At 43.6% G+C, this 72089-nt stretch overlaps 1 protein-coding gene and 2 pseudogenes across 1 annotated transcript; 1 reads left to right on the top strand and 2 right to left on the bottom strand.

Annotated features, from left to right (window-relative positions):
- Nucleotides 1–23688: 23688 nt before the first annotated feature.
- Nucleotides 23689–40475, top strand: LOC123075751 (mechanosensitive ion channel protein 5). The gene is made up of 7 exons (XM_044498284.1): nt 23689–23796; nt 28140–28472; nt 38510–38565; nt 39050–39173; nt 39280–39573; nt 39662–39864; nt 40031–40475. The coding sequence occupies exons 1-7, from the start codon at nt 23689–23691 to the stop codon at nt 40311–40313; spliced, it is 1401 nt and encodes a 466-aa protein (XP_044354219.1). The 3' UTR covers nt 40314–40475.
- Nucleotides 40476–52835: 12360 nt separating this feature from the next.
- LOC123103684 (malonyl-coenzyme A:anthocyanin 3-O-glucoside-6''-O-malonyltransferase-like) lies at nt 52836–54605 on the bottom strand (annotated as a pseudogene).
- A 1269-nt stretch (nt 54606–55874) lies between these two features.
- On the bottom strand, nt 55875–66509 carry LOC123075740 (mechanosensitive ion channel protein 5-like; annotated as a pseudogene).
- Nucleotides 66510–72089: the final 5580 nt, after the last annotated feature.

Here is a 72089-nt window from a genome sequence, read left to right as displayed (position 1 = left end):
TTTCAACCCTTTCTGACATAATTTGCTATTTTCGATGCATTTACTTATTTGTTTTCAGAGCTAAATCACCGTGAAAATGAAAAACACTACAAAATGAACTGAAAAATCACTACAAATATGAATATAATGATAAAACACACTAATATTAAATATAAGAAACTCTAAATACAGCAAAAAAATACTCACAAATAAATAGAAGAAAATATATAAACCACCAAAGAAAAAAATCTATATGAAAGAAATTATTTCTGCGCTGCCCAGTGGGCCTGCTCGGCCTTGGGCGTGCATATGCAGGCCCATAAGGCCCCGCAGGCTCATAGGGCAGCGCGGCAAAGTTAGGCCCAGAGGCCTGCATTATATAGGAGCTCGAAGGAGCAGCCACGGCTGGGTTTATAAATCAATGCGGCCGCCCTTCGCTCGGCGTGGTGGGACTAAACAATGAGCACCACGGAACGGGAGCGCACCCCCTTTTAGTACCGGTTCGTGGCCCAAATCGGTACTAAAGGGTGGGTCTTTAGTACCGGGTGGAGCCACGAACCGTGACTAAGGAAGGTCGCTTCCTGCCGCTTTGCCTGGCCAAATTTAACCTTTAGTACCGCTTCCTGTCTCCAACAGGTACTAAAGGCCTCCCCTATATAATCAGCACTTACGAAAATTTTCAGTTATCATCTTCATCTTCGTCGTCCCCGCGCCGCCCCCGTCGCCATCGTCGCCGCCCCTATCACCACCCCTATCGCCGTCGTCACCACCCCCATCCGTGCGTCGTCGCCGCCCCCCTCGCGCTGCCCCCCGGCCCCGTCGCCGCCCCCGTCGCCGTCGTCGCCCTCCCCCCTCCCCCCTGCTGTAAAATCGATCGTGTGGCCCTGGCCGGCCCCCTGCCGCTCGCCGGTGGCCTCCCATGCACACATATGCACACATGCACACACACACACACACACACACACACACACACACACACAAATGTTTAATGTCAAAATGTTAGATTATATAAATGTTAGATTATATAAGAATTAGATAATGTTAGATGAGTTAGTTTTTTATACTTTTAGTTGTAGGTGAATTTATATTAATGTTAGATGAATTAATATATACTAAATTTAGGTATATATGAGATTTGATTATCTAATTAAAATTTTAGTATATAGAATTAGCTACTTTATTTTTAGTAAGAAAATTAATAGAAGTAGTTTAATTGAATTAGTTGAATTAGTTGAACTAGTTAGTTGAATTCGTTGAATTAGGAGCTATACTTTATTTAGGTATATTTTTAGTAAGTGCTTAGTTGGATTGATGAGTTGAACTAGCTAGTTGAATTAATAGAACTAGTTTAATTAGTTGGATTAATATAACTAATAAGTGTTTAATGTTTCACCTATGAACATAGGAAATGTCGTCTGATGACGAAAACGATTTCATTATGTGCGAAGACTGCGAAGACCAAGGCGGCCTATGAGACAAAAATTTCCTAGTTGATGATAGGCGCTTCAGCATCAAGCTGGATTAGACCTTCGAAGTGGATACAGTTAGTCACAATGACAAGTCTTTTTTCGCAATTAAGCATGACTTATATATGCTTCATTTGCTTCAACTTATTATTTTAAATTTTCACTATTCTACTAGCGTATCCCCTTGCATGCAATAATTTTTGTCTTGGATAAGATTGGTTTCAGTCCTAACAAAACTATGGAGGTAAAGAGAGTTTACTTAAAGACCTAGCATGGTTATACCTTCAATGTCAAATTATACAATCAACACACCTACACCCATTTTGAATGCAAAACTTGGCAAACACTATGCAAGGCTTATGCATTTGAGTCTGATATGTTTATCACCTTTGATATTTGTTTCGAAGATGATATTGAAGGTAATAGAGACATTTGGGTCGATGTGCAGACGCCTCCAGTTCTATCATTATGTGAGTTTCCCAACCATGCATATTTATGTCTTCGATATAGTTTTTTTTAAAATAGTTGACAACTAATTTCTATTGACAGCTTATTTCCATTCAAGCAAACATGTCCAGCGCTTGGTAGACATGACCGTCCATTGTCCCGGGGCTAAACTAAACTGCGAGGACATAAGTCATTATGTTTCATGGCTTGAGGATCTTGATGCTGTCAAGAGAAATTATTTTCCTGAATTTGAAAATCTTAGTACTCAAAACGTGCAACCAATAGTGATTGTATTGAACTACGGTCACATCTATCTAGAAAAGATGGTAAGATTTTTACTATTTTTCCTCACTGCATCTTTTGCATACCTTATTTTTTAAGATAAACTTCATTGCTAAGTATGTTACTATACGATGTTCTTCAACAGGGACTCCTGATGAATGTTGTGCCTCAGTCGATCGAGACTAAAGGTCGCATGAGAATAGTTAGCTTACGACCAAGACATCCTACAACGAACTTTAGTGCATTCAGGATTTTTAATAGCAAGGAATGCTTAATAGTGAAAGACTGGAGCAAAATTGTCCATGATCGCAGAGAAGTACTAGGGGGCAGCAATCAGAAGCGCAGCCCACGATTAGGAGATAGGTTCATCTGCATGCTCCAATATGATCAATCAGGAGAGCTATACATGTTCTATGTTATTTTACCTGAGAGAGAGCGGCAGGAGTGATTAGAATGCTCTTAGTACTTGTCCTCTCATGTCCGTGTTCTTCGTCCTGAACTTAATCTCAAAGAGTGATCATGTTGAAGTCGATGATATCTTTCCTTCTGGTACAAGTGAATGTTTCTTCTTTAAGCTAGTATTGGTGGTGATTAGATAGCGGTAATAACTATGATGATTAAATAGTGGTGATGACGACTATAATGATTTTTAGCTAGCTAGTATACCGTTAACTTGTTGGTGATGATATATATGATATGCAATAGTTTTTATATTAATATGATGATGATGAGTTATTATATCATTTATGAAAGAAACGCAGGTTAGTTTCAACTGGATGGATCCTAGCTAGCTAAGTGATCAAGTATATGCCTTATCCATATTACTTGCTCACCTAATATATAAGTGATCAAATAATATGGATATGGCATATATACTTTGGTCACTTAGCTAGGATCCATGCATGCATCCAGTTGAAACTAATCTGCAGTACTTTTAGCTAATGATTTAATAACTCATTATAATGTAAAAACAATCTTTAAATTAAATTGAAAACACAAAATTAAAGAAAAAATAAAAAATAAAATCAAAATCCCCCAAACATTTAGTACCGGTTGGTGTTACCAACCGGTACTAAAGGTCACCCCACACCTGGCCCTGACTCGTGCCACGTGGTGGCACTTTAGTGGCGGTTCGTGCCGAACCGATACTAAATGGGGGGACCTTTAGTCCCCACCCTTTAGTGCCGGTTTTGCAACCGGCACTAAAGGTCCTTACAAACCGGTGCTATAGCACGGTTCTGCACTAGTGGTATTAGAGAAGAACCAACAACGCAGGATCCGTCTGACGAAAGTTTTCTTTCAGACTTCTGATATCAAGTGTTTCCCTTGTTGGGCCCGGGTTGTGGCGAGTGAGTCAAGTGAGTTAATTGCATTCAGCATTATCTTTTTTTTCAAGAACATGCAGCAGCGTCTAATCGTGTGGAGGATGGAGAGATTAGTGGGGTAATGGGTCAGGGATAGTGGCGTGAGTTTTACTTGGCAGGAGCGCCAACCTTGTGTATAAATGTGTTGCACTGGAGTAATGAAAGAGAGGCCGCGAGGGCTGATGAAACAATATAGCCGTATGTGTTTCTCACCGGGGTTACAAAGCAAAGCTAGTTTCTCCACCGTGAGGTTGTGTTTAGGTGTGTGTTCCTTCCATGGTGTGTGTTCATGAGATATGAGAGAAACCAGAAGAGAGAGTTGAGAGGGGGAAGAAGAGAGGCTGGAAGAGGCAGCGCCTACACCTGCTGCATGCAACTATCGCTTGTTGGATTCCATTGCTTACTTGCCTATTGAATTTTTGTTCATGTACTGCTTCTCATGAAATCATACTGTTCACTGCCCTCACTTCATGATGATTTTGAGTATGAAATGCATTTACTGCCATGTTGATTTGCTTTGATCTAAGTTACTGCTTGTCATGAAATCATAGAGTTCACTGCCTCACATCAAAGATTCTGGCTGGGTATATACTGCCCCATGCACATTTGGTTGCTCTCCTCTTCAGCGTGACTGGTTGAACCAATGCTTTGATCTAAGTGTGGATGTGTTTTCCTGGCACGATGGTCCATCTAACATGCAATACAAATTATTACAATATATGTCTCTACAAGGTAAAATCCACACATAAAAAAGAAAAGGACACATGAGATAGTACGAGGAATTATTATTAACTTTTGTCTCGATTACTGTCGGTGGCTTTTTATAGATGCAAATTATATTTTCCATAGGCCTTGTATAAGAAAATGAAGGGAGTATAATAAAGATAGATTTGAAGGTAACACTAGTACAAAAGGGGGCAATGGTCTAGGCCGGTCCAGCCCATTAGCCCCGGTTCAATCCAGAACCGGGACCAATGGGGGCATTGGACCCGGTTCTTGAGCCCCGGGGGCCGGCCGGGCCACGTGGGCCATTGGTCCCGGTTCGTCTGGACCTTTTGGTCCCGGTTGGCGGGACGAACCGGGATCAATGTGCCTTGCTCCTGGTCCACCACCATTGGTCCCGGTTGGGGGAATGAACCGGGACCAAAGGCTTCCCTTTAGTCCCGGTTCATGCCACGAACTGGGACCAATTAATTGCCTATATATACCCCGCGAGCAGAGCACTCTCACTGCTCTGTTTTTCGTGGCCGGCGAGGAGAGAGCTTTGTGTTGCTCTAGCTCACCTCCTATGCACATAGGTGTTCGATGGAATGCCCGAGCCACACTAATTAAGCTTTCTCCTCTCCAAGCTCCACCTCCAAGCTCCATTTTTCTCAATATTTGTCTAGCTTTAGCGGTCCGTCCTGTCCCGTCTCCGTCTTCACCGCCGTCGATCGCCCGCGTCGCCGGCACCACCGTGGTGAGCCTCTTGTTCTTATCTTCTTTCTGAAAGGAAAAAAAACTCTTACTTGTATGTTTATATAGATACTTGTATAATTTTCTTACTTTTATTATTGCATCTTATATAGTGCGATGGTTTTGGTATCCGCCCCCGTCGGCCCTCGTCCTGTCTATGATTCAGATGTCGTATATATTATCTTTTCATAACTATTGGTTCATTTATTGTTTATGACAATTATGCCGACCTACGTGACATAGATTTTATTTATCTAGGAGGTTGTTGAACCGGAAATTCCAACCGACCCTATTGTCGAGAGGTTAAATTTAGTTGAAGAAGAAAACAATTTGTTGAAGGAAAAAATTAGAAAAATTGAGGAGGAGAAGATGATATTGGAGTTGCATGTTGCGGATGTCGTCGATGATCATAAGATCAAGATGGATGCAATGCTCTTGAAGATTAGAAAGATTAGAAAATATGCCATTCATACCGAGGCTTGGTATCATTATGCCGTTGGATCAGTTGTTACATTGGTTGCGATTATGATCGCATTTGTTTTCGCATTGAAATATTTTACATAGTTTCAGTGTATGGTTTAATTAATTTAGATGCTCTGCAGAGCTTTATGTTGTTAGAAGAGAACTATGTATGTACTTTGGTTTTAATGTGATGATGAACTTCTATTAATTTGGTCACTTAATTTTATAATGCACGCAGATGAACCGGCAATGGATGTACGGTTCAAGACACTCCTCCGAGTACATTAAGGGCGTGCATGATTTTCTCGAAGTGGCTGAGGCAAACAAGCAGAATGGTTTTATGTGTTGTCCATGCCCTGTATGTGGGAATACGAAGTCTTACTCTGACCGGAAAATCCTCCACACCCACCTGCTTTACAAGGGTTTTATGCCACACTATAATGTTTGGACGAGGCACGGAGAAATAGGGGTTATGATGGAAGATGGCGAAGAAGAAGAGTACGATGACAACTATGTGCCCCCTGAATACGGTGATGCTCCTGAAGATCAAGAGGAACCAGACGATGTGCACGATGATGCTGCAACGGGCGAAGCTGCTGAAGATCAAGAGGAACCAGACGATGTGCCCGATGATGATGATCTCAACCGGGTCATTGTCGATGCAAGGACGCAATGCGAAAGTAAAAAGGAGAAGCTGAAGTTCGATCGCATGCTAGAGGACCACAAAAAAGGGTTGTACCCCAATTGCGAAGATGGCAACACAAAGCTGAGTACCGTACTGGAATTGCTGCAGTGGAAGGCAGAGAATGCTGTGCCTGACAAAGGATTTGAGAAGCTACTTAAAATATTGAAGAAGAAGCTTCCAAAGGATAACGAATTGCCCGACAGTACATACGCAGCAAAGAAGGTCGTATGCCCTCTAGGATTGGAGGTGCAGAAGATACATGCATGCCCTAATGACTGCATCCTCTACCGCGGTGCGTACAAGGATCTGAACGCATGCCTGGTATGCGGTGCATTACGGTATAAGATCAGACGAGATGACCCTGGTGATGTTGACGGCGAGCCCCCCGGGAAGAGGGTTCCTGCGAAGGTGATGTGGTATGCTCCTATAATACCACGGTTGAAACGTCTATTCAGAAACGGAGAGCATGCCAAGTTGATGCGATGGCACAGTGAGGACCGTAAGAAAGACGGGAAGTTGAGAGCACCCGCTGACGGGTCGCAGTGGAGAAAAATCGAGAGAAAGTACTGGGATGAGCTCGCAAGTGAGCCAAGGAACGTATGGTTTGCTTTAAGCGCGGATGGCATTAATCCTTTCAGGGAGCAGAGTAGCAATCACAGCACCTGGCCCGTCACTCTATGTATGTATAACCTTCCTCCTTGGATGTGCATGAAGCAGAAGTTCATTATGATGCCAGTTCTCATCCATGGCCCTAAGGAACCCGGCAATGACATTGATGTGTACCTAAGGCCATTAGTTGAAGAACTTTTAGAGCTGTGGAATGGAAATGGTGTACGTACGTGGGATGAGCACAAACAGGAGGAATTTAACCTAAAGGCATTGCTGTTCGTGACCATCAACGATTGGCCCGCTCTCAGTAACCTTTCAGGACAGACAAACAAGGGATACCACGCATGCACGCACTGTTTACTTGACACCGATAATATATACCTGGCAAGCTGCCAAAGAATGTGTACCTGGGCCATCGTCGATTTCTTACGACCAACCATCAATGTCGAAAGAAAGGCAAGTATTTCAAAGGCGAGGCAGATCACAGGAAGAAGCCCGCCATGCGTACCGGTGATCACGTATTTGCTATGGTCAATGATTTACACATAATCTTTGGAAAGGGTCCCGGCGGACTAGCTGTTCCGAGTGACGCTGGGGGACACGCACCCATGTGGAAGAAGAAATCTATATTTTGGGACCTACCCTACTGGAAAGACCTAGAGGTCCGCTCTTCGATCGACGTGATGCACGTGACGAAGAACCTTTGCGTGAACCTGCTAGGCTTCTTGGGCGTGTATGGGAAGACAAAAGATACAGCTGAGGCACGGGAGGACCTGCAAGGTTTGCACGAAAAAGACGGCATGCCTCCAAAGCAGTATGAAGGTCCTGCCAGCTATGCTCTTACCAAAGAAGAGAAGGAAATCTTCTTTGAATGCCTGCTTAGTATGAAGTTCCCGGCTGGCTTCTCGTCGAATATAAAAGGAATAATAAATATGGCAGAGAAAAAGTTTCAGAACCTAAAGTCTCATGACTGCTACGTGATTATGACGCAACTGCTTCCGGTTGCATTGAGGGGGCTTCTACCGGAAAACGTCTGATTAGCCATTGTGAAGCTATGTGCATTCCTCAATGCAATATCTCAGAAGGTGATCGATCCAGAAATCATACCAAGGCTAAGGAGTGATGTGGTGCAATGTCTTGTCAGTTTCGAGCTGGTGTTCCCACCATCCTTCTTCAATATCATGACGCACGTCCTAGTTCATCTAGTTGACGAGATTGTCATTCTAGGCCCCATATTTCTACACAATATGTACCCCTTTGAGAGGTTCATGGGAGTCCTAAAGAAATATGTCTGTAACGCGCTAGGCCAGAAGGAAGCATCTCCCTGGGCCATCAAACAGAGGATGTCATCGGGTTTTGTGTTGACTTCATTCCTGGCCTTAAGAAGATAGGTCTCCCTAAATCGCGGTATGAGGGGAAACTGACTGGAAAAGGCACGCTTGGAAGGGACTCAATAATATGCAGGGACGGATATTCTTGGTCTCAAGCACACTACACAGTTCTACAGAACTCTACCTTGGTGACCCCGTATGTCGATGAACACAAGAACAGTCTGCGCTCCAAACACCCGGAGCAGTGCGACGACTGGATTACATGTGAACACATCAGGACTTTCAGCAGTTGGTTGGAAGCATGTATCAGAGGTGACAACACTGTTTGTGATGAGCTGTACTTGTTATCCAGGGGACCATCTTTGACTGTATTGATTTGGAAAGGATACGAGATAAATGGGAATACATTTTACACGATTGACCAAGATCAAAAGAGCACCAACCAAAACAGCGGTGTCCGCTTTGATGCAACAACCAAGAGGGGAAATGACACACATTATGATTACATAGTGGACATATGGGAACTTGACTACGGACATGATTTTAAGGTCCCTTTGTTTAAGTGCAAATGGGTCAATGTGTCAGGAGGCAGGGTACAGGTAGACCCACAGTACGGAATGACAACAGTGGATCTGAAAAATCTTGGGTACACTGACGAACCGTTCGTCCTAGCCAATGATGTGGCACAGGTTATCTATGTGAAGGACATGTCTACCAGACCGAGAAAGAGAAAAGATAAGGAAGCGAATACATCATACGATGAGCCAAAGCGCCACATAGTTCTTTCAGGAAAAAGGGACATTGTGGGAGTGGAGGACAAGACAGACATGTCTGAAGATTATGAAAAGTTTCATGAAATCCTCCCTTTAAAGTCAAGGCTGACCCCAGCATCCTGATAAACGATGAAGATTATCCATGGTTACGGCGCAATAAGCAAATGACACAAGCGAAGAAAAAGTGAAGACTTTCTCCCGCAACTATTATGATGATACCATGCCAACTTTGTAACTGACGAGTATGATACCATTGTCCGTTTTGTACATGCATATGCTATGTGTGGGTCAATTTATGATACCATGCCAACTTTCAACTTTTTCAGAGTTCATTTGAAATGCTTTAATGTCTTATGGTTCGGCCCTCGTAATAATTAAAAATAGCAACAATAAGTATTTTGTTGTAAGTAGAAACAAAATAAAATAAATAAAGCAAGAAAGAAAACAAAAAAACAAAAAAAATGTGGAAAGTTTATAATTTTCCTAAAACTAAAAGCAAAAAGAATTAAAAAATAAAGCAAAAAACAAAAGAAAATAAATAATGCAGAAAACAAAACAAAAAAACAACAATAAGTATTTTGTTGTAAGTAGAAACAAAATAAAATAAATAAAGCAAGAAAGAAAACAAAAAAACAAAAAAAGTGGAAAGTTTATAATTTTCCTAAAACTAAAAGCAAAAAGAATTAAAAAATAAAGCAAAAAACAAAAGAAAATAAATAATGCAGAAAACAAAACAAAAAAACAACAATAAGTATTTTGTTGTAAGTAGAAACAAAATAAAATAAATAAAGCAAGAAAGAAAACAAAAAAATAAAAAAGTGGAAAGTTTATAATTTTCCTAAAACTAAAAGCAAAAAGAATTAAAAATAAAGCAAAAAACAAAAGAAAATAAATAATGCACAAAACAAAACAAAAAAACTGGAAAAAAATAAAAATAGCAACAATAAGTAAAGAAAACAAAAAAACAAAAAAAAATGCCCCCCACTGGGCCCCCACAGCCTGAATACGACTTGAATCCCTACTATGGGCCAGGATTCAGGCCCGCAGTAGGCCCAGAAGGTCCATCGGGCAAAGCAGTCGCAAGTAGGCCCATAAGCCTGCAGTAGAGAGGAGTTCGAGAGGGGTGCGGCAGTGGGGCTTATAAACCACTGTGCGCCCCTCTCAACTAGCGAGGTGGGACTAAACTTTGGCCCCGATGCGGGCAGCACAGGGGCCTTTGGTCCCGGTTGGTGGCTCCAACCGGGACTAAAGGGGGGTGCATTGGTCCCGGTTGGTGCCACCAACCGGGACTAAAGGCCGCAGCTTCCCGCCCTTTGGGCTGCCGAAAAAGAGGCCTTTGGTCCTGGTTGGTGGCATCAACCGGGACTAAAGGGTGCATTAGTCCCGGTTTGCGCCACCAACCGGGACCAATGCTCCTTGTATATAAGTAGCACTTCGCAGTTTTGCAGAGTTCATCGCCACCAGTTGCCCCCCGACGACGCCGAGCACATCGACGCCGCCAGGCTGCCCCGACGCCGCCCGCCGCCGTCGCCGTCGCCCGCGCTCGTCGTCGTCGCCGGCCTCCCAGAGCCCGCGCCGTCCTCCCCGAGCCCGCGCCCGACGTCGTCGCCGCCAGGCTGCCCCGTCGCCGTCGCCCGCCCCCACGCGCCGCGCCCCGAGCCCCTGCCCCGTCGCCGTCGCCCGCCCCCGCGCGCCGCCACCGCTGTGAGCCGCCGCGCCGCACCGGCTCTGTTTTTTTTTATTTTTATTAGTTTAATTTTTTGTTCAATGTATATATATGTGTATGTATGTGGCTATATATATATGCGGCTCTGTTTTTTTTTCATTTTTATTAGTTTAATTTTTTGTTCATATATATATATATATATATATATATATATATATATATATGTATGTATGTATATATATATATATATATATATATATATATATAATGTATATGTGTATGTATGTGGCTATGTGTATGTAATGTTCAAAAATTGTACAGAGCATGTTTTTGTTCATATATGTATTTATTGTTCATATGTGTATTTATTGTTCATGTTTTTTTATGTTCATAGATTTTTTGAATCTATTGGCTCTTCATCGCTCTGTATTTATTGTATCTATTGGTGATATTAATTATTGTATAATATGCAAATGTTTGTATATTCATATGAACAATGCATTAGGCAAAACCTTTGTTTTTTTGAAATTTTCTATTTGAACATTTTTTTTAAAACAAGCAATACTAAAAGAATGAGAGGAAAAAGGAAAATAAGAAGAGGAAGAAAGGAGAAAAAGAGGAGAGGAAGAAGAGGAGAAATAAATAAGAACAGGAAAAAAGAAGAAAAAGAAGAGGAGAAGAAGAAAGGAATAGAGGAGAAAGAAGAAATTCTATTTTTTCTTCTTTCTCCTCTATTCCTTTCTTGTTCTCCTCTTTTTTTTTTCTTCTTCCTTCTTCCTTTTTCTCTTTTCTTCCTTTTCCTTAATTATTTTCCTTTCTCGAGGGAGAAGAAGAAAAAGAAGAGGAGAAGAAGAAAGAAAGGAATAGAGGAGAAAGAAGAAACTTCAACACGAGCTAGGGGGTGGTACCCATACCCCCTCCCCGATAACATTATTTTCCCATGTATATGTATGTCGCGTCGTTGTCGATATAACCCCCTCTAGATAACTTCGACATGAGGGGCGGTCGATATATATATATATACCCCCTCTCGACCGTGATAACTTATACAACTGCAGCATCCCCCTTGGCCCTCTCGCTCGACCAAAACTCTCGAGGACACCCAAACCCTAGAGAGAAAACAATGTTGGTCTCCTACCCCCTCCCGCCGCGCCCCTACCCGACAAATTAACTCTCTCGAGGCCACCCAAATTTATCAAGTTAAAAGAGCGTTATCGTCGAAGCCACCCCAAACCCTTGAAGCGTTGTGTCGAGGCCACTAACATGATTCCTTATTGTGATTAGCTAGCTAGTTCTATGTTAGCCACTAATATATATATATATATATATATATATATATATATATATATATATATATATATATCCATCTGTACCATGTTTGGATAATAATTGACATGTTGTAAATATTTGCAGAAACTATGGAGCACTCCCGAGACGAAGAAACAGAAGCGATGTTGGGGGACATAATCGCAAATGGATCAAGTGATGATGTTGCGTCATTTCTCCTCGACACCGTTGATCAGCTAGATGAAGAAGAGGGCTATGTTTAAGATGGTGGCTTCGACACATTAATGTCGGTACAAGAGGAGGACTATGTTCATGATGGCTCCGGTGACACAATGGAGGTACAAGACGAAGGAGACCGTGCTGACTGCTCCGGTCACCGAACCGAGTCCGGCCAGGTATATATATATTAGTTAAGCCCGTGCTGACTAGTTAATTGATGCATCCATTGTTTTGGTATATGTACACATATTAATTACTGTCGTCTTTCTTCCTTATAATTTCTAGCCCTCCGGATCGAGCACAACTTCGGTAAGGAGACGAGGCCCGAAGAAAAAGTTGAGCTCGGATGAAAAGTTTGAGATCATAGAAATCGCGCCTGACGGCGAACCGATTGAACCCATCCGGACAAGGAAGGCATTTTCTGCTCAGTGCGGGGTTCTTGTTAGGGACAGGATCCCGATTAGCATCCAGCAATGGTATAAGCCTGCTAAGGATGAAGACGCTGAGGTGTCTTATGTCAATGATATGCAGAAAGAAGATCTTTGGACTGAGCTGAAGGCAAATTTCACCCTACCGCTAGAGGAGGATCCGGAGAAGCCAGTTAAAGAGCAATTAATCAAGTCTTGTGCTCTTAAGAAGATGGCAGGCCTAATGAGGAGGTGGAGGAAAGAGCTGAACAAGTTTGTCAAGGAAAAAAAGACACCAGAATTCATCGGCAAATATGAGAAGATCAAAGATCACTGGCCCGCATTTGTGTCCCACAAGACATCGGAAAAGAGTAAGAAGATGTCGGAGACAAACAAGAAAAATTCTGCAAAGAAGAAGCTTCACCATCGCACGGGGTCAGGTGGCTACCTCAAAGCCCGGCCTAAGTGGTCCAAGGCTGAGCATGATCTGCTTGAAAAAGGGATCGAACCAGAGACAATGCGCTGGCCAGACCGTTGCCGGACTTGGTTCTTCGGGGCTGGCGGAACCTTGGAGCCTGTAACAGGGAAGTGTCAGTGGACGGACGAGCAACTGCAAACACCAGTCAAGAACCTTCGACACTATATCGATGCAGCGCAGTGAGGGACGTTCCTTCCAAACAGGGAGAAGGACGAGCTCACACTGGCCCTTGGGAATCCCGAGCACCCTGGACGGACACGAGGCACGCCAGGCTCCATTCCGTGGAAGGTTGGTTTTCCGGACGCAGGGGGTTACAAAACCCATGAGAGGAGGAAGAAACTGGAGCAGGACCAAATGCAGGCGCTGCTTGGAAGGGTAATGGGGCTAGAGGATCGAGAAGAGGAACGAGAAGCAGCAGATCGCAACAAACGACATGCCGAAGCTTCCCCCGAAGCTACCCCGCCATCTCAGCGGAGAAGCAGCGTGGCTTCCACCGAGCTGCTTTAGCCGGAGCATGTCTTGACGGCTCCTGCCAGCTATCCCGTGGATGGTTCACGGAGTCTCAAAATTGCCACATGATGGCGCGATGGATGAATTTGAAGGTCAAGGCGGCTGTTGGCCAAGTTTATCCTAGTGGACCCGGCACAACTTATCACTGCCAGCCGATTCCAAAAGGATATGATAAGGTGATGGTGGATGAAATAACGGAGGGATTTGAGGACCTCGTGCTTGACCACCCTACCGGTGAAGGGGAGACTAGGCTGGGTTCTGCTCTGAAGACTCCATGCCTATGGAAGAAGGAGCTCATCAACCTTCTGAACTGGACACCTCCGCCTCCTCCTCCTGCTCCGGCGAGTCAGGGCACTCCGCCTCCTCCACCGCCTCCTCCTCCGGCGAGTGACGATCAGGGCACGTGTGGCGGCACTCCGCCTCCTTCTCCGATGCATGGCGGCACTCCGCCTCCTTCTCCGCCTGCGCCGGCGCTCCTGAGCAGCCAGCAGCATCCTCCTTCTCCGCCTCGCCAGCAAGGGCGGAAGAGACCCGCCGCCGCCCCGGTTGCTCCGCCGCGTCGTACTCCTTCTCCTCCGCCTCGTAAGCAAGCACAAAAGAAGACAGACGCCGCAGCTGCTCCGTCTGCTCCGGCGTCTAGCAGCACAACCAGAGGCGGGAGGCAATACAAATACGATCCATCATCTCTCAAGCCTCTAGAGAAGTTACCGTATGAGAGTTCCGAGGAGGAAAACGATACGATTGTGCAGGCCCACGTGAAGGAGTTCTTTGAAGGGGTGAAAGCAAAGAGACATCCACCTCCGGAGGAGAAGGTAGATCCGGTGAAAGCAAAGCGCACTATCGATGCCCTGAGGAAACCACCAAAGTCTCTGCCGAGAACCAACTATGAGCGCATTACTGAACAGACATATCTCCAAGCCCAGCGGTCGGGAACTACTGTCAGTGCTAAAAGGTCAAAACAATGAGCAAAGGGGAAAAACATTGCCCAGCTCGGCGAACAAGCACAGCAATCGTGCCCCCCGCTCAATGTGTCTAATGCTCCGGGGACGGTGGCCGGTTATGGCAATCTTGACGATTACCTGCCTGACGATGCACTTCCTGATTTCTTGAAGGTGGACGGACACAGATACGAGTACGGGAAGCCTCTCGTCAAAGATGAAGAATCTCTGACAACAATGATGTGAAGATTCCATAATTGGTACATGGAAACCTGCAGAGAGTCTGATGGTAAGAATGCTTTGTATCTGCATATTAAAGAGGAGCACGATCTCGTTGCAAATGATCTGTTGACTGTTCCATTTGAGGAGTTCTTCGAGTTCTTCAATCAAAAGGCCCTCGATAAATTAATGGTCTTTTGCTACTGCCTGTAAGTACTATTTCTTTCATTAAGTCTCTATATATAGCTCGGCTCTTTCATTGCATGCATGTATTTATAATTAATTATCCTTAATATATTATGCAGATTGAAGATCGTCGAGTGCAAAAAACAAGAAATTTATGATATTGGGTTCATTAACACAAATATCATAGATGTATTTCTGGTTGAAAAGAACGTCAAAGAGGTCGAGGACAACTTGCTACGATCGTTGATAAAAAATCAAAACAAAGATACCATAGTCTTTCCTTACAACGGCCCGTGAGTGTTACTGTCGTGTGCATATTCGGTTTCGCTTATTACTCAAGAGAGGTTATAGTACTGTAATTGATGAGTTATGCATGCGTGCGCAGGTACCACTATATTCTTCTGGAGATTAAGCTTGAGCGTGGACTAGTAACCGTCTTAGACTCGAGACGGAAAGATCCCAAAACCTATGCGGACATGACTGAAATGCTCAGCAAGTAAGTTCAATCAATCATAATTATCGCACCATATCGGTAACTTTTTTTTCATTTCCTGATATCTCAAGTAATAATTATTATTTTCTTTGTCTTGCAGGGTTTGGAAACAGTTCACCGCAGAAGCTCCGGGACTGCCGAAGGAACTGCGATATACATACCCGAAAGTAAGTACTACTTGCTAGCTAGTTGCGCGCATCTCCGGCCCGTTGATTCTATATATAGCTATACTTTCATCAATGCCATTTATAATGCTTCATTATCAGTTTGATTGACCTCTATTTCTCGTAAAGTGCTTGTGGCAGGAGGAAGGGAATGATTTCTGTGGATACTACGTGTGCGAGTTCATCCACACCGCAACTTTGAAAAACAAGCGGGGCTACTCTCAAAGACAATATGAAGTGCGTAAGCAATAATATTCACAATTTCATTTTATTACACCATCATTTCTGTTGAGTTTCATTCATATATATGTATTAATTAACCCCCTTCTTCAAATTAGACGTGGCAGATGTGGAATGAACTCCTAGAACCAGATCGCATGAAAGCAATTCAAGAGGAATTGGCGGGATTCTTTCTTGACCACGTCATCAGTAAAACCGGAGAATACCATGTGGAAATTGATTTCAAATGCTAGCTAGGGGTTTGTAATTATAAGAGATCTTATACATATTGTATATGTATGTAGCCAGTAGCGTCGGATACATGATACGAAAACTTGTTGTTCGACCAACCTCTCGGAGAAGGAGAGGTCGATCGATCACTTCTCTCGGTATGCATGACGAACTTCTGTACTGAATGGTTCTCTCGATCACTTATGTATATATAGTACGTAGCGTCCAAGCACGGACATAAGAGAGGACACTTCTCTCTATTAATTAGCTAGCTAACACAATATATAAAACACCTAATTAAATTAACCCCCCAAAACCCCAACCTCCCCTCCTTTCAAAAAAAACACAAAAACCCCAGCAACTGGAATGCTGACGCGTGGATGTATTTTGGTCCCGGTTGGTGCCACCAACCGGGACCAAAGGCCCCCTGACTGGGGTGGGCGCACAGAGCCACGTGGAGGCACATTGGTCCCGGTTCTGGATTGAACCGGGACTAATGGGTGAAGGTATTAGTAACGACCCATTAGTCCCGGTTCATGAACCGGGACTAAAGGCCCTTACGAACCGGGACTAATGGGTGGTTTTCTACTAGTGTAATCCTCCCTAACTCACTTTTTCCATTCTAATTTTGAGTTTATTGCATGTATTTTCTTGAAATTTAGCCTTTATTTTGTTTTGACTTATGATAAAGTCATCATGGCAAAAAATGAAAGAAAGCTGGCAGCAATGCATTTTTTTCAAGGAAGGGTGGAAGAGTTCGGAATAAATCCATTTGGTTGCTGGTCCTCACTTGGACGAATAAGAAAAAGAAAAGACAATTGCTATCGAGAGTGAATGGTTGTATAATAAATGAAGAAATATTTTGCTATTACATTCGTTTTAGTTTTGGGCTACAAAAAAATTTAGCCGCCCCCCTAGTCACCCTCAGAAGGATGACACAAGGGTCCAAAATGTTTTGGTCCTACATTTTCGATCTGGGCCTGCTCTCCACAGAACCTCTCCGAGTTAAGTGGAGCAAAGCACGCTTTGAGATTGATAGACAAGCCGACTTGCTTGATTATTGTCCATTATCATTCCATCTCCATAACCATCGTCGATGTAAACCACGAGAGAAAACATTAACCAAGAAACATATATACGCAGCAGTGCAGCAATCACATGCACTAGTAGAAAAGGGGCTTATTGTCCCGGTTCATAAGGGCCTGGAACCAGGACGAAAGGGTCGTTATTAAAGCCTCCCCCTTTAGTCCTGGTTCTTACATGAACCGGGACTAAAGGCCGTCCCCGTCGCCGCTGCCTGGAGGTCCACCTTTAGTCCCGGTTGGTAACACCAACCGGTACTAAAGGAAATTTTATGATTTTTTTTGAATTTTTTTTGAATTTTTTTATTTTCAAATTTCTGAATTATTTTAACCTCTAATCTCTAATCTTTAATCATCCCTCATCATTCCAAATCATCTAACTTTCCCGACGGTCACCCATCCTCTCACTACTCCAGTGTGAACACGCTTAACTTCCAGGTTCTATTCTCCCTCGTTTCCAAGTCTGCACTTGTTGTTTTCCTGGTAATAGTAAGATGTCAATCCAATTAACCCTCAGGAATTTAGCTTGAGCATGAAGTCACACATTTCACTGTTTGAGTTTGAAATTATTGTTCTAAAAAACAATTATTATTTAGTAACAGTAATATTTCTTGAATAAGTAGTTTAACCACAGTACCATAGTTTGACCACAGTTTGACCATAGTTTGACCACAGTTTGACCAAATTTGACCAAAATTCAAAAAATCTGAAATAAATATTTAGTAACACTTATATTTCTTGAATAAGTAGTTTCACCATTGTTTGACCACAGTTTGACCAGATTTGACCAAAATTCAAAAAAAATGAAATAATTATTTAGTAACACAAATATTCTTGAATAATTATTTAGTAACACTAATACTTCTTGAATAAGTAGTTTGACCATAGTTTGACCAGAGTTAACAAAAAATCAAAAAAAAATTGAGCATAACTTTTTTTCCTTTTAGAATTTGAGGATTCTAAAATTTTGCAAACAGGCCATAGGCCATCAAAATCGGATGCGGATTTTTGTCCTGAAGATTTTGATATATTATACGTTTTTTTCAGACATAGTATGCAGAAGTTATAGCCGTTTTACATTTTCTCTACACTTTTTGCAAAACATGTCCAAATTTAAGTTTTTAAATTTTCCTAACTAGTAGATGTAGTAACATAACTACATCTCGAAGGATTTTAATTTTTGAAGTTTTTATCATTTTCTTTTGCTTTTTACAAAACTAAAAAGGCGATCCGGTACTAATGGGCATCGCACCCTTTAGTCCCGGTTCGTGGCACCAACTGGAACTAAAGGTCCCATTTGAACCGGGACAAATGCCTTTGCCGCATGAACTGGGACCAATGCTCACATTAGTCCCGGTTCATGACTAAACCAGGACTAATGGACTTATCCTTCACTATTGGAATCTGCGCCTTTACCGAGTAACCAAAAAACTCGGCAAAGGGCAAAAAATACTCGGCAAAGGCTTTGCCGAGTGTTACACTCGGCAAAGGACACCCGGCATACACCCTTTCGGCAAACAGGAGTTTACCGAGAACCATTTATCGGACACTCGGCAACAAGTTTGCCGAGTGTTTTCATGACACTCGGCAAAGGTTTAAACTCGGTAAAAAAGCTACTAACGGAGATTGGAAACGTAGGAAATCAGTTAGTTTTCTAGGAGTCACAAATGTTTGTCCGAGTGGTGCAGTCGGTAAAACTTTTTTGCTGAAAAAAAAAATACACCACCGGCGGCGCTGATAGCCCGAGCTTGTCGCGCTTGTGGTAGGGGCGGGGCTCAAGACAACGGACCGGTCTACCTGTCGTTGTCTAGCTGCTCATCTCGTCAGTACACACACACATAAGCCGGCGAGCTTCTAATCCAAAGCATGTACGCGCATCCCGCCGGCCGAGCCACGCGCATGCATCAATACACAATACACAAGCACGCATACATCAACACGCCAACACAACACACGTACGTACAACGCCGGACAACGCACACGCATCACGCCGGCGAGCCGCATAGCAAGTTGAAGCCGTCGATCTCCGAGATGCGTAGATGTCTGGCCGGGCCGCTGCCATGCTCGAGGTTGAACTTGGCCAGTGTCGCGAGCGGCTGGCTGAAGAGCATGCCCCTGCACATGGAGCCGCCGAAGTCGCCGGCCTTCCGCTCTTCTCCGGCGACCGGTGGTGGACAACGAGATGTGCATGGTGTGAGAAGATAGGGAAGAGAGAGACAGGAGGTGTTCATGGCTGTGATTGAGAGGGAGGAGATAAGGAGAGAGGTAAAGGAGCCGGTGATGTAAAGCAAGGCTGCCACATCATCGATCCATATGATTTCGTGAGATTGGTCGAGAGTGTGCTTTCTCTTAGCCTGACTTTTACCGAGTGCAACACTCGGGAATACCAAAAAAATATTAAAAATATTGCAAAAGAATCAAAAAATTGGGATTTGCTATTAGATATGGTTTACTTCATGTGCAAATAAGAGTGGTGCCATTTTATATCCATTTTCAACTCAAAGAAAATGGAAAACATTTTTTTTCAAAGACATGAATGTTCATACACGATTTGAACGTCATGAAGGTTCATACATGATAGCCCGTTTTGTGAAAGATTTTTTTTCAAATTAGTTATATTTAAAGTTTGGTATTTTTCCTCTTAACTAGTGCACATAAACTCCATGCGAAAGGATTGCATTTTTTAAACTTGTATTCTTTTTCTTTCATTTTTTCCAAAAAGGGTCAAAATGGTCAACATGGCTATTTATAAAAAGAGGTTGAATCTCTCAAAACTCTAAGTGGTTCTCCCATTTAATGACTATTTGTGTACCTAAATATATTTTTTGCTAATTTTTCTGATTGAGCTATCACACACTAGCAGTTCAAATTTGAATTACTTTGGGAAAATTGACATAAAGTCATTTAAATGTGCGAAAATAGCTAGAAAACTAGAAAGTCCATGAAACTTGTGAATTGTGATAAAATATGGTCTACTTACTGTGATAATTGGAGTGGTTCCATTTTGCACCCTGATATTTGTACTTGCTTCACAAAATAACCCATTTTTGACACTTAGAAAATAGAAAATTGATTTTTTATATAAAAAATAGGAAACTCTATTTGGCAACATTGTTTGTAACGTCAAGATGCACCTATGTGTAAAATTTGGGAACATTATAATAAACTATGCAATGAATATGATCATCACCTGGTCCTTTGACTTGAACGTCATGAAGGTTCATATATGATAGCCCATTTTGTGAAGGATTTTTTTTTCAAATTAGTTATATTGAAAGTTTGGTATTTTTCCTCTTAACTAGTGCACATAAAAGGACTCCTTGCGAAAGGATTGCAATTTTTAAAGTTGTATTCCTTTTCTTTCATTTTTTCTAAAACGGGTCAAAATGGTCCACATGGCTATTTATAACAAGAGGTTGAATCTCTCAAAAATCTAAGTGGTTCTCCCATATAATGACTACTTGTGTACCTAAAAATATTTTTTGCTAATTTTTCTGACTGAGCTATCACACACCAGCAGTTCAAATTTGAATTACTTTCGGAAAATTGACATAAAGTCATTTAAATGTGCGAAAATAGCGAGAAAACTAGAAAATCCATGAAACTTGTGAATTGTGCATAAAATATGGTCTACTTACTGTGATAATTGGAGTGGTGCCATTTTGCACCGTGATTTTTCTAGTTGTTTCACAAAAAACACCCATTGTTGACACTTAGAAAACGAAAAAGGAGGGATGATGTTTCTTCTGCTGCTCCGCGCGCTTCTCCTGCCACCGTCACCATCTTAACCTCCCCCATGGCTTGACGGCTGGGACAAGGGCCCAACCACGAACTCTATTGAATGAACAAAAGCTTAATTATAACATGGAGAGTAGGGTTGTGAAATTATAATGGATGAAGAATACTTAGATAAATCATCACCACCATTGTTTTTCCTACAAATATGAACAAGAAATGATACAGAGAAGACAAATGAGCATGGACACTACAAGAAATATGACAACTAGTGACCTTCTGTCAGTGACCCTGAAAGAATTGGTCATAGATATATGACCATTTGAGACCAATTGGTCAAAAGCTGTTCGAGGGACTCCAAACCCTAAATCATTGCGACCATTTTGGTCAGAAAGGTCGTTCCTTACACAAAATGGTCATAAAGCAAACAGCGCTAGTCCGCTGCCTTATTTCTAGTTGTTAACGACCAATATAGATGGTCATAGCCTTGTAAATTATGGTGGGTTGCGATGACTAGGCACCATCTCATCAGTTTTGCCTATCTGTCATGTCCATGTGTCAATTTTTGTCCTAGGTTGTCAAGCAACCTATATTTCTGTTATTCCAAAAATTCCCAAAAAATTCTCATAAATTGTTTGGATCATATCTTCATCAAATATGTCAAAAACCTTCCATGCCTAGTTCAAAAATAATTCAACAATATTCATTTTCCTATTTTGTTCAGAGCAGCACTTTGTGAAGGAAGTACCACTTTGGCATGTCCAAATAGTATCCATTTTCTACAGTGCTTCCCTATGCCAAAATAACCATCCTCCACCAAATGCCAGCTGAATCCATTCATTATTTTGAGCCCAGCTTGAACATTCGTATTTATGTCTAGTGTGGTACTTTGCAAAGCAAGTACCACCTAGGCTCCTCCTTTTGAGCTGAAAATATGTGAAGACGGTCTTCTTAGTAACTGATCATGCTCAGCCAAAACACACACCCATTATCCATGTACATTTCCTGTACCGCTAATCAAACACTTGGCTGCTAATTCATGTTTGAGCATCGATCGGTCTCCTCGTGAGAATCTTATGTTGTAATTTTCTTCCTAGTACCTACCTGGGGAGTTCCCAACCCACTAGACATGCCTAGGCCGCTCAGAACACATGACAACGCCATGGTCACGCGGTGACCACGCGACGGGCATGCGAGTTTACGCGCTCTAGAGTTGGGGCACCCGGCCACTGCCCAAACCTCGACGTATCACCACCAAACCATGTATTTCTGATTAAATAGGTACTTATGTAACTAGAAATTATTTTTAGAAAACATAAATAGCAAACTATGAGGCAGCTGCAGTTCAAATTTGACCCGCTTCCAACTGAATCGGCGGAAATTTGCCTTTTTCACGAGAGGTGGATCAAAACTTTTTGCACCCAACCATTTTGTCAATTGTGCATTAAATATGTCCTGGTATTTTAGAAAAATGATTTGGTCCGATTTTACAGCAATTATTTTCGTGGCCCTTCACAAAAGAACCTCCTTTTGGGCACTCGAAAAATGGAAAATGGTTTTTTCGTCCAAAGAAAATGAAAACTTCCTTAGGCAACATTGTTTTTCATTCCAATATGCACCCTTGTGCACAATATGAGATCATTTGGCTTGAAAGCCATTGATCTCCACGCGCGATAGCTCGTTTCTGAGAACACTTTCTTAAAATAATTGTCGTATTACAAGTTTGTTATTTTTCCTGGGAACTTGGCCACATATAATGACACAATGCGAAGTTTTCCCAATTTTTTATTTTTTTTTTGAATTTTTTGTGCCCGTTTCAAAATGCGGTCAAAACGGCGGGAATGACCATTCCTAGCTAGTGGTTGAATCTTGGATTTTTTTTGTGTTTCTATGATTAAATAGATACTTATATAACTAGAAATGATTTTTGGAAAAAATAAATAGCAAACTATGAGGCAGCTGCAGTTCAAATTTGACCCGCTTCCAACTGAATCGGCGGAAATTTGTCTTTTTCACGAGAGGTGGATCAAAACTTTTTACACCCAACCATTTTGTCAATTCTACATTAGATATGTCCTAGTATTTTAGAAAAATGATTTGGTCCAATTTTGCAACAATTATTTTGGAGGTCCTTCACAAAAAAAACTCCTTTTGGGCACTCGAAAAATGAAAAATAGTTTTTTCGTCCAAAGAAAATGAAAACTTCCTTAGGCAACATTGTTTGTCATTCTATTATGCACCCTTATGCACAATATGAGATCATTCTAACAAACTATGCCATGATTGTGGCCATAATATTGATCATTTGGCTTGAAGGCCAATGATCTCCACACGTGATAGCTCGTTTCTAAGAACACTTTTTTAAAATAATTGTCTTATTATAAGTTTGTTATTTTTCCTGGGAACTTGGCAACATATAATGACACAATGCGAAGGTTTCGCAATTTTTATTTTTTTATTTTTTTATGCCCGTTTCAAAATGCGGTCAAAACGAGGGGAATGACCGTTCCTAGCTAGTGGTTGAATCTTGAAATTTTTTTGGTGTTTCTCTGATTAAATAGATACTTATGTACCTAGAAATGATTTTTGGAAAAAATAAATAGCAAACTATGAGGTAGCTGCAGTTCAAATTTGACCCGCTTCCAGCTGAATCGACGGAAATTTCACTACACCACGCACCAGATTTCCCTACCAATGGCTGTTGGAAAAAGTCACTTGTACCAACGGACTGTTGGTCGGGAAAACTTTTATCAGACTGTTGGTCGGTAATATGTTCATGTGGCGACCGACTGTTGGTGGCTAATTGGGCCGCCCGGCCCGCACGCGGGAACATAAAAATGTTAGCGCCAAAACCAGCCCAGCCCACGAAAAGCGCCCTGTATTTTCTCCCGTTCCGCTAAAAATCCCCCAAATCTCTCAAACCCTACCCACTTTCTACATCCGCCGCCGCCACACTCGAGCTCTCTCCCCGCCGCTACGCTCGAGATCCGCTGGCCACGTGATGTCCAACCGGCCGGGACGCCGCCCCCTCTCCCTCCCGTCCTCCATGCTGTCCACGAACGACCTCACTCCATACTGCCGCCGCCACGCGCTCGACTACCCTCCACCGGTAGGTGCTCTCTCCGCCGTGAGGTGCTCGAGCACCCTCCGTCGTTAGGTGCTTTCTCCTCCTGTTCCGCGTATCCCCCTCCCCTGTCGTTCACCATGGGAGCGCATCCCGAAAATCCCACTCCAAACCAAGCTCTCTGTCTATTCGCTCGATTGAGCAGAGCAGCGGATTGGATCGACGGCCACCGCATGAGCGTACCCCCGCCGCTATCTTCTAGACTCGTGTCGCTCCTGCCTGGAATCGCTTTGCTGCTTCGTGGATTGGCCTTGTCGTCGCATGGGGTCGCCGCCGTGTTGGGCATTTGCTTGCTTCTGCCGTACTGCATGTTTCCTTTTTTTCAGTGAATCTTGTTTGCTTGCTGGGTGCTGGGCTGCCTGCGTGCTTGCTTGCTGCTAGGCTGCTATCGCTTTTGCATTCCATTGACTTCTCTTATATGCAACTTTGAATCTATGATGTATATTGATGTTGCTTGCTACTGGTGACCTGCTGATGTTGCTTATGTGTTGGCTTAGGGAATGACATACCGACATTGGCATCTGTGAGCTGTGGCATGACATTATAGCAGGTAACCAATCTTCAATTGGTGGGACAGTTACTGTTGTGTTTATCTCAAAGTCTAATACTAGCATATGATGTATCGGTGTAACATTAAGTCCACGAGGAACTGAGGATTGAGGAAATTGATGATCATTCAGTCATCGAGGACTTGGAAAGAGGCATCGGGGCAACAAATGGGACAGTATTTTGATCTCATTTCACACATTCAATAATTGTTTTGTCTTTATTAATTACATGGCATTTTATTAATTATTTATATATGCTTGCCTCATCGCCATATGGCTGTTTCTAGAAATTGTTGTATTGTATCCCTTATTCCCTTGTCCCTGTATTACTATTGTTGTTTCATGTCTCTGTTGTTCCCACCGGTGTGGCCTCATAGTTTTCTGAGCAAGAAACACAATCTGGATAAGAAAAAGTCAAGTTCATCTGCTGGAATTGAAGTTGACAAAAGTAGCTAGAAGTGATTCTTTTTTCAGGGTACTAGCTCTCTCCTCGTGGAACCTGATCTATGTTGTTGGTTTTTCATGTTTGTTGGCAGTCAGACAAATGTCACTGTATAATTTGGTCAAATATAGCAACCTAGTTGAAATTCCCAAACCATCTCTATAGACAGCTGAAATTATCATGAACATAGAGCTAATATTGACCTGACGTTGCACTAACAGGAAGCAAACAAACTGTTGGATTTATCTCTTACTTTAGAAGAATCTATCTTTGCTCTATTTTGCGCACCGGTGACAGTTTAACCACTCCGTACTATGCTAATTTCCCTTCGCTTGTCACGTTTAGACTGATTTTAGTGGCCTATATATTGCTCTGAACCTTGGCTTGTCACCACAGGTTGGTGCATTTTGTGTTGTTCTATTTTTGAAAAGATGGAACCTAGAGGGGCAAGAGTTCGTCCAATGTAACTGCTAATGATCATGTTCTGTGATAAGTTTCATTGTCATGAGTATGTAGGGATCTCTTTTCTTCAAACAAAAAAGGGAAGAATAGTGTACAAGAATGAGAAATAATGAGAACAAGAGGAAGAGCCCCCATTAGATAGATGGAAACTTAATGAATATAGCTGCTGTATTTGGAGATAAACGCAACTCTAATTCAGTATCTAATTATCTACAAAGTAAAACTCATAATTACCATATATGCACAATTGGTTCCAGCGATGTACTCATATACTGTGTCCTTTGCAGGAGGAAAAATGGCAAGCGCAAGTGGCAAGGGATCTCTCATTTTCTTCCAGCACTAACCTATCTATGCATGAAACCTCTCACGCACCTGTAACTACATTGATAAAGGGGATGATGAAGGGACTTTTGTCCATAGAAGAGTTGTTGCAAAGGGTAATACATCACTCGTGGCCTCTCCATTTGTGTCACAATCAATGCATTTTTATGCACAAGCTGAATGTAGTAGACCTTACAGAGTTACCACATAGAGTTAACATTTGTACGTTTGCTAAATGAACTTCTGCTATGAGTGTGTGTCATTTAAGAGCATTCTTCTGATGGTGTCATCTCACCATGGATACTCAGTTTTGATTAAATAAACATGTGCAAGATATTGTCTCCTAACCATGCAAATTATATTAATAGATCAATATGCCACATTGATACTGACGGTACACACCTGATCAGTGTACATTGTGCCGGTTCATGCAATACATTATGGCTATGCCCCCTGTTTTGGTGTTTTTGGTTTGAGAGATCTCTTCCATATTAAGATATGCATGGTCGTGTAGCACACTGCATCTGTCCAACTGCGCCAAGCTAGATGAAGTGGCTGCATGTACAGTAGAGAAGAGAGAAGAAACAAGCGAGAGACGCATAGATAATGGCGATGTTGTGCCGCACGGCTTGCCTGCAGAAGTAACAGCAAGCACACCTCTGCTAGATGCCGTGCCATAACTGAGATAAAATATGTGCACTGATTTCTTAGCTCACCACCTATGTGTACTACTGTATTATATATAATGAATGCACCTCTTTATGCCCTGTTCTACTAGAGTTAGCTCCTAATTGAGATATGTATCTACACTGTTGAACTCATGTGCCCAACGTTGGTCATGCAAGTGTGTAAAATTCAGTAAGGCTAGTGGTGTCTCTAGACATTAGTGAATGGGCACAACCTGGGGCTTGCATGGTCAGTAAACCTGGGTTGTTGGAATGACAATTGACTAGGAAATTTTGAACTTCCTCGAGTCATTGAGCTGATTTATAATGCTCATTTGACCCCTGACACACCAAAGTTAGTGTCGGTCTGATTTTTAAAGTAGAGAGCAAGAAACTTGGGAGTTAGTTTCCCCTAGAGTGATACTTGTTCTATATGCAGCAATTGAGTTGCCCTGTGAAGGAACGGTTTATTTCATGCTATGCTATGCTTTATACAAATTTTTATGGTGCCATTGTCTTTATGAATGTATGAATTTAATCCCGATTACTTGTTTTTTGTAGGAACATGCAAAAGAGGACGAGGAACCAAGAAGTCGACAGTTCATGTCAACTGGATATTTTCTGGATTTTTTCTAATGGTGACTGAATTGTTGGTGATGCATTTTAGCCATCATTTTGTAAACTTATGGTGTCTTGGATAGTGAACCATAATGTTTGTTCTATTTAATTAATTACCTTAGTTTATGTGAAACTTGGATGGTAATTATGCCCATAACGGATGAACTATTTATATGGACGAATTAATTAATGTATGTTGTGGTTAAATATTGTTGTTGGAATGTGTGTTATTATTGGTATCCGTATAACATATGTAACTTGACAGATACTCTGTTCGTAATGTGAATGCCAGCTATGGGAGGGTTAATGGATATTGGTTGGCAAAACAAATCTCGTCTGAGCCTAATGCCATGGCCAGCAGAATGTTGGTCGGCAAAGAAAACCCTGTCTGACAATCTGTTGGGAAAGGCCAATGCTAAGGCTAATGAAAAGTTGGTCGGCAAAGAAAATCATGTCTGATCGTCAGACGGGAAAGGCCAATGTGAGGCCCAACACGCTGTTGGTCGGGAAAGGCCCATGGCAAGCCCAACTAACCGTTGGTCGGGAAAGTAATCGCATAGACGACAAGCAGTCAGTCGACAAATATATTTCGGTCGGGAAAGGGCTTTCCCGTCTGGACTTTCCCCAACAGACAGGGTCGGGCGGCAAAAAATTTTCCCAACCGACTGTTTGTCAGCGTAACTTGTATTCCCGGCCAACCTAGCTGTCGGGGATTTAGTGTTGTGGTGTAGTGTTTGTCTTTTTCACGAGAGTTGGATCATAATTTTTTACACCCAACTATTTTGTCAATTGTGCATTAAATATGTCCTAGTATTTTAGAAAAATGGTTTGGTCCAATTTTGCAACAATTATTTTGGAGGTCCTTCACAAAAAAACCTCCTTTTGGGCACTCAAAAAATGAAAAATGTTTTTTTCGTCCAAAGAAAATGCATACAAGTTGGTTATCATCCATAAAATGTGGTATAACTTGAGTGAAAATTTTAATGGTTCCATTTTGCAAAATATTGTTGGTAGTTGTTTCATAAACCCCTTTGTTTTTAGCACTTAGAGACTATATTTTAAATATTGTTGGTAGTCTCCAACCAATCAGGACGGCTCCCCTAGATAACCCTACCGTAGACGATCTGAACCGTGCGATCGTCCCGGATCCAACGACAGACTTGACCCCATCACCGTCTCACCCAACTAACCCTAACACAACCCGCACCACTCGTCCTCTCGCTCCCCTCTCTCCCCTATGCACCCACAGCCGCTGCACTCTCCCTCCCTCAGATCTCGATCTCGATCTTCGGCCCGAACCAACCCACCTCACCGCCGTCCCCGGCCGCCGCGCCCTTCCACGAAGACCCCTTCCTCAGCTTCGCCGATGGCCGGGCCCCGGCAGCCGATGTCCACGTCTTTGGGGGTGGCGGCAAGGACTTCCCGTCCTCCCCCGACCCCTACGCCTTCCGCCACGACTCCGCCGCCGCGCACCCCTTCGGCATGCCCGACTCCAACGGCAACGACATGCACCACGAGGCGGAGGATGACGGCCTCTTCACCAACTCCGGCCCCGTCTTCACCGACCCTGGCCGACGAGGGCTTCCTCCTCCGCGATTGGCGCCAGTACGTGCGCTTCCTTCCCTCGCCTCTGCTGCTTAGATCTGGTCGTGTACGGTGGTTGGTCCTGCTAGATCTAGCCGCGCGATCATGGTGGGGTGGGTTTGTTCGGGCCGTAGATCTGCCGCGCTGGGTCGCGATCTGGCCTACCGCTTGCCATTACCTGGGGCGCTGAGCTGCTGTGTGCGCAAGATTCCATCGTTTTGCTGCAGATTCGGCGAGCGCCTGCTCGAAATTTGGTGCACTTGCCATGTGTTGATGTGATCGAGTGCCTCCAGGCACTACTAGGGAAAATCCTAGCAGCAGCACGGGTTTTAGGCCTATCAGTAGCGCGGGCAGGAGCGCTACTGATAAGGCGCTACAGCTAATGCTTAGCAATAGCGCGCCTGGATCCACGCTACTGCTAAATTGACTTAGTAGTAGAGCTTCTTCAGAACCGCGCTACTGGTAATTAGTAGTAGAGCTTCTCCTTTCCCGCGCTACTACTATTATTTAGTATTTTATTTCTTTTTAATTTCATGTTGTATTCATACACCTTTACACAAGTTTTTATACAACAGGAATTTAGAGATTGTTTTTACATCATAATGAGTTATTACATCACTGGGTGAAAGAACCGTGGACTAGTTTCAAGTGGATGTCCATCCACTTGAAACTAATCCGCGGTTCTTTCACCTAATGATATAATAATATCATCATCATCATTATATCATTAACAACTTATCATCATAATACATCATTGTCATATAACACCTCCTCAAGATCATCGTTTTCATCAATGACATCACATAGCAAATTGGTCACTAGTCGTAATCACAAGTACTCTTCATTATCAACTCTAACACGTTACCACATAATAAACATATTGTACCTCATAGGACCTACTACATTCAATTAAGACCTACTACATTTTCTAAGGTAAAATAGCAAAAAACAAGATAGCCACTGACTCTCCATTATGGAGAATGGAGATTAGCCTGTCTCCAATTCTTGCCTTTCGCTGAATGTTACTTCCAAGAACCTCCTTGCAAATGTCCATACATTTCTTCCATTCCTTGATGATCATGTGTTCACCGATTTCAGAAATCCGATATGCACAGGTGAGCTCCCTAGATTTACCTGGCAGTGTTCAGAACTGAGAGGCGGCCATTCAGAGACATCAGATGAGGCACACAATCCATGGGGAGTTTCTGTTGAAAAACATAATAATAACTTCGTAGTTAGCAATGATGTACTAGTTTTAGAAGTATGCAAAAGATGCACGGATGTCGTAATAGTAAAAAATCTTACCAGGATATCTCCAGAGAAGTTACCGTGGTTCAACACATGCACTAGTGGCACGTATTCACCATAATTTGGAGGAGTTCGATAATAGTTATTGTAATTCTCAAGAAGAGTACAAAATGCGATCAGATGGTTTTTCTCCTTATACGTTAATTCGGTGCCATCGGTGTAGTGGGTTTTATCTACCATCTTCCGCACAGTCTTTGAAGAATCAAAATAAGCTGTCAATGGAAATAAGGTATCAACTATTTTGAAATAAACAATATAAATTAGTTAATAACTATGTTTGAGAAACTCACATAGCGGTACAATCGGAAGCGTATCAACAAGGACCCAAATGTCCATATTGTCTTGCTCGATGTCAGGATCACCAAGATCCATGGTGACAATCATACCCTCATAAAAATCATACATTTTGCAAAGTGCTTCCCAATTTTGGCAACCAAAATGGGTTACGCTCTTAGCATTGCATAGATTTACATCAAAATCCATATCATGATGGGTCCTTAGGTGTATTTTCTTTGTTTCGAAGTTTTCATGGTCCTCAAAACCCATCCTCTCCAAGACATAGCGTCTTGCATGGCATGGGATAAGCTAGTCGAATTGTAAAATATAAAAATTAGACGTTGAAATAGTTGAAATCATGTTTAATTACGAAAAAAAACACTTGTCATTGTTGCGTACCGTTTCACAATTGAAGGTCTCCTCGAGCTTACTGCTGAAGCGCATACCTCGATCGTCGTGGCACCAGCTACACTCCCCCGGGAGACTGTCGTCGTCCGAGTATGACATTTCCTACGTTCATAATTCAAAGATTAAACTTGTACATATTCTAGCACAAGTCATGCCAGAATTCACGAAAAAATCAGGCATGACCTTTGCTAAAAAAGGACATATCGAGCGCCTGAAATTTGCCGGAACAGAAATTAATCAACACTCCGGGAAAACATAGGCCACTCGGAGATGTAAACTGAACATGAATGACCACTTGGGCAACCACATATCCTATTTGAGCAACAACACAAGATATACAAGGATATTTGGCTGGTCTCACCTCGATGTCGGAGGGGGTCGGTGATTGGGACGACGGCGGGGATGTCGGAGGGGGTCAGTGACGGGGACGACGGCGGGGATGTCGGAGGGGGTCGGTGACGGGGACGACGGTGGTCACCTGAAACAATATAAGTTATCACTAATACATCCAGGATAATTGCTTAAACTAAAAAATAACAACAAATATGACATGTTCAACTAGTTTTATTAATTCAACTAGTTCTTACTAAATATAAACTTACTATAAATAGAAAAAAACTAGTTCTTTCTAAAAATGAAGTAGTTCAACTAGTTATATTAATTATCTTACTAAAAATATATTAGTTCTATTAATTCAACTAGTTCAACTAGTTTATTAATTTACTTAGCAAACTAGTTCAACTACAACTAAAGTAGTTCAACTACAACTACTATTAATCATACTGCCCTAGTTAACTAGTACCATCACTATTAGTAATTAACATCTACTACTACTAAAAATCTAGTACTAACTAAGCAACATCTAGTACTAGCTATGAACCCTAAATTAACATCTACAACTACTAAATCTAGTACTAACTAGTGGCAGGGGGTGGGGGCGACGGAGAGGTAGCTAGGGGCGGCGAGGTCGAGGGCGGTGGGAGGAGGGCTGCCGGCGGATGAGGGAGGAGGGGCGGCCGCAGGCGGAGGGAGGAGGGCAGCGGCGGAGGAGGGAGGGGCGGCCGCAGGCGGAGGGAGGATGTGCGAGGAGGAGGGAGGAGGGACGGAAGGAGGGGAGTACCTCGGCGGCGGACGGACAAAGGCGGCGGCGGCGGCGACGCACGACGACGGTTATCGGCATGGGGGGGGGCGAGAGTGAGAGTGTGAGAGAGGGCCGGTCGTGCGCGTGGGGATTAGGTAGGGATAGTTGTAGCTCGTTTGCCAAAACGTGCTACAGCTAATCTGAATAGCAGTAGCGATTTGCACATAAACCGCTACTGCTAAGTGTAACTATACAAAAAATACGTCAATGCAAAAATACATTGGCCATCAATGATCTTTTTGTGTACAATCTGAATTGTCAATATGAGTCCTCTCCGGTAGGAACCGGAGAGGACTGATATTGCGGCCACAAATTTTACACATAAAGTTCAGTGAAGACCAACTGGTTGTGGTAGTTTCAGAAATAACATATTTAAGGTGGTAAACACCCTGTTCACAGAGCGAGGTGGGACTAAACTTGTGGGATGATCTTAGCAGTAGCGGTTTTCCTATAAGTGTGCTGCTGCTAACTTCTATACCAGTAGAGTTGTTCAGTATAGTGCGCTACTGCTATAACTAGCGGGGGGGGGGGGGGGGGGGCGAGGTCATGGCAATTATAGCAGTAGCGCGGTTTGTGGTGGGCGCGCTACTGCTATTTTCTTGTCAGCAGCGCGTTTCGCTAACACGCGCTGCTGCTAAATAGCAGTAGCGTGGTATTTTGGGGAGCGCTGCTGGTAAGATTCTGTGTATAAACTTTTCCCTAGTAGTGAGGTCCAGTACACTATGATTATAGCTGAGTTAGAGGAATTGACGTATAAATTGATCACTATTAGTGTTTATTTGCTTCGAAGTGACCGATGCAAGGCTTCGCAGCATGACTTGTGTTAATGAGATCAAAATGGTTCATCTTGCTGCAACTTGTCACAGTTAGCTGAATGATGTTGTTACCCAGTGACTTTGCAGCCTCAGTACACTAGGATTTTAGCTGAATAAAGGCAAATAATCACTTAGGATTTGCCATATGATGATGAGATCTACTGTCTTTGCAGCTTTTGCAGCATGAATTTAGCTGCATAGGAGCGATTTCCATACAAATTGGTCACTGAAGTTGTGTTTTCGCATTAGGAATATATTTGTGTGTCTGCCATAAGTTTTTTAACCATGACCTGTTAATATGATATAAAATGGTTCAGCTTGCTGCAACACTTTTTAAACCTGTGATTTTGTGGTTGAGGATGTTCTTTCTGATTCATGTTTCTCGATCCATTCCGTGCGTGCAGCACCGAGGATCAGCGCCTCGCCGTCGGGGATCAGCGCCTATTGAGCTTGCGCTTTGTTTGTTATACACCAAAATTGCTTTACACATCCATTCTGGATGGTCGTCGCATAGGACTGCATGAGCTCTATTGAACCTGCTTTCTTCTTGTACAAGTTATGCCACATCGGAAGATTGCCTTTTGCATTTATGCTTGCTATAAGTGTACTCGTGATATGTGAGACAAGTTTTGACTCTTTCATGCTAGATCTATGACAATGTTATATTAATCAATTAGCTCGTGGGAATTGACTATATTGGTATTATAAGTGTTGCATGTGTAATTAATAAATGGAAGAAATAACACCTTCTTGGAATCTCCCAGTCCTGGCGCGTGTGATCTGACTGGGTTGCGTTGCTGTGTGGTTGCAGGGCAAGGTGGTGAACCCGCTATTCGAGAAGAGGCCAAGAACATAATATTTTCATATTTGCCATCTGAATAAGTTACTGTTATCCAAATGATTTTGCCTACAATAACCTATTATTCACCATTGGTTCAGTAGATGTCTATGTAGTAGAAACTTACACTACCAGTGATAGTTTGAATCTAAGAACTCACCCTGTTTATCTGATATTTGTAGCTGCTAGATTTGAGTGGTATCCTTCACGGTATTCTTCCCTGGTATTGTGATGTCACATTACACCTAGCATAATGTGACAGAGAGCTCAAGAGTTGCAACAAAGTAATCTTAGTTCTTAGTCTGTGTAATTTCAATATAAGTAATCTTCTGTTCAGTCAAAAACTACTGCACGTGCTACTACCAATAGTGCTTGTGATTTTGTTTTCCTCTTAATTTCTGTACAACCGTTATATAAGATGAACAAATGTTATGTTTAAAGTGTGAGCTGACTAGTAATCCTAGAGAGAACCAGCTCCATTTTTGCAAATGTTATGGTACATTATATGGTTTCTTTAGCTATGCGATGCCACACTTATATTTTAATTTTCTGTCTGGTGTAAATTTTGGTTTCGTTCTCAATTTCGGTGCCTCTAGTTGATGCAGGTGCACATGACTGTTCTGGATGACATGGTCTCCTTTTCGGCATGTGCAAGTGACGGGTGGTGCTTGCCTACATGGTTTATGGCAAGCTGCAGTTCAGGTGGGCTCTCCAGCTCTCCCTTCTCATGCTATACATCCAGGTACACCCTTCCATTGGTACCTACACGTACCAATGCCCGCTAGATAAATATCAAGAGTTGATAGCTGATCTGTAGCAAATATAGCTGTGTGTAAGGAGCAGCTGTGTGTAACTAGTTATATGATGAAAATATTCTCTATTGTTCTATGAAACTAGTTGCATGGAATCACCTATGCCCCAGGATGGCATTGCTATATTCGTTGCATTCATAAGATTACTGTAGTGTTCACCTGTTTACATGAACACTTTTTTAAAATAATTGCTATATTCGTTACATGAATGCATATGTTCGTGGTCGCGATTGCCACTGCCCTCTCCTCAAGGGCATGTATCATTTTTTAAACTCTGCTATCTTTTCCCAAGTCTTTATTATATTTCCTAGCCTTGTACTGATATGTATTGTTTGCTGCTAATTACCCAAGATAGTGCGTGATGTTAAGGACAACCTGAGAACACATGCCTAAGTTTATAAGATATGACATGTGACAGTGCTGCTGCTGTTTGAATGCTTCTACTGCTAGCTGCTTGCTTGAATAGGTGTGCACTTGTGCTGGTGGTGGTGCTGCTTGGGCTGCTACTGCTCATTCTTGTGCTGCTAACAAAATTGAATATAATCATTCTTGTTGGATCATGCAGACATGTATGTGCTGCTAATTCTTGTGCTTAAGCTGTTGATTGCCTAATTTTATTCATCGTCTCCAAAATAAATTCATTTGATTGCCTGCTACATCTCCACTTAAATACTCATAATGCTACTGTCTATGTTTTGTTAAATTGGACTGACTATATATCTCTTGTTAAAATTGTGGTCTTGATCTTTTGTTTAAACCTGAGACATCATGCATAACTAGCTCTTCCTTTTCAGTCTAAACCTGAGACCTCTTTTGTTCTATATTCAGACCTGACTAATGGCCACAGTGCTGTTTTGCTATGCTTGATAAACCTGAGACTTCTTTTTATTGTAATATTGAAGTTGTTTGGTTCTGGCCTCAGCATCAGTACACTCTATTTTTGGTGGCCTTTATGTTCATTCTTTTACAGGAGCTCCAGGCCTATTTTTTTGGAGTGTGAAGCTGTGAAGCCAAGTGTGAAGCAGTACTTAGCAAAGAGTTTTTGGTTCTGTACTTAGCAAAGAGTTTTTCGTTCTGAAGTGTGAAGCCAAGTGTAAATTGTAATATTGTAAAAGTCTAATGTAGTGTTAATGAATTATATCTGTTCTATCCTATTTGAAATAATGATTATGTATGTTGAAAAGATGTGAAATGGAAACTTGACCAGTGGGACCCACTTATGAATATAATCTGAGCAATTTTGAAATTTCTGACATGTGTGACTGATGTATGGCATTATGACTAGTGGGACCAGCGCCAAAATATAATTATTAAAATAGAAAATAAAAGATTGTAAGAAGGCCAAGGCCAAAAAATAAAGAAGCTGAAATATTGGGCTTGGCCCATGTAGCCCACAAGAATTAACTTGGAAAAAAGCTTGAATTGTTGGGCTAGGCCCATGTAGAAAACCGAATCGGACCGGGCTGATTCTTGTGCCACATCAGCTTGCCACGCTGGATGCCTACGTGGTCTGGGGAGGTTGCTAGTGACCAAAACGCCACAGTAGACATATTTTGGTCATAAACGTCTAAGACCATTCCAGAAGAAAGGTCAAAAATGTTAGTTTACGATGGCCAGCTTTTGACCTTCTGTTTTTGGTCACAAAAAGGTCGCAAATGGAAAACAGTGACCTTTCAGTGACCAATAGTCAAGGTCACAAGTTGACATATTTCTTGTAGTGGGATAGCCTTTTACCTTGCTATGTTCAGACCAATCTAATAGCCGATTAGCATGAAAGGAAGGAAGAGGGGGCAGGACACAAACTTTTGTGGCCAGAATTGCGATGAGGCGGACAAGGAGCAGGGAACAAGGAGGGCTACGCCGCAGCTGACCAGGACGTGGATGTGACGAGCAGCGCGACGGCGTCCCCCATCCCCTTCCCATGGTGGCTCCTGACCTATCAACAGCCTGGCTGCTCCTTCCCCCATCTCCATCTCCATCCCTTGACATGTCACAAGCCTCGCTGCTCCTTCCCCTCACCTCCGTCCTCCTCACCCTCACCCGCTCTTCCACACCCACCACAAAAACCACTCTGCCCCTGCTCTTTCATGGCGGCGATTTGCACCCAATCCGAAATCATGGCGCACAGTGGCACCGGATCGAGAATGTAGGAGACGTTGTCTTGACTCTTGAGGGAAGAGAGGAGAGGAAAGGTGGGGTTGACCACGCGGTAGGGCTTGAGAGAGCAGAGGACGAGGGGAGAAGAGAAGGGGAGGAGGCGCGCTGGCAGCGGAGGGAACGGGGGGAGGAGGGGCTGGGAGGGAAAGCGGAGGGGTGCGGGGGCTCCAGGACGGGAGGGATTGCTCGCTAGGTTTTCACCGCGTCCATCCGATGTGCGGCACTTTGTGTACGCAGAATCTGAACAAAACTCAACTCATTGCTGGGCCCCATGTTTAACAAGGCCCACTTGTCATCTACCTTTGAAACAGTTGCGCGGGTGAAAAATGAACCAACGACCAACCGCCAGCAAGGTAAAAATTAGCACAGTAAAAAGATCGCTCGACCAAAAATAGTTCGCGCACAAAAGTGCCCTCGCTAGGCGGGTTGCCTAGCAAGGTTTATATGTTCAATGTGCCATGGTTTAGGTAGTCGTTCGTTTAGACCAGCCAAGAAGACCTGGAGTACTTGCCAACATAGCCTTCATGTTGATGCAGTAGCCGTGGTTTAGGTAGTCATTGATGTAATGTTCATCATAGTCAGTGTAGGTGCAGCTAGCCGGAGGTGCAAAAAACATATGCTTTGTTATTGATGACGGAGCTGAGGTCGTGAACGATACAGCTTGCGGATATTAAAAAGGATGTCATCGGTGATGATACCATCAGTTTAGGCAATACCATAAGAAACCCATAGAGTATTGGAATTAACCACGTCGGCATGTCCGGGAGGGATACGTACCAGTCATCCGAGTAGGCTAGGAATGGCTAGCTTTGTACTAGTATAAATATAGCTGTAACCTATGGCGTGTAATCAGATGAAAGCAATAAACGAAGGCACGTCACGGGCTTTTAGCAATCCAACATCGTGTGTACTACTAGTTCTTCGTATAAGAGCAAGTATAATATAGCCGGACGCGGAGTTTCTGCTCCCGGGCTCAGTTGTACCCGCGTTAAAAAAATCAAAATAAATATTAGAAAAACTCAAAGAAATGCAATTTATTTTGTGTGTGGTAGATAATTTCATGCATAAGGTCCGCTTCAAATTTCAACTCATTTGGATATCTGAGCAGCTCTCGGCAAAAAGGACAAAATCGGGTCTGTAAAAAAGCTTACTGTTCACATAATATTCTAATCCGATTGTCTTTTTTGCCGAGAGCTGCTCAGATGTTCAAATAAGTTGAAATTTGGAGCAGACCTCACGCATCAAATCAACTTCCACACGAAAAAATGGATTTTTTCTATTTTTTCTAGTATTTGTTTTGATTTTATTTTTTCTGAGCGGGAGCAGATGAGCCTGGGTACCGAGTTGGATTTTCGGTTTATAGCCTGCTTAGATGACAATTTTTCCTATGTGAAAAAGAGATATGGAAAATTAAGAGGGGTGGGATCTCATGCAAGATCCGAGCTATATGCGAATTCCTAGGCCAATACAATAAATATGAAGAAAGAGATAAAGAGAAGATGAGAAGAAGTAGTGTTTTTGTAGCCAATCTTATAGCTACCTTATTCTATTAGTGGCTATAAGTGGTGGCTATATATAACATGGGAACACCATATAGTCATTGGTTGGCTATAATATTAAACATGCTATAAGTACTCGCCGGATTAGCAATCGCCGAGATAAAGCTAGCTAGCTTGCTGCTAGTTTGTACGTGTTGCTAGACGACCCGGCGCTTCGGAAAGTAATCGAGCAGCTCGGCGTGTCTTGTTGGAAATACTCGCCAGTGTCGTCGAGGTCGGGATCTGCACCAACTTGAGGACACATCAATGTTGCGAGGACGTGTGCACCGTTAATGGGCTCATCACTATAGCGACGCCATGTCGATGTAGTCGTTGTCGTCAGTATTGTCGGTCGATATCGTCGTAGATGATGTGGTTGATGCCGTCATGGTGACATAGTCCTTCCCGTTGTTAATGGCATGTATTGCAGTAGTAGAATCAGAGAGCACCGGAGATGTCCATACTATGGACGATGTCGCGGCGATGTGTTGACGAAAATATGGATGAAGACCATATTGATGAAGACCCTTAGTCATGTAGCATCAGTGATGGCGTAGCAGTGAGCATGTAGAGATGATGCGTTGATTGAATTCATCCCTTGCAGTGACAATATGTCGATGTCATGCCGTGCGAGAGAAGTCGATTAAGAATTACGTTTCTTTTCATACCAGCCTATCGTGTGGATGTTGTATGTCGGTCGGTTCTCATAAGTGTGCCTGACAAAGGTTTTGTCTTTTTATTTTTTGACGTGGTGTTGTCATATAGCTTGACGGTGCTTGGCTTGATGCCAAGGCGTCGGTACAGGTTCAGGTCAACTCAGTGTAAGTACATCGCTCTGCAATAGGTCATGTCGACTGTCAGTTATCACGTCAAAAGGCATTCAATCGACCAGATAGTGCTTTTGGCAAAAAGAATACCAAAAACCAGTGGTGTTCGCAAACTACTGGAGAAACGGTGGATTTTTTTGTACTATATATGCCCAAATGTGGTCGTTTTAGTCAATTTACTCGATAGACAAATGTAGTTTATCTGTAATGCTGTAGAAACTTTTAGCTCATGATGTGAACTGATGGTATAATTTTCTGTATAATTTATAAATAGCATGCTAATTGTTACAACTTGTGTAGTGCACGGCTGTGTGTTTAATGTTTATCACAAAGAGAATAGTTCACAGAACTTTACAAATGCTCCCGTTTAATTATTTCCAATGTCGGTTCAAAAAATATCATTTCCAATGTGGTAGTTCGAATATAGTGGCAAACTTGCTGCTTCAGATTCTTGATCATGAATGTACGGATAATGCAGGTACATATACTTGGCAGACTTGATGCACTTCATGAGGCAGGAGGAAGCCATCAAAGCAATGCATCTTTCTGAAGGAGGACAAGAGTACAACAGGATAAGCAAGAGGTCTCTAAAAAACTGGATGGTAATGATCTTATTACCTTACTTGCTAAGTTGCAATAAGGAATTATACTTGACGTCTGAATTCTGAAGATGCCTGTCCTACCATTGCTATATGGATTCTCCTGTAGGTGAATGCATTTAGAGAGCGCAAAGCCCTTGCTCTAACACTTAATGATACAAAAGTTGCAGTATCCAAACTCAACCAGATGACTAATGTTGTTGGTGGCATCATCGTGTTTGTTCTCTGGCTCCTTATTCTTGGCATAGCTACAACGAATTTACTTGTCTTCCTCAGCTCACCATTTTTGGTGGCGGTTATTGTATTTGGAGACACTTTGAAGGCAGTTTTTGAGGCAATTGTTTTCTTATTTGTGATGCATCCTTTTGATGTTGGTGAGCGCTGTGAAATCGAGGAAGTTCAGGTGTGGTAATATTTTTCTTGCTTCTTCCTCATTGAATCTAATATTAGCTTGCACTCATTGACTAAAGGTTTAACCACCTGAATTTCAGGTTGTTGTCGAGGAAATGAATATCTTGACAACAGTCTTTCTTCGATACGACAACCTGAAGATATATTATCCCAACAATATACTGGCCACCATACCAATTATGAATTTTTACAGGAGTCCAGATATGGGAGAAGGAATTGACTTCTATATTCATGTTGAAACACCGGTAGGGAAACTAGCACTCATGAAGGAAAGAATACTACGGTACGTAGTAGTGCCTTTATCCCATGGTTTGATCAAATTTTATTTGTTAACAACTGAACTATGCGCATGTTGACAATTAACGTTAAATATAATGTTGCAAGTTTCCCTGTGTTGCTTGTGTAATTTAGCAGATCTAACTAACCAATTTTTAAACTTGTGACTCCAGTTACATCAACAACAAGAAAGAGCATTGGTACCCAGGGGCGATGGTTGTCCTCCGGGATGTGGATGAGACCAACAAGCTGAAAGTATCCATATGGCTCTGTCACATGCTCAACTTCCAGGACATGGGGATGAGGTACGTGAGGAGGGAGCTGGTGCTCCAGGAGATGATCAAAGTTCTCAAGGACCTTGACATTGAGTATTGGATGCTACCATTGGACGTGAATGTGCGGAATGCGCCTCCTATTGAATCCACAAGGATGCCAACAACATGGAATTATTCCTGAAGCACTGAACATTCATGGGGCATTTCCTATCCAGTTCGAGCGGTGAGAGCTACAAGAGCCTTTTCTAGCAACTAGCGAGTAGAACATGACATGAGATGTTAGCGTGCCTAAGGCAGATCACTTGGTTTGGTCTGTAATTAGTGTGTTGTTTAGTATGTAAGCTTTGGAACACAATAATTGATCAATTTCAAATATTTTCCAATCATGTATAGAACACGCACACGTGTGTGTATGTATGCCATTGTGTGCTTCCATTCAAGGTGGGACTCAGGTTTGGTCGGGTTGGCACGATGTGAGCCCGATGTGCCTCGGGCTGTAGCGATGCCATATCATCCTGGCCCGACCAGCACACCGTGACATGCCATGCTGGCACGAAATTCCTCAGGCGTGGCACTGAATTGGTCGGGGGCAACCAAGCCCCCTTGATCATTCTGATACCGTCCATTCCTTGTCTCTATTGCTTGTATTAGAGTAGTGCTATTGTTACTTCTTTATCGGTAGATCCTATACTGTTGCATAGCATGTCTTTGCTACTGCTGTTGATACAATACTGCAATCCTACCACGCATGGTCTATGTATGCTAGAGTCCCATTAGTGGCCCTACATCCTTGTTTGTCTGCCATGCTATACTATTGTGTCGTGATCCCTTCGAGAGATGATCACGGATATTCCTTATGCTACATACCTTATATGTTACTTTGGTGGACCCCTTACATTGGTGGCTTACGACATGGAGCGAGATGGACTGCAACAAGATGCCGACGAAGACAAAGACTATTACTAATTTAAATTATAAACTCTTACACTATACATGATAGATGATATGATTAATGTCTGGTCAGCTTGGAGAGCACCCGCGAGTGATTCACTATTGGCGGAACGATAGGGTAGGTAGGGACCACCTAGCATAGAGGTGGGTCTGGTCCTTGGTCGATGTATGTGGTTCGCATGAGTACTCACCGTTGCATTGCTCCTCTTTTCCTTTGACCTGGTCGCTACAACAGATGGTAGCGCCGCGGATGTAGGCTACCCCGATGGAGCTTACTACATGGAGAACGAGGACCAGGAGTAGTTCAGAGGTCTCAGGCAAGAGGCCTTTTTTCAATCTAGTCTAGATATTTTGCTTAGTCTTCTTAAGGCAAACTTGTTCAACTATGCTTTGATAAGTGATGTATTATGGGTCCTTGTGACCCAGGCTTGTAATATAAACAATTATGTTTGATTTGTGTTGTAGAGTTGTGTGTGACATTGACGGGAGTCACCGTTCATGATTCATTTATAGTTCACGATTAAATGGGGGTGTCATAAAAGGTAACAAAGACCAGTAGACCACCTAACATAGAACATGGTGGGTGTACTGAAATCTGACATGCATTGTTGGATCCCGCAACTAAGACGCTAGAGGAGCGTCATTACCTTTCCCGAGGCATTGTATTCCGAAAACTTTTTTAGTAGTCTGCTGACACAGATGATGGACAGCATTCTTGGTTGTGTTGACTTTTTTTGTTTCTCTTTCTTCTTTTGTCTTTTTTGTCTATATACTTTATTAATATATCAACTGGGTCTTAATATTGTGTTGTTTCAGAGATCAAGTGTAATTGATGCCATTAATATCAATATAATGCACTTTGTCAAAATACATGTACTGAAAGGGCTATCGCCATCTCCGACTATATTACTCCATTTTATAATAATTAAGAGGACTAATCCCTAACCTCAGCCTGCAATCCATACATCAAATTGCAATGGAACCATACATAAAATATACATATGCTCGTTCGACTTTTCTAGCTGTTGAATTGAAAACCAAGAACCCTCTCTTTCCACTCCGACGTGTCGTCCCCTGCTCGGGCTCAGCACCTTTCTAATCCAAGTGACAATGGAAAGAAATTCTACACAAACTTGTGAACCCTTATCCTCGCCTGAGATAGTTGTGATGTCATCCCCATCTCGGAAAAGGTCCATCCACATCGGCCTCATCTCGGCCTCTCTTACTCTTCCTACAAATTGAGAGATCTCACATTTGGAGTAGCAAATAAATCACTCCATGCCAAAAATAAGTGTCTCAGACTCTAGTAGAAAAACGACTTTTAGTACCGGTTCGTAAGGACCTTTAGTACCGGTTCTGGAACCGGTACTAAAGAGTGGGGACTAAAGGTCCCCCCTTTAGTACCGGTTCAACACGAACCGGGACCAAAGGCCCACCACGTGGCACGAGGCGCGCCGTGGTTTTGGGGACCTTTAGTCCCCGTTGATAAGGATTTTTTTTTTATTTTTGAAATAAAGCAAAAACAGCCCGCCTACTGGGCCGGCACGGCCTGCATACGACTAGAAACCCAATCTCTAATTGGGCCAGGATGCAAGCCCGTATGGCCCAGTAGGCCCCACAGGGCAGAAGACTTGCAATAGGCCCACAAAGGCCTGCTTAGAGAGGTGCTCGACACGGTAGCCGCGGCGAGGCTTATAAACCGGTGCGAGCTCCTCTCAACTAGCGAGGTGGGACTAAACATTATGCACTGCGGGTGGCAGCGCACCATCTTTAATACCGGTTGGTGGCTCCAACCGGTACTAAAGGGGGGGTCTTTAGTACTAAAGGGGGGGGGGTCTTTAGTACCGGTTGGAGCCACCAACCCGTACTAAAGGGCACCACATTTAGTACCGGTTGGTGGTTCCAACCGGTACTAAAGACCCCCCTTTAGTACCGGTTGAAGCCACCAACCCGTACTAAAGGCCACCACCTCTTTAATACCGGTTCGTGGCACGAACCGGTACTAAAGGTTCCCCACAAACCGGTACTAATGAGCGCCGCCCGCCTGGCTGTTGTAACCGGCACTAATGGTCATATTAGTGCCGGTTCAATTGCAAACCGGGACTAATAAGTTTTACATTAGACCCTTTTCTACTAGTGAGACTTAGTACAATTTTATACTAAAGTTGTATAAGTCTGCGGAGCTTATTTTGGGATGGTGGGATTACCAATTACAAATTTATACATTACATATCCAAGACTCAAGTACGCGTACATTAAGGTGATTGCCGACCGGCACAAAAGATGAACTCAGGTGGAGTATCTCACTGGCTTGTTTAATGGTGATGAAGCCACGTAATGGCATCATCGAAGAACTTTTAGAACATCCGCATGGCAGCCGGCGGCTGAGAGATACCCACCTCAATGACGCCGTCAGAAAAAAATAGAGCAAATGTAGCAGTAGCGTGGGGTAATATCTTATTAGTATCGTGGGCAACATCACTACTGGTACACAATAATAGTAGTAGCGCTGGTTTAGGCGAGCGCTACAGTTAAATATCAGTAGCGATGGGTTGAACCAGCGCTACTACTATACTACTTAGCATCAGTGTGGGGTTTCAACCGCTCTATTGCTAAAAGTTAGGTGTAGTGTCATAGTAGTAGCACGGGAGCCCCCGCTAGTGGTAGTCCTTTAGCCCACGCTCATGCTAGGGTTTTTCCTAGTAGTGGATGGACACGGAGAAGAAATGAGTGTTTGATGATTTCTCTTTTTTTTTGTACGTCTGAAATAAATAAAGAGCATATTCTATGTTCAAATTTTTCGAAAGTTCGGTGTTAAATAAACATTTAACGGAAACAACATGAAATCACCTTTTCATTTAGAAGAAGGAAAATGCTACATCGTTCAGAGCAGCAGAAAATGGACAAGTAAACAATAACCTGAACTTCCGAAGGACTACTCACAGAAAAATTGAGCACAAATTAAGCAATCATGTTAGGCATTTACCTTTTCAAAATCCTTACATTTTCTCTCTTTGCAGAGGTACCAAACAACATAGACAGCCATAGTGATCCTTTTTCTGGAGGTAGAACTGTTGATGCCATTAGACACTTTATTCCACCATACCGATATAGAGAAGCATCCCAAGGAAAGAGCTGAAAACCAGAGGAAGGGATGAAGAGAAGGCGAACATGACCTGCTTGACAAAAGGGTAGCCGACATGATCACTTGTTGTCAGAAGCAGTCCTAACCAGGTATGAATGCTCATAATATTAGTGAGGAGGATCGTCTGAGTTTTCATCCAGATTGCAATCAACAAGCCAATTTGCTCCTCCGACCGTATTCTCTGAAATTCCCACATCCGTGTCCCGTTGGAAATACCTTCACTGACCGAGATATTCTTCCTAAAGGCAAAACCAAAAACTCCAGGCGCAAAATATCTCAAGAGGCGGTCAAAGAACCATCCTTCTCCAACTCCGGCCACCGTTGTTCATCATCATACATCGTCGCTGTTGCTTCCCCGAACTCCCTGACGCCTCCACCGAGTTCGCGGTGAGCGACCACCCCTTTTAGCTCTGCTTCCCCTCCTGATTAGGGCCCTTAGCGTCTCTTGCTGACTCCATTGTCACCACCTCGCCGTGGGTGGTGCTTGGCCAGTCTGTCAAGGCCGAGCTTCTGGGCATCCGGTCCGATGCAGGAAAAGCCTCTTTCCGGTCCACAGGCGGCCGGTCCAAACGCCGGCTCGGTCAAAACCTAGCCAGATAGGCCGGCCCAGCATGGCACAACGGCTAAACATGTGTGGCATGGCAGGGCCCATCAGGGCACGTAGACTATACCAGTCGTGCGATATTGGCTTGAGGGCAGCTCCTATCGCGCGCCTTCAGCGCCGCGCAAGGGAATTGGCGCCCGCAGCAGCCGCTGGATGGGCCGGCCCACGATTGCGCAAGGCGCAACGAGAAAAAAGACCACCAATAATACCTCGCGTCTGGAACTCGTACTCGCGACGTCGCTCTTCGATACGGAAAGGCATACCACTTGACTATCTTACAACTTGTGAATATTCACAGCGCGAAGTGGTTAAAGAATAGAAACTAGAAGCGCAATTTATTGCACATTACACTGGAGTGTTTATATTTTCTAATTATTTGAAAAACATGTTCACATATTACCAATAAAGTTCATGAGCATGCAAAAAAAGGTAACCAAATCAAAAAAGTTCATGTTTTAAAAACAAGTTCACGAATTCAAATGAAGTTCATTGATTTTCAAAAAAGGTAATATGATTTGAAAAAAAGTTCATCGAATTTTGCAAAATTTAAACAAATTGAAAAAATTTCATTGATTTTAAAAAATAAGTGATTTTGAAAAGATTTCATCGATTTTGAAAAGAAGTTCATCGATTCTGGAAAAAGGTCATCAATTTCAGAAAAAGTTCATCGATTTTGAGGAAAAGTTCAAAAAATTGTAAAAGGCTCATCAAATTTGAAAAATAACTTCCTCAATTTTGAAAAAGGTTCATCAATTTTTTTTAAAATCATGAGTTTCGAAAAATTCAATTCATGGATTTAGAAAAATAAGTTCATCTATTCGAAGAAAACAATTAGGAATTTGAAAAAGAAAGTAGAAAAGGATATAGAAAAAAGAAAAAAAAGGCAAAAAAGGAAAAAGAGGAATATAGAAATGTATGAAAACATGTATGTTATCACAACTCCTGTTGTGGTCGAGTTGGTTAGACATCTATATGTGATGACCCGTCACGCTGGTTCGAATCATAGATCGTGCGCCCTTTTATGCAGTTTATCTTGTGTGTTTAGAAAACAGGGGGGGGGGGGGGGGGGGGGGGGGAATGCAATATGGCCCGGCCCGACTAAGACGCGCTAGCTGCTGCAGGCGCCGGTTAGCGAAAAACAGTACAAACCGGCGCCTGCAGCACTAAATAAGAATTGCCTGGCTTGAGTGTCGTGCTCCTAAGCCTAGGCACGGCCCCTATAGTAAATGGTCCATCCCGGTGGCACAATTGGTCCGCATATTATTCAACCTATCGGGTAGTTCTGGGCCTATATTCACCATATTGGACTGTACAAAAATAAAAAATAAAAAATAAGTAAATTAAATAAACATGTTGTACCGTGCCAGCATGCGAACTTGGTGGTGTGAGCTGGGGTGGGCTATGTGGCGGGCACAACCCAGTTAGCCACGTGTTTTGCCGGCCCGTCACCGGCCGGACGCACGGGCTAGTGGGCTGCCACGCTTATTCTGGCCCATCTGGCCACCTTTGGGCTTCGTCACAGACAGACCTTCCAGATCCGTTTCCCTCCTTCTTGCTAAAAAAATAAGCATGGAGACCTATGTCGATAGGAGTATTAAACAACACATACTGTACTTCCTCTTTTCCAATAAATAAGGCGCACACGCATCTCAAAATTCATTTTGACAATAAATTAGATCAATAATATATATTTGTATGACATCAACATTGTTCCATTGAAAACTTTTTTGAATATGAATTCAACCATACAATTTTTGTAACGTATAACCCACATTTGTGGTCTAATTTATGGTCAATGTTTAATTATAAATATGTACGGGCATTATTCATTGGAATTAAGGGATAGACTGATAAACATTAATTAGTCACACTAAGCTAACATGTTGTACCGTGCCAGCATGCGAACTTGGTGGTGTGAGCTGGGGTGGGCTATGTGGCGGGCACAACCCAGTTAGCCACGTGTTTTGCCGGCCCGTCACCGGCCGGACGCACGGGCTAGTGGGCTGCCACGCTTATTCTGGCCCATCTGGCCACCTTTGGGCTTCGTCACAGACAGACCTTCCAGATCCGTTTCCCTCCTTCTTGCTAAAAAAATAAGCATGGAGACCTATGTCGATAGGAGTATTAAACAACACATACTGTACTTCCTCTTTTCCAATAAATAAGGCGCACACGCATCTCAAAATTCATTTTGACAATAAATTAGATCAATAATATATATTTGTATGACATCAACATTGTTCCATTGAAAACTTTTTTGAATATGAATTCAACCATACAATTTTTGTAACGTATAACCCACATTTGTGGTCTAATTTATGGTCAATGTTTAATTATAAATATGTACGGGCATTATTCATTGGAATTAAGGGATAGACTGATAAACATTAATTAGTCACACTAAGCTAACATGATATACATGAAATGCTATAGCTAGCATTGTCGGCATTACATTGAATGTTGTAGGAAAATAGGCACCAAGACAGTGATATGACAATGTGTGCTGTATGATCGTTTGGATCCACACAGCTGTTGAAATTGGCTACCCAATTGTTGAAACCCTTGGTCGGCAATTAAGGCTGTTTGAAATTGCAAGCACGTGAACAAGGCTGTACCACAATCTGGTACCACGTCCACTGATTGAACTGATTACAACTCACTAATCATGGATGACTAAGAATTTTCTTTTCTCTCTCAACTACTAGAAGAACCGAAGGAAGGAATATAAGCTTGCTACCCTAACATACACTTCTTCGAACGTGACATGATCACTTGTCGATGCTAACATTTTGTAGACGTCGTCAATTAATTACTGGTTACCGCCACTAATTTAGACGTACATGGCCATTATTACTCCGACTAATAATTGAGAGGCTGCCACCTACTTTATGGTAGGTCGCGTTCCGGGTTTTATTTTCGTCCCACCTCACCCGGTTTTTTTTGGTACTTCTTTGGTACTTTCTTCCACCTCCCACCCGTTTTATTTCGCTGGTTTTTTTTCATCCCTCCCCCATCCCACCGGTTTAGTTTCGCGTCACCCTCACACAACGAAAAAAATCTTAACGAATCATAACTTTCCATGCTGGTGCAAGTTAATTTTAGTAATGTCTTTATGTGAAAGAATCAATCACGATCAATCTTTAAATATCAAATCTAAATTAATTAACCTTACCTTAAATTGCTCAATCACATTAATTAGAAAACAAAATAATCGATTTTAAGAAAATATCTACTCTTAATGGAGGGTATTACATACCAAACATAGGTACGTCATTAGCTCGCTTCCTTCCCTTCTCTTCCCTTCGTCTCTCAGTCCCATGCTCATGGCGCTGAAGTGGCATCGACAGGCGATGGCGGCGAGGACAGCACGTGGCAGCCCCTGAAGCACGAACACGACTGCACCTCGGGTCTGCCGTCTCCCAAGATATGGGTGAGTTCTCGTGATGCCCACCCTAAACCCTCACGTCCTACAAATTCCTCAACCTCTACCATCTCGATTTCGTTCATGCTCTGATCCGAATGACGATGCAGCTCCGGCCGATTGACAATGGAGGTTTGCCATCCTTCCTCTCAGCACCCACTCCTGGAGGAACGACACGCCATGCCGATCGAACCCGGTCGAGATCACTCACCAAGATTGCTATTCGGAAGTTTTTTGTCAAAAAGTGAAGAGTGGGACGGGATCTGCACTTTTGTTAATATCTCTACTCCTAATGTCTCAGTTGGTAGGTCGCGTTCCGGGTTTTATTTTCATCCCACCTCACCCGGTCTTTTTTGGTACTTCTTTGGTACTTGCTCCCACCTCCCGCTCAGCCGAGACGGTTTATTTTCGTACTCCCTCCCACCTCCCAGGTAGTTCCCTCCACACAAAAAAATTGAACCAACCAATCTCTACTCCTAATGGAGCAGTTGGTAGTCTTCGCCGGTCAATTTTCGTCCCACCACTTTCGTCCGGTTTTTTCGTAGGTTAACTATCATAGATTTTTTTCGTCGCCTCCCCCACTTCATCGGTTTATTTTCACTTCACCCTCTCACACAACAAAAACAACTGAACGGATCAGAACTTTCCATACTGACGCAAATTATTTAATAATGTCTTTATGTAAAAGAATCAATCACAATCAATCTCTAAAGACCAAATCTAAATTAATTAATCTTCATAACGTTTGTTTCCTTTCGAATCACGTCCATAACTTTCCTTCCTTATTTGGGCAGAAACTGTTTGGTAGCAGAGATTAGGAAGCTTCTTATGAGTGTAGTAATAGGAAGTATTCTTTTTCTTGATGATTCGTTTCCATGCATGATGATAGTAAATTATGCCAACATTCACCACTATTTATCAATGTCATCAATCGTATCCATTTCTACCAGTTTTAAGGGAATCTGCTCGCTATGTCTTTTTTAAGGGGATCCGCTTGCTAAGTCGTCGTCGCATGTTATTTTCACAAACAATCTCTACTCCTAATGGAGCAGTTGGTAGCCTCGTACGGTTTATTTTTGTCCTCCTCCCACCTCCCCTGGTTTTTTTTCATCCTCTCTCCCTCCTCCCAATTTTGTTGTTTTTTTTGTCGGTTTTTACTCGCCCCCTCCCACCTCCCAATTTCGTCCGGTTTTTATTCGTCCCACCTTCCACCACCCCCTCGTACTGGTTTTTTTTCTCTCCACTCTTTCCTTGCAAACCAATAATTTCCTAACATACAAAAGATCACGAATCTATCTTTCCTTACCCGAACCAATCGCGCCCTACATCAATGCATTTCTTTATTAAGAAAACTAACACGTAAATCTTAACGCATTGTAAACAAATCCCGTTATGGACCTAATTAATTTATTATGGAATCTATACGTGGTCGCATTGGTTCTTTTTCTCTCCACTCTTTCCTTGCAAACCACTAATTTCCTAACATACAAAAGATCACGAATCTATCTTTCCTTATCCAAATCAATCGATCCCTACATCAGTGCATTTCTTTATTAAGAAAACTAACACGTAAATCTTAACGCATTGTAAAGAAATCCCGTTATGGACCTAATTAATTTATTATGGAATCTGTACGTGGTCGCATCTCTTCCCTCGTGAAAAAATCGCATCCATCTCCCGTTAAAAAGGAAAAGAGAATATGAACGATCAATCCCACACCCTGCATCTCAGTAGCAAAAAATCGCCCCCGCCTCTGCTACTGCGACTCGCCGTGTGCCCGGCTCGACCTATGCCTCGCCTGCATGGCTGGACGCCCCCGTCTCCACCGCCACGTACAAGAAAACGGTGGGCAGAACCATCCATTCAAATCGCACACCCCCACCCTCCTCCGCAATCCCTAGCCCCGCATCACCCTATCGCTTTCTCGCCTCTCTTTCCCCTCGATGTAGATGGTGCCGAGCGGCGGCCTCGAGCACCGGCAGTGCCGCCCTCTCTATCTTCGCTGCGTCGAGAGATGGGCCGAGGCTAGCGTCGGTTCACCGCCCACGATTGGGCCGCCTCCGGTTGTCGCGCACCACCGGCTCCATCTAACGTGCCCGACCCTCTCCTCTTTCGACCTTCCGGTGACCACATCCCTCCGCGCCTCCATCCATCATCCACAAGGCCACTCCCTGCATCCACCCTCCTAAATTCTCCATACCGGCGGACAATCACCGAAGATTCAAGTTGGCCCGATATCAATTTTCTTACATGCTTTCTTTATCAGTTGGTGATCGGAATGGGTTCCAATTTCTCTCTCTGACTGTGGATTCGCAGGCAAGAAGCGCTTCTACATGCATCCTCCTGTCGGTCCCTAAAGTACCAAGGTAAATGGTTGATGTTGCGTTTGTCTAGGATGATATATGTTGGCTCTGTTCCGGTTCATCCGAGCAGTTTGGTGACTAATTTACTAATAATTTAATTATATTAATTAAATGAGTCGAGTGTATCGTCGAGCATTTATCTTGCCAGTAATATTCTGTGATGCTCTGATGCACTTTGGGAATTGGTTATCTTGTCTTCAGTGCAGAACATTTGTTTATTAATGCATGAGAAGAATCCTTGTTACTACCTTGAACCTGTTTTATAATCCATATTGTTATGCACTAGCGCGTGTGCGTGTGAAATAGATGGATTATGGTCCCGTACCCAATAAGATGAATATGTGTGTGTGTTAGAGAGAGAGAGGGAGAGAGGGGGAGAGAGAGTGAGGAGGAGGGAGGGAGAGAGTGTGTGTGAGAATTTGATGGTAAAAAGGTCGTCAATGTCACTTGATATGTATGAGAATATTAAATGTAATATTAACATAATTGATATTGAACTCTTAAAGTTAATGTGGCCCCGTTGCAACGCACGGGTGTTCTTCTAGTACTTATATGTAGGGGACATGCACAACGTCAACTGTATTTTGCAACATTGAACTAACACTAGGATAATCAAGACCAACGGACCATTTGCAATATTGAACATCTACTAACGCTAAAGGATTACAATGACCAGGACCATTTGCAATATTGAAGATCTACTAACGCTAAAGGATAACAAAGACCAGTCGAGTAAGCTAACATGAAAACGTGGTAGGTGTACTGAGATCTGGCGGGCAATGGTTGGATCCCGCGACAATGACGCTGGAGGAGCATCATTACCATTCCTGAGGCATTGTTTTGGAGGAATATTTTTAGTAGTCTGTTGTCCCTGATGCCAAAAATGCTACACCTACAAAACATTACTACGAAACCTACCAAACTTTCCTTTCCACTAATCAAACTCCCCCAAGCCCCTCCCCCTGATTTTCAGGGTGAGCTGGCGCCCTCAGTAAACTTCTTTTTTTTTTTTGCGGGGTAAAAAGGATTTCATTGCTCAACTATTGGAATATTCGTTCCTACATAGCAGAGAAACATCTGCAGGTCCTGAGCGCAACCAAACTGCACTTCGTCCCTCCGATTGTCCGAAAGCAGCAAGGGTGTGGCTAACAGCATTCTGGTTCCTACTTACATGAGCAATAGAGATATCGATTACGTAAAACTGCCATATCTTTATGTAATCCTCTCACCCTGTGATAGTGGCGTAGCCAGCTTGGTGAGCCAGGATGGTCCAACAATGAAACTTTTCATGTAATTATATGTTTTTTTCTAGAAAATGCTTTTTTCTACCCTATATATTGGCTATGGGGAAAATTTCAGGGTGGTCCATGGACCACCCTGTCCACCCCCTAGCTACGCCACTACCCTGTGAATCATTAGTAGGTGTAGCAAATCTCCACAGACGATGGACAACGTTCATGTTGGTCTATTTGCAAGCGGTTGGCTGTGTCAGAACTCCTTCGTTTCACTTTCTTCTTTGACTTTGTGCTTTCTCGATACACTATCATTAGTAGGTCTCAATAATATTTTGTCGTGGCATAGATCTCATGTAATTGATGTTATTTTAATATCAATATATAATACCCTTTGTCAAAACACATGTACTAAAAGGGCTACCGCCATCTATGACTATATTACTCCGTCCATTTTACAATGATCATACATGCTCGGTCGACTTCTAGTTGTTGGAATTCAAATCCAACGATTGTTGTTCATATTCCTCATGTAGCCATAAATATTAACCAATAAGCTCCCCTGGCCTGAACCGACAACCTTTTTCCTCTCCTTAAGCTCCGATACATCGTCCCATGCTCGGGCGATAAGGTTGATCGTAATGGGAGTATCATAGGTAGTATCATGCATGCCAACTAGGAAAATTTGATAAGGTGATATAGAATTAAATGAAGAAAAAGTGGGGTGAGTATCATATCATGATACTGTATCATATTAAATGTTGTGCTAATATGTATCATGCATGTCAATAAATGAAGTTATCTATGATACTAACACATGATATTATGCACTACGGGTGTAGTATCATACATTAGTATCATATACATGATACTCACCATTACGATCAGCCTAAAAAAAATCCTCACGAACTTGTGAACCATGGTCCTCGCATGCGATAGCCGCGTCATCATCCCCATCTCCGACAAGGACCTGCCACATCGCCCCCGTCTCAACCTCTCTACCATTCCAAATAATTGAGTGATTTCAAAAATACAAATTTCAAATTTACAATACATATAAGACTCAGTATTAACTCCGTTCTAGATTTGTCCAGATACGAATCTAACACTGAAATTTGTATAGGTAACTATAAGGCAAAGTAGTAATTGGGAGCAGAGCGAGTATATTATAGCCTGTTTAGTGGTGATGAAGCCACGAAATGGCATCGTCGAAGCACTTTTGGAACCTCTGCATGCCTGCCGGCGGTAGAGAGATGCCGACCTCCATGACGCCGCCGGCGCTGCTCCGTCGACTCTCCGCCAAAGCCATCGCGCCCGTCCTTGCCACTGACACGATATCCACCTTGGCCGGCCGGCCGAACCCGAAATCGACGTCGTAGACCCGGAACCTCGGCGACCCCGCCACGCTCAGCACACCGCCACCAGTCGCGACGGCCTCTAGAATCTTCTTCGGCCACGACTCTATCTTCTCTAGAATCTTCTGTGGCCCATCGCCTCCTCGATGGCCGCGGCTACAGCCGTGCACGCGACGAGGATGCCACCGGCACCGGCCGCCGCGAGTTGGTCCTTGGGCGCGGCGTGCAGGGCGGCGCCGATGCAGTTGCCGAGGTACTCGTCCGGGACGGGGTCGGGCTTTATCCGCGGGCGGTGGTCGATGGGGAAGAGGATGTAGGTTGGGTCGCCGCTGCTTTCTTCGTCGTCGTCTTTGGCTCGCTGGTAGCAGGACCAGATGAGGCCGAAGGTGGCGACGAGGGAGGAGCACCGCGGCAGCGGCGCGCCCGCCTCGCCGGCCGCGGCGGCCACGACTTCCTTGACGCGCTGGATGTCTTCCCTGGAGAGCGTGAAGGTGGCGAGGAGCTTGTCGCTGGACGTCTTGACGTACTCCATCTCCTCGGTGCTCGTGAGGTCTCCGACGTAAATGTCGTAGATGTGGCGGGAGCTCGGGTCCTTGGTGACCAGACTTCTGTCGACCACCGGGGGAGGAGGCGCGGCGGCGCCGGTGCTTGCAGCGGCCCAGGCGTGGAGGAAGCGAGTGGAGGAGGCGCCATCGCAGGCGGCATGGTGCATGGACATGCCGATGGCGAGGCCGCCGCGGAGCACGGTGGCCTGCAGGGCGAGCACCGGGCCAACCCCCGTCGAGAGAGGCGGCACGAGCGGCAAGATCCTGGCGACCTCCCTCGGCTTGTCGGTGGCCAGCTCGTCGACGTCGACGGCATACTCGGCGACGGTGAAGGCGACGCCGTCGCCGGGCTGGTAGTGGAGCTCGTAGCGGTCGGTCGTGCCAGGCGTGAGGCGGAGGCGGCCGGCGAGCGGGAAGTAGGCGCGAAGGGCTTGGGCGAGCGAGGTCCTGAGGGTTGAGAGGATGGCGGAGGAGACGCCGTCTTTGCCACCGGTGTTGGGGGTGAGGCTGTAGAAGAAGACGCGCTCCACGGGCGGGGAGTTGAGCCAGTAGACGTCGAAGAAGGTGAGCGGGAGGGAGGTCTCCGGCGCGGGCGGGGGCGCTACGACGGCGCTCTCCAGGACGCAGAGCTGTGGCGGATCCATGGCTCCTTACGCGGCGGAGATTGATTAACGATTATTTGTCACTGTCTTCTTCTTATCTTTCTTCTTTGTGGGATCGAGAGAGATCTATTCGGGTGATAAACTAGAAGGGGCACTCACCACGTGTGATTGCTGTGGCTCTATCTTATCCAGCATGAGACAGGTAGTGTGGGAAGATTTAGAGCCCATCTCTACGAGCATCTCCAACGACCGCCCAACATGGGACGCGCTAAAAAAACGTTTGCCGATCGCCTGTTTTAGCGTGACGACGAGTGTTTGCTTCAGCGATCGCTGCAAATTTTAGCGCCTGAGTAACTTCAGCATGTGCGCTAAAAAGCAGCACGCACGAGCAACCGGCATTTGCCATATGTTGTATTTGAAAATGAGATGATATTTCAAACATCAAAATAAAGACATGACATAATTTAAATCACCAAACAAATTCATGACGTAAAAGAAGGTGAGTTGAGCCAGTAGACGTTGAAGAAGGTGAACGGGAGGGAGGTCTCCGGCGCCGGCGGGGGCGCTATGACGGCGCTCTCCAGGACGCTGAGCTGCGGCGGAGATGGCAGCGGGTCCATTGGTCGTTACGCGGCGGAGAGCAGAGCAGCTCTGGGGATCGGTTGATTGTGCGGCTGAGCAGCCCACCACGTCGTTCAGTGTCGTATTTTTATCTTTCCTCTTTGAAGGAAGATCCAGAGAGATAGATGTATTCGGGTGAGGGTGGTGACAAACGAGAACGGGCCCTCACCACGTGTGCTGTGTCTCTATATTTTCTTTCTGACGGTGGGATGACACGTTGGCTACCGGCAGCACGCTCCCATGTGAATAGTAAAAAAGTATATCAAATATTTTTTAATTGATTTGAACTTTTTAGATGTTCGTGTTAATATCGCAAGTATCCTTAAAAATTTTCATGCGAAATGGGCAGCTATGTTTCGTCGTTAAAAAAATATATTTAGGATAACATTTGTTTTTTTTTCTTTTTCCACAGGACAAAAAATTTAATCTTTTTTCCTACAAGTTTGTATGTATTAGCTATATATTTGGATGTGCCCAAAGAATACATAGATTTGTTTTGAATTTTTTTGACATTTCAAAAAATATTTTCACGCGCAGGAGCACCAATGGATTTCCGGGTGGCTGCGTCTCTATGTTATCCAGCGTGAGAAAGAGAAAGTGGGAAGACTGTGAGAGATTTCACCAACACGTGTCTCCCATCTTGAATGGAAGCACACAATTGCACGCATACACACACACACGTGTGCGTGTTCTATACATGCTTGGAAAATATTTGAAATTGATCAATTATTGTGTTCCAAAGCTTACATACTACACAACACACTAGTTAAAGACCAGACCAAGTGATTTGCCTTAGGCACGCTAACATCTCATCTCATGTTCTACTCGCCAGTTGCTAGCGAGGGCTCTTGTAGCTCTCACCATTCGAACTGGATAGGAAATGCCCCGTGAACGTTCACCGCTTCATGAATAACTCCATGTTGTTGGCATCCTTGTGGATTCTATAGGAGGTGCATTCCGCACATTAACGTTGAGTGGTACCATCCAGTACTCAATGTCGAGGTCCTTGAGAACTTTGATCATCTCCTGGAGCACCAGTTCGCTCCTCACATACCTCATCCCCATGTCCTGAAAGTTCAGCGTGTGACAGAGCCATATGGATACTTTTAGCTTGTTGGTCTCATCTACATCCCGGAGGAAAATCATCGCCCCCAGGTACCAATGCTCTTTCTTGTTGTTGATGAAACTGGAGTCACAAGTTTAAAAATTGGTTAGTTCGATGTGGTATACTAAATTACGCAAGCAACATAGGGAAACTTCCAACACTGGGTTTTATGTTAATTGTCAACATACACATAGATCAGTTGTTAACAAATCAGATTTGATCAAAACATGGGTTAAAGACACTACTACTTAACGTAGTATTCTTTCTTCCATGAGTGCTAGTTTCGCTACGGTGTGGCAACGTGAATATAGAAGTCAATTCCTTCTTCCATATCCAGACTCCTATAGAAATTTATAATCGGTATGGTGGCCAGTACATTGTTTGGGTAATATATCTTCAGGTTTTCGTATCGAAGAAAGACTGTTGTCAAGATATTCATTTCCTCGAGAATAACCCGAAATTCAAGTGTTTAAAACTTTAGTCAATGAGTGCACACTAATATTAGATTCAATGAGGAAGGAGCAAGAAAAATATTACCACACCTAAACTTCCTTGATTTCACAGCGGTCACCAACATCAAAAGGATGAATCACAAATAAGAAAATATTGCCTCAAAAATTTCCTTCAAAGTGTCTCCAAATACAATAACTGCCACCAAAATGGTGAACTGAGGAAGACAAGGAAATTCGTTGTCGCTATGCGAAGAATATGGAGCCAGAGAACAAACACGATGATGCCACCAACAACATTAGTCATCTGGTTGAGCTTGGATACTGCAACTTTTGTATCATTAAGTGTTAGAGCAAGGGCTTTGCACTCTCTAAATGCATTCACCTACAGGAGAATCCATATAGCAATGGTAGGAAAGGCATCTTCAGAATTCAGAAGTCAATTGTAATTCCTTATTGCAACTTAGCTAGTAAGCTAATAAGATCATTACCATCCAGGTTTTGAGAGACCTCTTGCTGATCCTACTGTACGTTTGTCCTCCTTCAAAAATAACCATTGCTTTGATGGCTTCCCCCGCCCCCCCCCCCCCTTTGTTTTCTTTCTTAATTCGTAGACCTTTTAAAATTTGTTAACTATTTCAAATTTATAATTGTTTTTATTCAATGAACTTTTTCCAAATTCATGATTTTTTTGAGTTTGTGCTTTTATTTCAATTTCATGAACTTTTTTGTTTGTGTGATTTCATTTCAAATTTGTGATTGTTTTTTAAATTAGCACATGGAACTTTTTTCAGTGATTTCATGCTTCAACCAATACACCGTGTACGACAAGCTACATTTGGGTAGGCCGGAAGGGCAAGTCTCGAACTACTTTTTTTAACCTCCTCCTAATGCACCCAATTTTTTTCCACACATTGGCATTACCATGGGCCGCATGCTTGGCATGTTTCGTTGGTTTCAGACACTCTATGCTTTTTCTAGGGTATTCCCTGTGAAAAAACCTAAAACACAGGCCGGACATGATGCAACGCGTGTTCGGTATCCGAATTCATTCAAATTTTGCATGGCGGGACAACCTTGGGCATGCCCAACTGCTGGCTAAATTTTGTGTAATTTCATGCTTGCAACCAAACACGGCGCGTAGAACCTGGTAAGTTCGGGTACGCCGGAAGGGCAAGTCTCGAACCATTTTGCGAATAGCTAACGTTCATAGGCTCTCGTTTTGGGAACCTTCTAGAAGGTTCCTAGCCATTTTTAGGGAACCTTCCAAAAGGTTCCTGAATCGGTTTCTTACTATATTATATTTTTCTTATTTCTCTTTTTTATTTTTTTATTTTTTGTTTTCCTATTTCTTTTAACTCTTTTCTTTTTCATAAATTTTGTGCACAAATTCAATAAAAGTTCTCGGTGAAAAAGATTAAGAAAATCTGTTTATTTTTATCATGTTTGTGAAAATATGTTTCTTGATAACATGTGTGTGTATGCGTGTACTGTAGGCATTGTAAACGAACACATGTTTTCTAACGCCGACACAGTAGTTTTTTTATGAGAAAAAATTCCAATCTATTCATCTTCAATCATGATAGTACAACGAATACTAGAAATAATAAAAATTACATCCAGATCCGTAAACCGCCTGGCGACGACTACAAACTGAAGCGAGGCGAAGCGCGCCGCTGTCATCGCCCGTCCATCGCTGGAGCTGGGCAAACCTTGTTGTAATAGACAATCGGGAAGTCGTAGTGCTAATACCCCATAGAACCAATGCAGTAGAACAACAACCACCGCCGATAAAGAGTGTAGATCAGAAGGACCCAACCTGAAGACACAGGAAGATAGACGAACGACGAACGGATCCGAGAAAATCCACGAAAGATAGATCCGCCGGAGACACACCTTCACACGCCCACCGACGATGCTGCACGCATCACCGGAATGCTAGCTAGGCAGGGAGACCTTTACTCCATCTTCAGGGAGCCGCCGCCGTTTCGCCTTCCCGAGTAGAATACAAACCCTAACAAAACTCGGAAAAAGATCTAAAAACGGAGCCCTCCCACCGGCAAGGGCCGAGATTCACTCTGCCTGCATGGCTCTAAGGCCACCGGAGACGTGGCGGACCGGCGCCGACGCCGACGTGAGGCAAGAGAAACCCTAGTTTTTTTGTATTTATGGGAATTGATCTATAGGTTGCACTTCATCCTTGGAACATGGTTCCACCGACACAGTAGTTGACCCTTATACATTTCCTGCTCTTAAATATCATGAGCAGCAGCGTAGTCGGATGGCAAGCAGTGTAATTTGGACGATGAGGTTACTTAGTTTATTCCCAAATTCAAAAAATATTCTTGATTTCAACACTTGTTCGTCTTTTCAGAAAATGTTCTCCTTTTCAATGTTTTTTTCTTTGTAAAACAATTGGTTTAGATTCCCAAAAATTGTATTCTCACAAAATGTTTTAGTTTTCAATCTTAAAATTGTAAATGTTCGCCTTTTACAAAAAATTGTTCGCAATTTCAAAAAATGTTATCATTTGCAATTTTCTCTCCCACGGAGTTCGCCGGACATGAGACTGCGAGAGTTGCAACCCCCAAGGATATTGGCTGGAAATTACATCCCCAAATTGTCTGAAACTCCAATTACAAGCCATTGGCACCAGATAATCGAAACCTCCTTGGAATTTCTTCTTATTCTTTGCATTCAAGATGTACCGGTCCCTTCTAATGTGCACCAAGAAAGCAAACCGCAACTCCATCCTAACCCAGGAAAACGGAGATGCAATCAGCACACCAATAGCAAAATTAACCACAAAACAACTCGAATCGACTGTTGAAATGCACACGGAAGCTCAATCTAAACAGGAGGCGTGACATACCCCTCGGGGACCTAGTCGTGGACACGTCGGATCTCCGGCCTGATGCCTGCCTCACCAAATACTCCCGGATCGCCGCCGCTCGCCACATCGCCCTGGAGATTCACACTCCTACTTCAACTTTGTGCACCAGCCCCCCACCTATCAGCGCTCCGGTCGGGCGCACGAAACGAGGCATCACCGACGGTCGAGTAGGTGGCGGGTGCAATGGAGGAACAAGCGGCCCACCTTGTGGCACCGCAGGAAGGTGACAGGCGGAGCAGGTAGTTGCGCAGTAGTTGGTGGTGAAGCAGGATGGCCGGGTCGCGCATGGAACGGATTGGCGTCCGGTGTGCCCGGTTCAAACCCTAGGATATGTTGTTGTTGCGCAGTCCCACATGTAAGCTCCGAACCACTTCCACACGGTCCCACATGAAATCTACGGACCCACTACCACTAACGCCAACAGATGGAATGGACTTAAATTTGGTCATTTGGCCTCGTCATAGTAGCTGTGCACAGACTAGGGGCAAAGCTGAGCACGATTCGCAACTGAGGGCAAAACTGACTACATGGACACCACTCAAGGCAAAAAGATAACGCCAACAGACGGAATGGACTTAAATCTAGCCATTTGGCCTTGTCATAGTAGCTGCGCACAGACTAGGGGCCAAATTAAGCACGATTCGCAACTGAGGGCAAAAATGAGTACATGGACACCACTGAAGGCAAAAGGATAACACCAATAGACGGAATGGACTTAAATCTAGCCATTTGGCCTTGTCATAGTAGCTGCGCACAGACTAGGGGCAAAACTGAGTACATGGACACCATGAAGGCAAAAGGATAACGCCAACAGACATAATGGACTTAAATCCGGCCATTTGGCCTCGTCATAGTAGCTGCGCACAGATTAGGGGCAAAACTGAGCACGATTCGCAACTGAGGGAAAAACTGAGTACATGGACACCACTAAACGCAAAAGGATAACGCCAACAGACGGAATGGACTTAAATTTGGCCATTTGGCCTTTTCATAGTAGCTGCACATACACTAGGGGCAAAACTGAGCTCAATTCGCAAACGAGGGAAAAACTAAATACATGGACACCACTGAAGGCAAAAGGACAACGCCAACAGACGGAATGGACTTAAATCTGGCCATTTGGCCTCGTCATAGTAGCTGCGCACAGACTAGGTGCAAAACTGAGCACAACTCGCAACTAAGGGCAAAGCTGAGTACATGGACACCACTGAAGACAAAGGATAATGCCAACAGACGGAATGTACTTAAATCTGACCATTTGGCCTCGTCATAGTAACTGCGCACAGACTAGGGGCAAAACTGAGCACGATTTGCAACTAAGGGCAAAACTGAGTACATGGACACCACTGAAGGCAAAAGGATAATTAACCCTTAATTTTCTGTTCTGACCATAGCATGCACCATTTTATTGTGTGCTACCAGCACGTAGAGAATATGCATCATGTAGTATCTGCACCATTCATGTGCACTCATACGACCTCTGCCCATCAGTGTTGTTGAACGACATGACGACATTGTGAAACGAGAGAATTAGGCAGTTCGGCACACCCAACCAGGGGCGCCCTGGTCTTGTACTTATAGGAGGAATACAAGTACAGATCGATCTCCAAGGATCACAACTAAATACAGGTTGTAACGCAATCTACAGCTGGCTTAGATATATCTCGAGCTAACCTACTTGACGTACAAGTTTACAACAAAATTGGTAGTTTAACACACCCCATCAATCACAACCAGATAAGTTGAGATTGTGTCTAAACAGCCGAAGTTGTTGTACTCCAAAAGGTTTCGTCAAGCCATCCGCCAGTTGGTCTTGTGGAGGAATGAACAGAATCTCCAAATACTTTAGTGCAACTCGTTCTCGTACAAAATGAAGATAGACCTCAATGTGCTTAGTCCGTGCATGAAACACTGGATTAGCTAAGAGTTATGTGGCGCCAAGATTATCACACTAGAGAACAGGTGCACGTGCTTGATAGACTCCTAGTTAACCAGGAAAGACTGTAGGCAGATGATCTTAGCTATAGCATTAGCTAATGCCTTGTATTCTGCTTCAGTACTTGATCGTGCCACCGTGGCTTGACTTATTAAGGATCTTCACACCGATTTTCCCCTCAAGGATCTTGGTGATCTCCACTTCTTCTTGGGTATTGAAGTGCGTTGATCTGGGGAGGATCTTGTCCTATCTCAGGAGAAGTACATAGCTGATTTGCTCCATAGATCAGGTATGACACAGTGCAAACCAGCTACATCACCCATGGCTGTCAGTGATAAGAGCTCTGATGAAGGGGGTGCTCCTTTGTCTTCTGATGACGTCACCAGATATCGCAGTATGGTTGGGGCATTGCAGGACCTCACATTAACTCGTCCAGATATCTCCTATGCAGTAAACAAAGTTTGTCAGTTCTTGCATGAGCCTACAGATGATCACTGGACAGCGGTTAAGAAATTCTTTGTGATGTGCGGCATTTTTCTCACACTGGACAGTGTATTCGCAAGTCCACTTCGTCCTTGGTCAGTGCATTTTCAGATGCTGACTTGGCAGGCTCTGCAGATCACAGGCGATCTACTAGTGGCTTTGCAGTTTTTTATGGAAGCAACCTTGTGTCATGGAGCTCACGCAAGCAAGACACGGTGGCACGGTCAAGTACTGAAGCAGAATACAAGGCATTAGCTAATGCTGCAGCTAAGATCATCTGGCTACCATCTTTGCTAGGTGAACTAGGAGTCTATCAAGCACGTGCACCTGTTATCTGTTGTGATAATCTTGGCGCCACATACCTCTCTGCTAATCCAGTGTTTCATTCACATACTAAGCACATTGAGGTCGATTTTCATTTTGTACGAGAACGAGTTGCACTCAAGTCTTTGGAGATTCGGTTCATTCCTACAAAAGACCAACTAGCGGATGGCTTGACGAAACATATTGGAGTACAACAACTTCGGATGTTCAGACACAATCTTAACTTATCCGGTTGTGATTGAGGGTGTGTTTTAAACAACCGATTCTATTGTAAACTTGTACGTCAAGTAGGTTATCTAGAGATATATCTTAGCTAGCTGTAGATTGCGTTAAAACCTGTATTTAGTTGTGATCCTTGGAGATACATCTGGACTTGTATTCCTCCTATAAGTACAAGACCAGGGCGCCCCTGGTTGGGTGTGCCGAACTGCCTAATTCTCTCGTTTCACAATGTCATCACTGATGTTCAAGAACACTGATGGGCAGAGGTCATATGAGCTCACATGAATGGTGCAGATACTACATGATGCCTATTCTCTACGTGCTGGTAGCACACAATAAAATGGTGCACCCTATACTCAGAACAGAAATATAAGGGTAAATTATCCTTTTGCCTTCTGTGGTGTCCATGTACTCAGTTTTGCCCTTAGTTGCAAATCGTGCTCAGTTTTGCCCCTAGTCAGTGCGCAGCTACTATGACGAGGCCAAATGGCCAGATTTAAGTGCATTCCGTCTATTGGCATTATCCCTTTGTCTTCAGTGGTGTCCATGTACTCAGTTTTGCCCTCAGTTGCGAATCGTGCTCAGTTTTGCACCTAGTCTGTGCGCAGCTACTATGACGAGGCCAAATAGCCAGATTTAGGTTCATTCCATTTGTTGGCGTTATCCTTTTGCTTTCAGTGGTGTCCATGTATTCAGTTTTGCCCTCAGTTGCGAACTGTGCTCAGTTTTGCCCCTTGTCTATGCGCAGCTACTATGACAAGGCCAAATGGCCAGATTTAAGTCCATTCCGTCTGTTGGTGTTATCCTTTTGCATTCAGTGGTGTCCATGTACTCAAGTTTTCCCTCAGTTGCGTATCGTGCTCAGTTTTGCCCCTACTCTGTGCGCAGCTACTATGACGAGGCCAAATGGCCTGATTTATGTCCATTCTGTCTATTGGCATTATCCTTTTGCCTTCATGGTGTCCATGTACTCAGTTTTGCCCCTAGTCTGTGCGCAGCTACTATGACGAGGCCAAATAGCCAGATTTAATTCCATTCCGTCTGTTGGCGTTATCCTTTTGCCTCCATGCCACATTGGTTTTGGGATGAAGCATTCCTTATCACATGCTTTCTTATTAATCGACTTCCCACCCATACAATCAATAACACTACTCCTCTAGAAAAGTTGTTGTACTCCAATATGATTCGTCAAGCCATCCGCCAGTTGGTCTTGTGTAGGAATGAACCGAATCTCCAAAGACTTGAGTGCAACTCGTTCTCATACAAAATGAAAATCGACCTCAATGTGCTTAGTCCGTGCATGAAACACTGGATTAGCTGAGAGGTATGTGGCGCCAAGATTATCACACTAGAGAACAAGTGCACTTGCTTGATGGACTCCTAGTTCACGTAGCAAAGGCTGTAGGCAGATGATCTTAGCTGTAGCATTAGCTAATGCCTTGTATTCTGCTTCAGTACTTCATCGTGCCATCGTGGCTTGCTTGCGTGAGCTCCATGACACAAGGTTGCTTCCATAAAAAACTACAAAGCCACTAGTAGATCGCCTGTGATCTTTAGAGCCTGCCAAGTTAGCATCTGGAAATGCACTGATCAAGGACGAGGTGGACTTGCGAATACGTAGTCCAGTGTGAGAAAAATGCCGCATATCACAAAGAATTTCTTAACCGTTGTCCAATCATCATCTGTAGGCTCATGCAAGAACTGACAAACTTTGTTTACTGCATAGGAGATATCCGGACGAGTTAATGTGAGATCCTGCAATGCCCCAACCATAATGCGATATCTGGTGACGTCCTCAGAAGACAAAGGAGTACCCCCTTCACGAGAGAGCTTATCACTGATAGCCATGGGTGATGTAGCTAGTTTGCGCTGTGTCATACCTACTCTGTGGAGCAAATCAGCTGTGTACTTCTCCTGAGATAGGACAAGATCCTCCCCTGATCGACGCTCTTCAATACCCAAGAAGAATTGGAGATCACCAAGATCCTTGAGGGGAAACTCGGTGTGAAGATCCAATAACACTAGTAGAAAACGGAGCTTTAGCGCCGGTTCGTAAGGGCCTTTAGTGCCGGTTCCATAACCGGCACTAAAGGGTGGTCACTAAAGGCCCCCCCCCTTTAGTACCGGTTCGGCACGAACCGGCGCTAAAGTGCCACCACGTGGCGTGAGCTCGCGCCCCGGTATGGGGGACCTTTAGTACCGGTTCGTGTTACCAACCGACACTAAAGGTTTTTTTTGAAAGTGTTGGAAATTTTTTTTGATTTTTTTTTATTTTTATTTTTTCTGAATTATTTGATGATTTAGTCTCTAATCACCTCTCTTAATTGCTCAAGTGTGGATCACTCATTCCAAATCATCTAACTTCCCGACCGGTCACCCATCCCTCTCACTACTCTAGCCCGAGCACACTTAACTTTTGGGTTGTATTCTCCTTCGTTTCCGAGTGTACACTTGTTGTTTTCCTGACAATAGTAAGATGTTAATCCTATTAACCCTCAGGAGTTTAGCTTGATTATGAAGTCACACATTTCACTGTTTGAGTTTGAAACTATTATTCTAAAAACAGTAATTATTTAGTAACGCTAATATTTCTTGAATAAGTTCGACCATAGCTTGACCACAGTTTGACCATAGTTTGACCAGATTTGACCAAAATTCAAAAAATTGAAATAATTATTTAGTAACACTAATATTCTTGAATAATTATGTAGTAACATTAATACTTCTTGAATAAGTAGTTTGACCAGATTTAACCAAATTTTTTTAAAAAAACTGAAATTATTTGACCATATCTTTTTTTCCTTTTGGAATTTGAGGATTCTAAATAATTCCAAATAGACCGTAGGCTGTCTCCATCGGATGCAGATTTTTGTGCTGAATTTTTTGATATATTATACGTTTTTTTCCGACATCATATGCAAAAGTTATAGCCGTTTTACATTTTCCCATTGGATGCGAAAATTGCCCTATAATGCCGGTTTGTGGCACGAACTGGTATTATAGGTCAGACCCCTTTAGTACCGGTTCGTGGCATGAACCGGTACTAAAGGTCTAACCTTTAGTACCGGTTCGTGCCACGAACTGGTACTAAAGGTGATCGTGGGGCCCCGGCCTGACGCCAGCCTACCACCACCCCTTTAGTACCGGTTCGTGCCACGAACCAGTACTAATGGTTCAACACGAACCGGCATTAATGCAAATCCGTTCGAACCGGCACTAATGGTACCATTAGTACCGGGCCAAAATCAAACTGGCACTAATGTGCTTCACGTTTGACCCTTTTTCTACTAGTGTAAGTAGAGTAACAGCTGACGGTGATGAGCTGGTGACAATAATGTCATCCACATAAACCAACATGAAAATAATAACACCACTAGATTTGTATACAAACAGGGATGTGTCAGCACGGGGTGGAGCAAACCCAAATTTCTTGAGATGTCAGCTGAGACGGAAGTACCAGGCACGGGGTGACTGCTTGCGACCATATAGCACCTTGTCCGGCTTGCAAACATGATGCGGAAAGCATGAATCAACATACCCAGGTGGTTGACGCATGAACACTTCCTCTTTGAGATACAAGAACGCATTCTGTACATCAAGTTGCCGAAGAATCCAGCCACGAGAAACTGCAAGAGACAAGACCAAGCGGATGGTAGCAGGTTTAATAACCAGACTGAAGGTGTCCTCATAATCATCCCCATAGCGTTGCTTGAAACCTTTGGCGGCCAACTGTGCTTTCTGATGCTCAACAGTACCGTCGACATTTTTTAACCTGGAAAACCCATTTGCAGTCAATGAGATTTCATCCGGAAGCAGGAGGAACAAGATGCCACATGCGATTTTGTTGAAGCACCAGGAACCCTTTCTCTATAGCCTTTTGCCCTGAAAGGATCTGCGAGAGCAGTAGAGGTAGTTGCGGACTCCTGTGCATGTGACAGTGTGGCAGAAAACCCATGCTTCTTCGGATCGTACAAATACGTACCGTCCTTACAAACTTACAGCTTGTGGACCCCTGCATGGGATCGAGTGCATGCTCGTGGAGGTGGGGCAGGCGTGTGAAGAGCGTCCATCGGGGCGGGCTGGACAAGTGGCCCGGCACGAGTGGAGGAAGGCACGGGCCCGCCATGGTCCGAACAGGACGAAACCATGTGGGGCTCCATGGAAGATCCCGCCGGGTGGCGCGCATTTTGTGGAGCGCCGAGGCCGGTCAGGAGAGACCAGATCATTGTGGGGATCTGGGTCGGTCGGCAGCTGCAGCTGCAGCAGGCGAATCCTCGCCCGGATCCGCACCTGCGGGGCCAGCTGCAGGATCCGGGACAACAGAATCTGGATTTTCTGCAGCTAACTCTTCCTGCACATGCAATGACGCAGGATTTTGCTGCAAAATAGGATTAGACCGAACAGGTGAGGTACTGCTAATTTCTGCATGTTGGTTATGCAAATCCGTACGTTGCATAGCCTCAGGAGAAAACATAAGGATCCGATCGAGGAGTTGGTCGGGTGTTTGTTTCGGTGTGTCATTTGAGAAGGGAAAGGTATTTTCATCAAAGATGACATCGCTAGAAATATACACACGACCAGATGAGACGTGAGACATCTATATCCTTTGTGCATCATGCTATAACCAAGGAAAAGACATCTCTTGGAATGAAACTGAAGTTTGCGCTCATTGTAGGGCCGAAGACATGGCCAACATGCTGAGCCAAACATGCATAAAAAATTATAGTCGGGTGCTTTTCCAAATAATCATTCTAGAGGAGTCGTGTTATTGATTGTATGGGTGGGAAGACGATTAATAAGAAAGCATGTGATAAGGAATGCTTCATCCCAAAACCGATGTGGCATGGAGGCAAAAGGATAACGCCAACAGACGGAATGGACTTAAATCTGGCTATTTGGCCTCGTCATAGTAGCTGCGCACAGACTGGGGGCAAAACTGAGTACATGGACACCATGAAGGCAAAAGGATAACGCCAATAGACATAATGGACATAAATCCGGCCATTTGGCCTCGTCATAGTAGCTGCGCACAGAGTAGGGGCAAAACTGAGCACGATACGCAACTGAGGGAAAAACTGAGTACATGGACACCACTCAATGCAAAAGGATAACACCAACAGACGGAATGGACTTAAATCTGGCCATTTGGCCTTGTCATAGTAGCTGCGCATAGACAAGGGGCAAAACTGAGCTCAATTCGCAACTGAGGGCAAAACTGAATACATGGACCCCACTGAAGGAAAAAGGATAACGCCAACAGATGGAATGAACCTAAATCTGGCCATTTGGCCTCGTCATAGTAGCTACGCACAGACTAGGTGCAAAACTGAGCACGATTCGCAACTGAGGGCAAAACTGAGTACATGGACACCACTGAAGACAAAAGGATAATACCAACAGACGGAATGCACTTAAATCTGGCAATTGGGCCTCGTCATAGTAGCTGCGCACTGACCAGGGGCAAAACTGAGCACGATTTGCAACTAAGGGCAAAACTGAGTACATGGACACCACTGAAGGCAAAAGGATAATTTACCCTTAATTTTCTGTTCTGACTATAGGGTGCACCATTTTATTGTGTGCTACCAGCATGTAGAGAATAGGCATCAGTATCTGCATCATACATGTGAGCTCATACGACCTCTGCCCATCAGTGTTCTTGAACGTCAGTGATGACATTGTGATCAATAATATATATTTGTATGACATCAACATTGTTCCATTGAAAACTTTTTTGAATATGAATTCAACCATACAATTTTTGTAACGTATAACCCACATTTGTGGTCTAATTTATGGTCAAAGTTTAATTATAAATATGTACGGGCATTATTCATTGGAATTAAGGGATAGACTGATAAACATTAATTAGTCACACTAAGCTAACATGATATACATGAAATGCTATAGCTAGCATTGTCGGCATTACATTGAATGTTGTAGGAAAATAGGCACCAAGACAGTGATATGACAATGTGTGCTGTATGATCGTTTGGATCCACACAGCTGTTGAAATTGGCTACCCAATTGTTGAAACCCTTGGTCGGCAATTAAGGCTGTTTGAAATTGCAAGCACGTGAACAAGGCTGTACCACAATCTGGTACCACGTCCACTGATTGAACTGATTACAACTCACTAATCATGGATGACTAAGAATTTTCTTTTCTCTCTCAACTACTAGAAGAACCGAAGGAAGGAATATAAGCTTGCTACCCTAACATACACTTCTTCGAACGTGACATGATCACTTGTCGATGCTAACATTTTGTAGACGTCGTCAATTAATTACTGGTTACCGCCACTAATTTAGACGTACATGGCCATTATTACTCCGACTAATAATTGAGAGGCTGCCACCTACTTTATGGTAGGTCGCGTTCCGGATTTTATTTTCGTCCCACCTCACCCGGTTTTTTTTTGTACTTCTTTGGTACTTTCTTCCACCTTCCACCCGTTTTATTTCGCTGGTTTTTTTCATCCCTCCCCCACCCCACCGGTTTAGTTTCGCGTCACCCTCTCACACAACGAAAAAAATCTTAACGGATCATAACTTTCCATGCTGGTGCAAGTTAATTTTAGTAATGTCTTTATGTGAAAGAATCAATCACGATCAATCTTTAAATATCAAATCTAAATTAATTAACCTTACCTTAAATTGCTCAATCACATTAATTAGGAAACAAAATAATCGATTTTAAGAAAATATCTACTCTTAATGGAGGGTATTACATACCAAACATAGGTACGTCATTAGCTCGCTTCCTTCCCTTCTCTTCGCTTCGTCTCTCAGTCCCATGCTCATGGCGCTGAAGTGGCATCGACAGGCGATGGCGGCGAGGACAGCACGTGGCAGCCCCTGAAGCACGAACACGACTGCACCTCGGGTCTGCCGTCTCCCAAGATATGGGTGAGTTCTCGTGATGCCCACCCTAAACCCTCACGTCCTACAAATTCCTCAACCTCTACCATCTCGATTTCGTTCATGCTCTGATCCGAATGACGATGCAGCTCCGGCCGATTGACAATGGAGGTTTGCCATCCTTCCTCTCAGCACCCACTCCTGGAGGAACGACACGCCATGTCGATCGAACCCGGTCGAGATCACTCACCAAGATTGCTATTCGGAAGTTTTTTGTCAAAAAGTGAAGAGTGGGACGGGATCTGCACTTTTGTTAATATCTCTACTTCTAATGTCTCAGTTGGTAGGTCGCGTTCCGGGTTTTATTTTCATCCCACCTCACCCGGTCTTTTTTGGTACTTCTTTGGTACTTGCTCCCACCTCCCGCTCAGCCGAGACGGTTTATTTTCGTACTCCCTCCCACCTCCCAGGTAGTTCCCTCCACACAAAAAAAATTGAACCAACCAATCTCTACTCCTAATGGAGCAGTTGGTAGTCTTCGCCGGTCAATTTTCGTCCCACCACTTTCGTCCGGTTTTTTCGTAGGTTAACTGTCATAGATTTTTTTCGTCGCCTCCCCCACTTCATCGGTTTATTTTCACTTCACCCTCTCACACAACAAAAACAACTGAACGGATCAGAACTTTCCATACTGACGCAAATTATTTAATAATGTCTTTATGTAAAAGAATCAATCACAATCAATCTCTAAAGATCAAATCTAAATTAATTAATCTTCATAACGTTTGTTTCCTTTCGAATCACGTCCATAACTTTCCTTCCTTATTTGGGCAGAAACTGTTTGGTAGCAGAGATTAGGAAGCTTCTTATGAGTGTAGTAATAGGAAGTATTCTTTTTCTTGATGATTCGTTTCCATGCATGATGATAGTAAATTATGCCAACATTCACCACTATTTATCAATGTCATCAATTGTATCCATTTCTACCAGTTTTAAGGGAATCTGCTCGCTATGTCTTTTTTAAGGGGATCCGCTCGCTAAGTCGTCGTCGCATGTTATTTTCACAAACAATCTCTACTCCTAATGGAGCAGTTGGTAGCCTCGTACGGTTTATTTTTGTCCTCCTCCCACCTCCCCTGGTTTTTTTTCATCCTCTCTCCCTCCTCCCAATTTTGTTGTTTTTTTTGTCGGTTTTTACTCGCCCCCTCCCACCTCCCAATTTCGTCTGGTTTTTATTCGTCCCACCTCCCACCACCCCCTCGTACTGGTTTTTTTTCTCTCCACTCTTTCCTTGCAAACCAATAATTTCCTAACATACAAAAGATCACGAATCTATCTTTCCTTACCCGAACCAATCGCGCCCTACATCAATGCATTTCTTTATTAAGAAAACTAACACGTAAATCTTAACGCATTGTAAACAAATCCCGTTATGGACCTAATTAATTTATTATGGAATCTATACGTGGTCGCATTGGTTCTTTTTCTCTCCACTCTTTCCTTGCAAACCACTAATTTCCTAACATACAAAAGATCACGAATCTATCTTTCCTTATCCGAATCAATCGATCCCTACATCAGTGCATTTCTTTATTAAGAAAACTAACACGTAAATCTTAACGCATTGTAAAGAAATCCCGTTATGGACCTAATTAATTTATTATGGAATCTGTACGTGGTCGCATCTCTTCCCTCGTGAAAAAATCGCATCCATCTCCCGTTAAAAAGGAAAAGAGAATATGAACGATCAATCCCACACCCTGCATCTCAGTAGCAAAAAATCGCCCCCGCCTCTGCTACTGCGCCTCGCCGTGTGCCCGGCTCGACCCATGCCTCGCCTGCATGGCTGGACGCCGCCGTCTCCACCGCCACGTACAAGAAAACGGTGGGCAGAACCATCCATTCAAATCGCACACCCCCACCCTCCTCCGCAATCCCTAGCCCCACATCACCCTATCGCTTTCTCACCTCTCTTTCCCCTCGATGTAGATGGTGCCGAGCGGCGGCCTCGAGCACCGGCAGTGCCGCCCTCTCTATCTTCGCTGCGTCGAGAGATGGGCCGAGGCTATTGTCGGTTCACCGCCCACGATTGGGCCGCCTCCGGTTGTCGCGCACCACCGGCTCCATCTAACGTGCCCGACCCTCTCCGCTTTCGACCTTCCGGTGACCACATCCCTCCGCGCCTCCATCCATCATCCACAAGGCCACTCCCTGCATCCACCCTCCTAAATTCTCCATACCGGCGGACAATCACCGAAGATTCAAGTTGGCCAGATATCAATTTTCTTACATGCTTTCTTTATCAGATGGTGATCGGAATGGGTTCCAATTTCTCTCTCTGACTATGGATTCGCAGGCAAGAAGCGCTTCTACATGCATCCTCCTGTCGGTCCCTAAAGTACCAAGGTAAATGGTTGATGTTGCGTTTGTCTAGGATGATATATGTTGGCTCTGTTCCGGTTCATCCGAGCAGTTTGGTGACTAATTTACTAATAATTTAATTATATTAATTAAATGAGTCGAGTGTATCGTCGAGCATTTATCTTGCCAGTAATATTCTGTGATGCTCTGATGCACTTTGGGAATTGGTTATCTTGTCTTCAGTGCAGAACATTTGTTTATTAATGCATGAGAAGAATCCTTGTTACTACCTTGAACCTGTTTTATAATCCATATTGTTATGCACTAGCGCGTGTGCGTGTGAAATAGATGGATTATGGTCCTGTACCCAATAAGATGAATATGTGTGTGTGTTAGAGAGAGAGAGAGGGAGAGAGGGGGAGAGAGAGTGAGGAGGAGGGAGGGAGAGAGTGTGTGTGAGAATTTGATGGTAAAAAGGTCGTCAA

The sequence above is a fragment of the Triticum aestivum genome, chromosome 1B (genome assembly GCF_018294505.1).
Source record: "Triticum aestivum cultivar Chinese Spring chromosome 1B, IWGSC CS RefSeq v2.1, whole genome shotgun sequence".
In the NCBI taxonomy this organism is placed as follows: domain Eukaryota; kingdom Viridiplantae; phylum Streptophyta; class Magnoliopsida; order Poales; family Poaceae; genus Triticum; species Triticum aestivum.
Note: the sequence above shows the minus strand (reverse complement) of the source record. Positions and strands in the feature narration are given on the sequence as shown.

Excerpts from the sequence above, each read along its gene's own strand:
- LOC123075751 (XM_044498284.1), top strand. The coding sequence starts at position 23,689 with ATGTCCAACCGGCCGGGACGCCGCCCCCTCTCCCTCCCGTCCTCCATG. Across the intron at positions 23,797-28,139 it reads CGCTCGACTACCCTCCACCG|ATCTCGATCTCGATCTTCGG; the intron begins GTAGGTGCTCTC and ends TCCCTCCCTCAG. Across the intron at positions 28,473-38,509 it reads CTCCTCCGCGATTGGCGCCA|CTTGACGGTGCTTGGCTTGA; the intron begins GTACGTGCGCTT and ends GTTGTCATATAG.